This window comes from Rhipicephalus microplus, chromosome 5, assembly GCF_043290135.1.
Source record: "Rhipicephalus microplus isolate Deutch F79 chromosome 5, USDA_Rmic, whole genome shotgun sequence".
Taxonomy (NCBI): Eukaryota; Metazoa; Arthropoda; class Arachnida; order Ixodida; family Ixodidae; genus Rhipicephalus; species Rhipicephalus microplus.
Genome location: NC_134704.1, coordinates 150,146,602 through 150,207,549, shown reverse-complemented (window position 1 = coordinate 150,207,549; position 60,948 = coordinate 150,146,602). Strand labels below are relative to the sequence as shown.

Genomic DNA, 60,948 nt, shown 5'->3' with positions numbered 1-60,948 from the left:
GGCTTATTCCGTAATTTGTCGAGAGAAAAGAAAGCAAAGTTTTAGTTGATTTTTATAATTTATTGTGAATTACAGGCAGTACAATTCCAGCCGGTACACTTCAGTCTCTGGCTTGTCCGGTGCGTCCTTTTGACCGCGTTGGCATCGACTTATACGGGCCTCTTCCATCGTTGTCTTCTGAAAACAGCTGGATTTTTCTTGGCGTGGACCAGATCACGCATTACGCGTAGACGGCAGCATTACCCACAACAACTGCAAGAGAAGTTGCGTTTTTCATTTTGCGCGACATTTAAGAGCGAAGCTCCTTAAAGCGGCACCCGTTCGTCCCTCGTAGTCGTAGTGTGTAACAAGTGTTACATTTTGATCTGCAAGGCGGTGCCGGTGGAAGATTTCTCCTGTGCTTTGTTGAACCACAAAAAGTTCGCGGCATGCGCGTTAACTAAAAGCCGAATGCTCCTGTCTCTCATTCCCCATTAGCAGCCATTGGCATGTACATTGAGCACTATCTGACAAGAAAGGGTTGCTACGTTATACTCGCTGGGTGTAACCTCCTTAGTTTTTGAAAGGTTTAGCGAGCGTTGAGCTGCAGTGCCATGAATACAATGAACTAGTATATATCATGAACTCGACGTGGTTAAAGGTGGCAAGTAGATACGAAGCGGATGGAAGCAAGTAGATACGCATGGACGGATGGAAGCAAGAACGAATGGACGGACGAATGCTTCGCCCCACTCTCCATCATTCACTCCGTGGATATGCTGCCAATTTTCTTTTTCGCCACGGTGCTCCCCGCGAACTTTTGAGTGACAGAGGGTGTGTTTTCTTGTCTGACGCCATTCAAGCATTGGTCGTTCCGTGCAACACAGTTCGTTACATGTCGACAGCATATCATCCGCAGACGATTGACCTCACGGAACGATTTAATCGCACTATCAGTGATACATTGACAATGTACACCGCTGCTGACCAGACCAATTGGGACATCGTCTTTCTATCCGTCACATATGCGTATAACACAGCTGCGCATGCCACCACAAGTTTTCCCCCTTTCTTTGTCTTGTACGAATGCGAACCATCGTGCACACTGGACACCATCCTTCCCTACACGCCTTACTCATCTGAATACACTGCAATTTTTGATCTTACCAGGTACGCCGAAGATTGCAGACAATTGGCCCGTTCACTGAAAAGCGAGAACCAAGGCTACCAGAACCTAAGGCGCGACACCAACCGACCTCTCTCTACTTTCCTGACTGGTGCCTTCGTTTGGCTCTCTATTCCACCAAGTACTCCTTTTTTTCGTCAAAATTACCGGCCTAATACCACGGGCCCTACCGTATCCTCGCCCATAGGTCACCAGTGAATTATGACATTAAACTTGGACACCATCTGATTACTTTCGTCATCGTGGCAGAGAATTGTACATGTGAGTGACCGCAATCCTTGTTATGACCCCATCATACAGACTGCGTATGAAGCTGCCAGTATGGCTACGCTCTTCATCGGGAGCCAATGTAATGAACAATGCGAGACGACGACCAAGCAGCCAGGAAGGCAAGCCACAGCGTTGGCGATATACATGCGCGACCCGAGCTTGCGGCTGCTTGGATTTGCGGCCTGCTGACGTTCCTCGGCTTTCCAATACGTGTTTACGTGAATAAACCATGCCACACTACATTAACATTCTTGTCTTTCTTATATCTTTAGAGAAAAAGAGAAATAGACAAAAAAATAAGCAGAGAGACCGAGAGATAGAAACAAGGAAATACAGAGAAGGAGAGGGAGAGGCTTGCAACATAAAAATGAGAAACCAAGACAGGAGTATAGAGAAACGTAGAAAGAAAGAAAGAAATGGAGAAAGGGAAGAACAAGAAATAAATATAGAAAAATTAAAACAGAGAAAAAAGATAAAGTCAGATAGAATAAAATAGAAAAAATACAACAGAGAAAAAAAGAAAAAAAACTCTCAAGCATTTCCCCGAGAGTGAACATGGTTAAGTACACGGGGTGATGCTATACACGAGGTGATGCTATGAGGGGTATTTATTAATTCGCACAATTATATTTATTAATCACACTATGGTGCCTTTATGGGGTAATGGTTGCTGGGAATCGCAATTTGACCACACGGGGGTGTTTACGTTAACTCACTGGCGAATGCCAACGGATTTTACCTTTACCCCCCTCACGACCCGCTCTCGACGGGAGACTGAGAGAGAAGGCGGGAGTGCGAGAGAGAGGGGTGCGCGCGCAGCTGCAGCAAGCGAGGAGAGCGGAGGAGCGAGCGAAGGGAGAGGGGATATAATACCCCCGTCACACGGCCACCACCAAACTCCGTTGAACACCGTCAACGTAAATCTCCCCTAGGGGGTTCGACGGAGAAGGAGTTGTGGCAGTGCCACACGGCAATGGCAAAGTTGCAACAGTTGCCGCGAGGGGGCTCAGCTGGCGCTGTTTGATTTTCGGAAAAGCATTCTAATTTCATCTCTATTGATTTTTTTTGTGAATCCTTGTTGTGCGGTTTTACAAAAAGCACTATTAAGTAAGTATGCGACTAAGAAACCATTAAAAATAATTTCAAATAAAAACTCATTTGCTAAATGTAGCAATGCTGCTAGTGACGCTGGCCACATTGTGCTTTTAGTTGTTTTTTTGCCGGTATACATGCTCGGTACGAAAGTTCTTATGCTTCCTTGCCTCGTGAGCGCACATTTTGTGTTCTTCAGCCATAAGTGACACAGTGGACGACGTGAGGAAGTGGTACGATATTGCGCTGGTAATGACGTTGATCGGCTGGCGCCGGCTGGCCCGACTCGCGAGGCACGGTGTGTAAAGCATTGGTGTTGAGAGTAAGTGAACTCTGGCGGGCGTAAATATATGTAAACAAACGCGCGTAGTGATTGAGTACTACAAATAAAAAACGTTTAATACTGCCAAAATGTATTATTCTTTCACTGCAGCCACTTCGTGCTCGAAATTTTTCTCTGACCTCTAGACTGCTGGGGACGAGAGTACCTCGTTTCGCTGCGAAGGGAGATCGTTGAACGTCCTTTGCGAAGTGCTCCGTTTACCTTCGTTTGCGTAAGGGTGGCCGTGTGACACGGACCACATCTTCGTTGTCGTAAGGACAAGGGAGTTAAACGGTCTTCGCGGGTGCCCGTGTGACAGGGGTATAAGGCGCGTTACTGACACCGATATCAGCGTCGCGTCCGTGGCTTATTCGGTAGAGCGTCGCGCTGCGGCCCGCTAAGTCCTCTTTCTTTTAAAGATAGAAAGAAGACTGCGGACGCCGCCGACGGCGGTGGATAGTTTGGGGTAGCTTATAAAGTGTATTCACACTTAAAAGAAAAAAGTTAAGGAGAAACAAACAAGGCCACCCAGCCCTGCTCTATCATCAGCAACAATGGTGGTCGCTACGGATGGGGCCAGCCGTTTCAAGTACCCGATGCCGGTAAAAGTGGACAAACAGACAGACAGACAGACAGACAGACAGACAGACAGACAAAAATTTTTGCATCGAAGGTCCCCAAGAAAGACTATCGTCTTTAAAAAGAAAAAAAAAAGTTAAGGAGAAAAAACCAAGGCCACCTAGCCCTGCTCTATCATCAGGCTAATGCGAAGGGCCATAACATTGTTTTTGGTAGCCAGATGAGCAGCAAGTGAAAAACAGGCAGATCCCACGTACTGTGGGAATCGATGATATGCGAAGCATCAATGAGCAACGTTAGTAGCGTGTTGTCATAGTTTACTTGACAACACGCGTGTTGTCATAGCGTAGCGTGTTCTAATAGTTGACATCACACGCATGACACGGTTATCAAGTTTGGACGTGTCATTTACCTTCGTTGTCTACTCACGTCACGTAAGTCTAAATTTCGTGTACATGGAGATAGCGAAATTGGGCGGGAGCATGCAATTAGCAAAGCATGTAGTCAAGTTTTACATGGCACGCATATCAAGATTATCATATATAGTCGTATCATTTACCTTCGTCGTCTATTCACGTCACGTGATATCGAATTCGGTATATGTGGAGCTAGCGAAACGGTTGCGAGTGCTCTATGAGTGTAGCATGTAGTCATGTTTTACATGACACGCATCATTATTATCTTGTTTGGACGTGCAATTCACCTTCGTCGTCCATTCACGTCACCTAATATTAAATTTGGTACATGTGAAGCTAGCGAAAGGGCCGCGAGCGCATCATGAGCGTGATATGTTGTAATGTTCTCACATTACACTCATGCCATGATTACCATGTCTGCACCAGTCATATACCTTCGTCATCCATTCACGTCCCGTAATAACGAAGTTGGTAAACGAGAAGCTAGTGGAACGACGGCGAGCGCACCATGAGTGCGTCGTGTAGTTATGACTAGTCATTACATGAAAATCACTACGTGCATGACATGATTTTCATGTTAGGGTCTGTCGCATGTGTTCACTATGCAATCATGTCCTACCATACCAGTTTTTGCAACATGTCATGTGTACGAAACCACCACAAGAGCGGCAAGATCATGAAATGTAAATCATGACTTCCATGACATACATGTCATGATTTTCATGTTATGAGTAGTCACTTATGCTCGTCATATTGTAACGATGTTGAAGGACTCGGGGTATAACAAAACGTATTTATTAAAGGGCGAACCTGTGCCCACAACTCAAAGGGACTATGGTCGTAGCACGTTACAGCAGAATGGCAAGATGTCTTCCTCTTCTACTTCTTCAAGAAGAGTCCCAAGCGCGTGGCACACATCAGCAGGGGCCAGCTGGGTTCTCGTGCTATCATCATCGTCTCTACGCAACACTAGACGGCGCCCATGTATGTCTCTGTGCGCTTGGTGATGGGCGCGTTATTTGAATGCAGGCACTATGTCGTGGCATAATCCCCCTCCTCACACGCATCGTCCCGATGCGTCAGGCAATGAATAGATTCGTGGTAGGCGTAGGCGTCACTGGTCTTCCGGTGATCTCTCATAGTACGGCTTCATCCGGACTACATGTACAACCTCTGTAGGGTTGCGGCGTTTTGAGCTCCCGTGTATAGCGGATCTGACTTGGTAAGTTACATCGCTTACACGATGGAGTACTTCGTAAGGCCCGAAGTAGTGGCTAAAAAGTTTTTCAGAAAGTCCGCGGCGACGCACTGGGGTCCATATCCATACTTTGTCACCTGGTTGAAAATGCGCTTCGGTACGACGCTGATTGTACCGATAGGAGTCGATACGTTGTTGGCGGCGTATTCTGTATCTCGCCATCTGTCGTGCTTCCTCGGCTCTTTGCAGGAAGTTGTCTAGGCCAGGTGGATTGCTGCTTTCATCATTCAGTGGTAACATGGCATCCAGTGGAGTGGTGACTCTTCGGCCGAATACAAGTTCAAATGGTGTCACTCGCGTTGTTTCTTGAACGGCTGTATTATATGCGAACGTGATGTAGGGCAATATTTCATCCCACAGTTTATGTTCGACGTCGATATACATTGAAAGCATATCAGTCAGAGTTCTGTTCAAGCGCTCCGTTAGGCCATTTGTTTGAGGATGGTATGCTGTAGTTCTTCTCTGGTCTGTGTGGGTCATTTGCATCAGACATTTCATTAGGTCTGCAGTAAAAGCTGGGCCACGATTTGTAATTACCACGCTGGGTGCACCATGTCTGAGGACTATGTTGTTGATGAAGAACTTGGCAACTTCAAGAGATGTTGCAGTGTACAGCGAGTCAGTCTCAGCATAGCGAGTGAGATAGTCTGTGGCTACGACTATCCACTTCTTGTGTGCAGTCGATGTCGGAAACGGGCCTAGGAGATCCATACCAACTTGTTGGAATGGGGCATGCGGTGGTTCTATTGGCTGGAGGAGGCCTGCAGGTTTCACGGATGGAGTTTTGCGTCTTTGACACTCACGGCAAGTTTTGACATAGCGCTGAACTGATGATAACAGTTTTGGCCAGTAGTATTTTAGGTGAATTCTGGCGAATGTACGGCTGACACCCATGTGCCCAGACGTTGGCTCATCATGACATGCGTGCAGAATCTCGTTTCGTAAAGGTGCAGGTACAACGAGTAAAAACTTGTCACCATGAGGCTTGAAGTTCCTCTTGTAAAGGACCCCTTCCCGAAGACAGAACGAAGGGAGCCCTCTGGATAAAGTGCGCGGGACTTTAACGTTGAGTCCTTGGAGACGCTGTATAAGCGGCAGCAAATCGGGGTCATTTTGTTGTTGTTCAGCAATTTCTGATGCCTGGACGACGCCTAGAAACGGGAAGTTTTCTTCCTCCGGCTCACTCGTCTCCACTGGTGCGCGTGACAGGCAGTCGGCATCGCTGTGCTTTTTCCCAGATTTGTATACCACAGTAACATCGTACTCTTGTAGCCTAAGGCTCCATCTTGCTAGTCGGCCAGAGGGATCCTTAAGATTCGCCAGCCAACACAGGCAATGGTGGTCACTTACTGCTCGGAATGGTCTACCGTAGAGGTACGGCCGAAATTTACTTATGGCCCAAATGACCGCGAGACACTCTTTTTCGGTTGCAGAGTAATTTGTCTCAGCTTTCGAAAGCTTGCGGCTGGCATACGCTAGCGCTTTTTCTTGGCCGTTTTGCCGCTGTACTAGAATGGCTCCGAGGCCGACGTTACCCGCATCAGTGTGAACTTCAGTTTCGGCAGTATCATCGAAGTGGGCGAGGATTGGAGAGGCTTGCAGGCGTGTTCTTGACTCATCAAATGCTTCCTGTTGTTCACTTTCCCACCTAAAGGGCACCTCGTCTTTTGTCAGATTAGTAAGTGGTTCAGCAATGTTCGAAAAATTTTCCACAAATCGCCGATAGTACGCGCATAAACCCAGGAAGCGACGTACTGACTTCTTGTCTTTGGGTGTCGGGAACTTCGCGATGGCAGCTGTCTTTTCGGGATCTGGCCGAACGCCGTCGGAGCTGACAACGTGTCCGAGGAATCGAAGCTCTTCAAAAGCGAAGTGGCATTTTTCTGGCTTGATGGTCAAGTCTGCTGAACGAATGGCTTCTAATACTGTGCGGAGTCGCTCTAGATGTTGGTCGAATGTAGCGGAAAATACGACAACGTCATCCAAGTACACCAAGCAGGACTGCCATTTCAGTCCCGCGAGGACAGCGTCCATCATTCTCTGAAACGTAGCTGGCGCTGTGCACAGGCCGAATGGAAGTGCTTTAAATTCGTAGAGTCCGTCTGGGGTTATGAATGCCGTCTTTTCACGGTCGCGCTCATCCACCTCAATTTGCCAATATCCGCTCTTGAGATCAAGGGAGGAGAAGTATTTCGCACTCCGTAGTCGATCGAGTGTATCATCGATACGCGGCAGAGGGTATACATCCCGTTTCGTTACGCTGTTCAGTTTCCGATAGTCGACGCAGAATCGAAGGCTGTTATCTTTCTTTTTAACAAGCACTACGGGAGACGCCCATGGACTGCTGGAAGGCTGGATCACGTCATCTGAAAGCATCTCCTCCACTTGTTTCTTGATGACGTCTCTTTCCTTTTGCGATACTCGATATGGGTGTTGGTAAATCGGTCTCGTGGCTTCTTCTGTTATAATCCTGTGTTTTGCAATACCCGTGCGTCGCACCTTAGAGGACGTTGAAAAGCAGTCCGAAAACTCTTTTATAAGGGCAAACAATCGTTTCTTTTGATATTCTGGGAGCCTATGGTTGACGTTAACTGATGCGTCGACGTTGCAGGTCTCTTGTGGAGTGGTTGGCGTTGTCGCTAAACTGCATAGTTCAGTCGCCATGCAGAACTCGTGGAAATAGGCGATAGCCATACCTTGCGCGATGTGCTGACATTCATTCCCAAAATTCGTAAGGAGGACAACTGAGCGGCCATTCCTTAAGTGAACAACACCCCTTGCCACGCAAATTCCTTTGTTTAAAAATAGCTCTACGTTTCCATCCGCTATTCCTTCGTGGTCACAAAATGCCTTATTTTCAACAAGCACCATTACACTACAGCGAGGTGGCACTGTGACGTCATCATCAACAACGCGCAGAGCAGTAAGACGTCGCTTTTACGATTCCTCCACCGACATAGCTTGTTCTGTTGAAAACGCTACACTGGATCTGCGCAGATTAATTATGGCTCCATTGGCTTGCAGAAAGTCCATTCCTAGTATAAGCTCCCTTGAACAGTCCGGCAGCACGATGAAGTCAGCAACGTAAGTAAAGCCTCTTATTTCGAGCCTTGAGGTGCATCTGCCGAGCGGTGTAATAGTGTGGCCACCTGCCGTGCGTATCTGTGCCCCACTCCATTTTGTTACAACCTTTTTCAGTTTCTTTGCCAATTTGTGACTCATTACCAAATAATCAGCGCCGGTGTCAACTAAAGCATTCAGCTCGTATCCGTCTATTTTCAACCGCAAATCTGAAGTAATCTTTGCACTGCTGCGCTTATCCTCTGTAAACATAGCATCGTCACCTTGAAACCGCAATGGAGGATCTTCGCAACTGTCGTTATCAGCGGCCTCACCTCCACAGGTCGCTTGCTTCAGTTTTCCTGGTGTGGGCTTGTAGAACGGTGCCCAGACCGTGCGGAAGAAGCACGTGGGCTGGGTGATCGGTAACGCCTGGGCGACGGCGATCTTGGCTGATGTTGGCGTGGAGTGAGTGGGCTCTGGCGCGCGGACAAGTACTCTTCGATCTCGGTTGGCCGTTCACCGTTTCGAGGGCATGGTGCGTACAACGGAAAGCCCCTTAATCCTGCCTGTCGGTAAGGGCTGAACCTATACAGGTGACCTGCTTCCCCACAATGGAAACACAAAGGCCTGCGCTCATGGTCACGCCAGATGTCACTTTTCCGGGGCCTTTGATCCACGTAGCGAGCTACACCACGGGCTCGTGGCAGGTAGGTAGCCGTCGGTTCCAGTGGACGAGGTGCGCTGCGTACCGTTTGTGGGCAAGGAGAGGCCATCGTAACTGCTGCATTGGTGTGCGCCGCGGGTTGTCTGAGTACTTCAGAGTACGTTGGTATGCGTTGGATCGGCTGTGGCGCACGCTCCGGCTCACGTATCATCTGCCTCAGTTCATCTCGTACTACGTCGACTACAGACAGTGTTGCTGTAGTGTGAGGTGCTTGCAACTTGCTGAGCTCTTCCCTGATCACCGACCTGATGAGTTCTCGCAAAGCGTCCATGTCACTTCGCTGGCGTCCAGAGAAGACAGTGGCAGGTGCATAGTTTATGTCTCGATTGTACTGTCGAGCCCGCTGTTCTAGCGTTTTCTCTATGGCTGTCGCTTCCGTATGAAACTCCGCAACTGTTCGTGGTGGGTTGCGGACGAGAACAGCGAATAGCTCTTGCTTCACCCCACGCATGAGGTGGCGTAGCTTCTTGTCTTCGGTCATATGGGTATCTGCGCGCTTGAACAGGCGGATCATGTCCTCGATATACATTGCGACAGTTTCGTTGGTGAGTTGGTTCCTGGATTCGAGCGCAGCCTGCGCCTTTTCTTTGCGATCCGCGCTGGCATAAGTCGCCAGAGCTTGTCGCCGAAATTCATCCCAGGTCGTAAAGGAGGTTTCATGGTTTTCATACCACGTCTTTGCGAAGTCCTCCAAAGCAAAGTATACGCGGCGGAGCTTCTCTCTGTCGTCCCAACCGTTCAAACGTGCCACTCTCTCATAGAGGTTTAGCCAATCTTCTACGTCTTCATACGAGTCGCCATGAAATACTGGTGGCTGGTGAGGCTGATTTATCACCACTTGGGCTGGTGTTACATGACTTGTCATGGTGGCGGCGTCCATTGACTGAGTTCCCCTTGGCGTAAAGTGGAGTGGGCTGAATTCTGGTGAATCACCTCGAAGACGGCGACTGGTCCTCTGATGCACAGGTGTCGGCTCCGCAGTATCAACTGGCTGGTGGTCGGGGCTACGCTGTCTTGCGTTCGTAGGGCTTTGGTTCATTACCCAGCACCTCCACCAGAAATGTAACGATGTTGAAGGACTCGGGGTATAACAAAACGTATTTATTAAAGGGCGAACCTGTGCCCACAACTCAAAGGGACTATGGTCGTAGCACGTTACAGCAGAACGGCAAGATGTCTTCCTCTTCTACTTCTTCAAGAAGAGTCCCAAGCGCGTGGCACACATCAGCAGGGGCCAGCTGGGTTCTCATGCTATCATCATCGTCTCTACGCAACACTAGACGGCGCCCATGTATGTCTCTGTGCGCGTGGTGATGGGCGCGTTATTTGAATGCAGGCACTATGTCGTGGCAATATAGTCATGTTATGTCATACCAATTTCGGTAACGATACTATTATCGAAACGGCCAGAAGAGCTAAAGTCTTAGGTGGCTAGATAGATAGACAGACAGACAGATAGATAGATAGATAGATAGATAGATAGATAGAAAGATAGATAGATATGATTCGCTCAAACTCGCTGAAGTTCGCTAAGAAATGCTTCGTATTTAGGATAATGAATTAGTTCAGTCGTGCAACCGCAGTGCGTAGTTACGCTGAGCACAAGCTCAAAATGTAAGACGAGAAACACGAAGAACGTCATGCAATAATGCAGAGTATCACGCAGGCAGAGCGCCCTTCTCAGTGGTCAGTTACGCTTCCCTCACAATCAGCAGTGGCTGTTTGCCGGTCTAGTGCAATAGTTCGGCAACCAAGAACGTACACTTTCCACGGATTCAAATGCTACACCAAATTTTCAGGGGCGAAGCTCCCTAAAGGGCCGCTAACCATCCCGCGTTTAAAGACGAGGGGGTGATTTTCTCCTCTCATCCATACACACGCTGCATCCTCCTAGCCCCTTAGTTATTGAATGCACGTGAACAAGATCAGCACTAAGCGCTTGAGCAAGGATTTCGCGCTTCTGGGCTGCAGGCTGTTATCGCCGCTTGCACAGTTGTGAATACATAAAATGAAGTTTGATCAGTTTATTGTGGACGATAATCATGCGAGACAAAGAAGAACGGGTGGGCGGCTGCATGGCAAAGCAGCGCAGGAGACAAATCACGCGTGATATTTCACGTATATCAACGAATCGAGAGCTTGTACGCTGTATACGTCATGGGAACTACTGTCTGCGTCACAGTAGTGCGCCAACAAGGACGAGAAATATTGGGAAAGAATATTGCGCTCTTTTTTGTATTTTGGGGGCCTGGTGAGGGGCCATTTAGGGCGCGGGTTGGTCGTCACCTCTATGTATGCATCTATGTAGTAACCACCTCACAGGTGGTTACTACATACATCCAAGGAGTGAATGATGACGAGTGGGGCGATCCTTCGGAGTGTTCAATCGGCAAACCGTCAATCATTCGCTGGCCGCGTCGGTCCGTCGTCTGTCTGTCTGTCTGACGCACGAATGCATGAACGGACGCATGGACGGACCAATGAATGGACGCACGGACGGACGAATGGAGGTACTAACGGATGCACGGATGGATGGAAGAAGGCATGGATGGACGCATGGGAGCACAGGCGGGTGGACGGACGGGCAGACGCATGGATGAATGGAAGCAAGGAAGAATGGACTCACGGGAGCACGGCTGGACTGACGGACGCTCCGCCCCACTCATCATCATTCACTCTGTGCATATGCTGCGATTTTGTCGGTTTAGCTAATGGCACGCGCACCTACTCGAGATAACGTGTCATATCGCGACGAATCTGGTCTTTACAAATAAGATTGGCTCTGATCGACACACTTAATCTGAAATGACACCGATACGGCGCGAACTAAGGACGCTTGCAGCGAAAGCATGTATGCTACATAGCCCTAAATGGCTCTGTTTGAATCCGTGAGTACTGTATATACGTACTACCAGGCTACAATCAACGACATTTATTCGCCTATGTTCGGTTCGAACCGCCCAAAATGAAGTGCCGCTGCGCACATTTGCATACGCGCCGCCGACCGTCCATCCACTTTGACGTGGAGATGGTGATGTACCCCTGCAGCTTGATGTCGGGCGAATAGCACATAAAAAGGAAAGATTATAAGGGGAAGATGAAAGCTTGCGATGGGAAATTCGTATACAGGGCATTGGTGTGGTAGTCGATGTTTCAACAAGCGGAATTGCGTTTTCTTTCAAGACCTCACTTGACTGATATTTTCTTATAGGGCCTCCTCCTGCAACTGTCGCAGCCATTAAGGCTGCAACAGTTGCAGCCTTGAAAGAGACAAATCCACATGTGGAAACGCCGGCTCGACCACCAACCTCTCCTTTATGAATTTCTCATAGCCATGCATGCATAATCATACCGTGTTTCCACGTTTTTTCCCCTCTCTCAATGTGACGACGTATTCGAACGTCCCCGTACACGACACGTAGACGAGATTTGAGCGAGCCAAGCAGTCCAAACAAGGTGGCCGTAGCCTTCCTTAGCCTTGCAGCGTGTCCTCTCGTGGCTTTTACTCGTTTCCCTACGGGACAATGAGTCGTAAACCCGTAAAACATACTGTTTCAGCCCGAATGAGTGAAAAGTACGGTTCTCGTCGGCGTTCATCAAGCGCAAATGACCACGCAACTTGCGCTTACGACACACCCCTGTTCGTACGTTTACCACTCCACACGATCTCTGCTGGGCAGACTGGCTTGGCTCCCGTGAGTTCAGCAAATGAAATGCTTCTCGGGAAGCGTTCATGGCATCGTACAGCCACAACGCCTTTGGGGAGGTTCATCACGAGGTGGCGTTTACGCTCTGGTAAGTACTAGAATGCGTCAGAGTTACAGACTCGGCCACGGTGCACGGCTCTGACGCATTCATGAGAATGATGGTGTGCCACGTCTCGTACAAATTGGCAATGCTTATTCTTCTCAAATGTTAATTTACTTCAGAGTTCTAGCGGATTTTTACCGAAAGCTCAGTGTTAACTTATATATTTCAACACTCCGTGGATCACACGTGCAGTTACAGAAACAGCTGGCCGAACAACCATGTGTCGGGGCGCATGGACGAAGCCCAATCCAGTACCTGGCATCAAGGCCCACGTGAAGCTCCGTTTTGTGCAAAGGGCCTGACGAATCGATCAATATAGATTTTATCAGCTTGCCCCCTAGAATAATAACCATTATTATTCAGGGGTTCCACGTATCAAAACCATCTTATGAGGCACACCGTCTTCTCGACAATATCGTGTTCTTTAACCTGCACTGACACTGCATAGTACACGGGCATCTACGATTTCGGCTTCATCAAAATGCGACAGCCATGGCCGAGATCGAACTCGCGACTTTCGGGTCTGCCGTCGAGCACCATGAGCACTATATATACCACCTATAGGTGGACAGGAACAATAATTGTGCACTAAACGGAGGGTCGTCCCATGGAAGCTAGGTGACTGGTAGCTCTGTGTTGGCGATGTGTGACTTTACAGTAAAAGCGTGTGTATTCGGGATGGTTGATTTATATTTACTTGAGACATAGCAGAAAAATCCGGTTGAACAACGACAGGAGCTGTGTTTATATCGAAAAAGGTTTGGACAATGGTGCTCCATTGCGTTGAATAAGAAAAATAACGGAAGTTATGCATTTATGCGATTATGTCACCACGGATGCTTTAATGCGGCACGTAAATATATCATGGTTAGTTAATCTATAGTAATAAGTGACCTCTCAGAATAATGTATAGACGCTACAAATTGTGTCCTAAAAATGACTGCTCAGGTTCGAAATGTCGTGAAATATGTAAGACTTTATCGGCCCACCAGTCCAAGTTAACTGCTAGCGGTAACGATCAGAATGCTAACTGCAGTCATACACATTGCCGTCGATTCTTACGGTTCCTTTATTTGGCGGCCAATGACGTTTATGTGATTACGGCATCACGCGAGAATCGAGTGACGGAGAAATGCACGCAGCGTTATATACAGCGGGTTTCAAGAAATGTATTCACTATTATCCTAAATTCCAGAAAGGACGTATCTGCATGCCAGATGTGATGTTTCCAACCCAACCAAATTAATCGCAACCAACTGGCCCAACTTACCACCTTACTGCGGTGTGTTTCCTTGTAGCGCATGTAAAAAACAGGAAGAAATGAAGGGACATATAGACAGACATTTGCCTTCATTCCTTCCTGTTTTTTTTACGTGCGCTACAAGGAAACCTACTTGACATGAGCTACAAACAAGCGCGCATCGCATCTTTTCTGTGGTGTTCCCTTTACAGTGATTAAAGGCATCTTCAGATGTGTACAAACATTAATTACGACAGGTTTAATAGAAATTACCTCAGTTGACATTTTAACTAGCACAAATAGGCGGTCGAGTCAAATGAGCGAATTCAAGTCCTTCCTGCGGATAGTCCATAGCAATTTTTAAGTGGCTGTGGACTACTCGAAGTGGCCACTGTTAATCATAGCAGGGTGATGAAATCTGGCTAATTGAAAAGGCGAAGTAGAAACTGGCGTACCAAACAGCGCATCTAGTATTCACTTCAAAAACGCCCTCAACGACGACACTGGTTCCTTCACCGTCCACCTACGTACTTCGTTTAGTGGCAACGCTTTCCTGTCGCGCGGCCGCTTATCGACGCTCGCTTATCTTCCTCCCTCGATGTGAGGGAAACAGTGTCATCATTGAGAGATTTTTCCTAAGTAAATGGTAGATGCGCAGCTTAATACATTGGTATTGATTTCGTGTATGCTAAATTAGCCAGATTTCCCTGTCCCACGGCGATTACCAGCGGCTGCTTTTCAGAAATTTCAAATTGGCTATCGACTATTCACAGGAAGGACTTGAATTTGCGCACGGGGCTAGCTCTCTTAGCCCCACTGGTTAAAAAAGTTCATTTACTTAATTTTTGTAATTATGCCGTAAACAATGTTTGCACGCATCTGAAGATGCCTTGAGCCACAGGTAGGAAGCATACACCACCTTTCTGTAATTTTTCAATAATAGTGAACACATTTCTGGAAACACACAGTATATGCTGCGCCACAAACGGAATGGTCGCGCTGTGAGTGCTCTTCGTGATTTTATAATGCCCACAAACTTAGTGAACTCTTTGTAAGTGACAGGATTTCTTCTATCCACACTGTGCGGTTAATGGACATATCTATTAGTCTTGTTATATGTAAGTGCATAAAAGCTACCCGTGTGGACTCCGTACACGGTAATCTGTGTGAAGCCCCCGTATATATATTGAAATCTGTTCTTATACGTACTCTTTCTATGCCAGAAGTGATGTGTGTACATTTTCCTGCTGCTTTTTAAATGCGAAGCCTTTCTTAGTGAACTTCGGTGACTTCAAGCGTATCTCTCTATCTAGCCGCCAATGACTTTTAGCCCTCCTGGCCGTTTCGCTAATGGTATCGATACCAAAATTGGTATGGCATAACATGACTGTATGAGGAGCGTAAGCGACTACTGATAACATGAAAATCATGACATGTATGTAATTATTGTCATGATTTACATTTCATGATTTTGCGGATCTTGCGGTGGTTTTGTTCACACGGTATGTTTAAAAAGCTGTATGGTAAGACATGTTTACGTGGCAACACAAGCAACAAACGATAACATGAAAATCATGACAAGCGTGTAATGTAACATGACTACATGCCACACTCATGATGCGCTCGCGGCCGCTTCGCTAGCTTCGCATACACAGAATTCAGTATTACGGGACGCGAATGGATGACGAAGATATGTGACTGGTGCAAACGCGATAATGATGAGATGCATGTTATGTAACAACATGACTACATGCCACGCTCATGGTGCACTCGCGGGTGTTTCGCTTGCTCCACATATACCAAATGTGGTGTTACGTGACGTCAATGGATTACGAAGGTACATGACTTGTGCAAACGTGACAATTATGACAAGCGTGTCGTAAGAACGTGACAACATACCAAGCTCATGATGTGCTCGCGGCCATTTTGCTAGCTCTGCATATGACAAATTTGGTAGCACTTAACGTGAATAGATGACCAAGGTAAATGACATGTCCAAACATGATAATCATGATCGGCGTATCATGTAGAATATGACTACATGCTACCCTCATAGCGTGCTCACGGCCGTTTCGCTAGTTCCACATATGCAAAACTTGGTATTACGTGACGTGAATGGACGACGAAGGTAAATTACACGAAAAAACATGAAAATTATGGCATGCGTGACATGTGAAACGTGACTACATGCTACGCTCATAGAACGCTCGCGGCCGTTTCGCTAGCTCCACATATGCCAAATTTGGTCAGGTGACGTGAATAGATGATGAAGCTAAATGAAATTACTAAACATGTTAATCATGAAATAGAAGTCATGTATGGCATAATTTACCTCTGCCTGGTAACTTTATGCTGATTTTAAAGTCACATATCAACCTTCCCCGTTCATGCTTCGCATATATTCGCTTCTCACTGTACGTGGGATCTGACCATTTTTTCTTTCTGTTTTCTTAATATTTTATCCCCGACTTTTGTTTTTGTTTGTTTTTCAATATTACAATCAAGATGATGTTATAACCGGCTTTAACGCAAAGCGGCTTCCTATACTTTTGCATAGAAATAATTTGATGGTCGTTACTCTGTGCATGAGGCAGTTTGTATATGATCATCATCATCATTATCGTCATCACTGTAGGCTAAGTTCGGTGCATGTTCTACCAGCGATATTCCCATTTGTCGACCTCCCGCTCTACCAAGTGTGTATACATAGAAGAAGTGTTTAACAATTTAGAGTATTTAGTACACGGTAATGAATGGAAGAGCTACTATGGAAGAGCCGAAATCCGTTCCAGTTACGTGAAATCCTTCTACTACTGAACAAGCAATGCGTATGGTTGAACGCCAAGTGCATGATGAATAGCACTATACCAGTACTATTTGTACTACACCGTGATCCACACGAGCGGAAAGAGAAACGATGAAATTAGTGATATTCATTCCTCTAACGGCCACGAGGACTTTGTCGAAACGAGGCCGTATACCTCGCGACCTCCCCCCTGAGTCTCATGTTCTATGCTGGCTTCAAAAGTTTTAAAGCGCAAAACTTAATCTTCTGCCGTCCTTGACCCTGCTTCTTTGTCATCAACGCGCTTTTAGTTTATTTTAATTTATTTGGGGTACTAATGAACTTACTTAAAAAGCTTCAGACCAGCGAGAAAAGTGCAGCACAGTCACAGTGAAAGCTGGAAGAGGGGTGTTTCTAGAAGCCGTTGTAACACTCTTGGGACTACCAAAGAGGTTCAAAACCTCTTTGGTGGCTACCAATGGGGCTAATAATTCAAGTACGCTTGCAAGGTACCCACTAAGCCGTAGATCATTATTAAAGGTGAAGCTCCTGAAGCCGTGGGTATGTCCATGCATGTGTTTTGTGACCGGTTCGTAACCAGTGACCACCTAGCTGTATGACTCACACAGCAGGTGGCGCTAGCCTGAGTGACTGGCAGACGGATGGACAGACAGACAGAGAGGCAGGCAGACAGATGGACAGGCGAATGGATGGATGGACGGACGGATGGACAGAAGCAACGACGGAATGATGAACGCACGTATCGACGCCCGGATGGACGGATGGACGGAACCACGGACGGACGGACAGAAGCACGGTCACACAAACGGACGGGCGGATGCTGCACCCCAATCATCATCATTCACTTGTGGATGTGCTGTGTTTTTTTGTTAATTTGGGAGGCACCTGCTACGCCATTATCCATGATTTTTTCGAGAAGAGAGGTACCCGCTATGCATTCGCATGCAAGACATTATATGCACTTCACTTAGTGCAGTGGCTGATGACAATGAAGGATTTTGGCTGAGCCTTTTGTAATGATTTGGAAGGATTCAACGACCCACGCATCACGTAATACGTATTGTGTGACGCCTGGTTACATAATTCAGATTGTGTGACACTTCGTTTTACTCTTCTACCAGGCTATTTTACTCAGGTTAAGGCGGTTCCTACGTGAAATAACGCCTGGGTAGAATCGCTTTGTAGGGGAGTTTCGAGTAGCGGCGTGGCTCCGTAGTATAATGCTGCGCTTTTGTGCAGGGGACCCCGGTTCAAACCCCATTCATCTCCGATTATTTGTTCTGCAATCCGTTTTTTTCTTATTTTGAGTGATGGCGGTAACGGTCACCGGCGGACATGGCACAAAAAAAAAAGCCCTTTGTGGCGATCTTATAACAGGTTTTGCTATAACATTGAAATAGATGATGATAGTCCAGATTGTACGTGAAAGGTCAATTAAGTCAGAAAAAAAGCGGTCTTCATCTCACAAACTCATGATATTCTCACGTAATGGGTGGCAGAGGGTTTGATTGATTGATTCATTGATTGATATGTCGGGTTTAACATCCCAAAATCGCCATGTGATTATGAGAGACGCCGTAGTGGAGGGCTTCGGAAATTTTGACCACCTGGGGTTCTTTACTATGCATGCAAGTCTGAGTTGGCGGAGGGTACAGGTGTCGAAATGTCCAGGCGTAGTTCGAGACAAAAACACTGAAACAAAACTGACAAGAAAATAGAGCATACAAAAGCTAAGGCATGGATTAAAACGAAGATAGCAATAACGCGGTGATTTGCGATTGCATATGTTTTCACCTTATAAAAAAAGCAGAAAAGAAGTGCAGATAAAAAAATCAGGAAACGGAATACATTGAGATACTTAAAGAGATGTGCCTTGCCAGTGCACACAGACCTACACCTTTTTGAATTGCTAGTTGTATAATAAACACATCGATTTGTTGTTCTTTGTCTCGGGCATACACATAACAAACAGGCAACAAAATTTCGACCTGTCAAATACCATGGAAATGTCAAAACAGAAATTCTGCATGGTTAACACTTGCCTTGTTAAAGTTACTGTCAAGGTAAAGAAAACGAATAAAACAAACGAAAACAAAGGCAGACAAATAAGAAACAATGAACAAAATTTGCACGAGGAACTACTGCCATTTTTTTCTTTGTACTGCACACCAATGTTGAGCAGTGCACCAGCAGCACGGCGCCAAACTTTTTAATGCTTTATTTCATGTAGAAAGGTGTTTTTTTTTGTTTGGCGGGTGGGTTAGAGAGTACGCGATGGTGAACCACCTCGACGACCTACGTACCAAGAATATAATACGTCTTCATTGTAGGGATCTCGCACAGTGAGAAGTGCGCAATATTACTTCTTTTCCTCTTCTGTGTTGACAACAACCTAGATGGATTCATAGAAGCGCAGCTGACGACGAAGCTTGTAAGAGTTTCATCCACCATCACATGGCGAAAAATACTTGAGGGCGACAATATTACTCGGAATGTCGCGCGGGAACGTGACATGCAGCTCCAAAATCGCACGAGCTCCCACATTCAGGTTTCTCCGCTGCCGAAGAACGTAAGTCCACAACACAATATCGGCAGAAGGTTGGCTAGAACTGCTGCGCTCTCGTCACATGCACATGCTCATGCGTCGGATGCATGTTTTGTCGATGCCGTTCGATACGAGGTTCGGCTATCAACACTTCCCGCTCTGCGGTCGTCTCAGTTGACACCAAAGGCTCGGTCCTTTCGGCCACGTCAATCATTGCCTGGTCGTCTGGCAAGGCAGAACAGCTAGCCATAGTATTAGCCATCTTAGATCTGAGCAAAACGGAAGTCTACACATACTTGAGGTCGGCAGCCAGAGCAATCGCCTCTGGAGCCGTCTGTAGGGATGTCGGCAAGGTACTTGTAGCAAAAGCACTTGACTTGGTTCACGGTTTACGCGGGGTCAAAAGTAAACGGGGGGGGGGGGCTGTTAACGCTAATGAATAGGAAGATGCTCAAGAGCGTGGTGTCAACTGCCACGCCGCGCTCTCCGAGGCCGGGGTGGGCGGGGCCTGCGACGGAGCAAATATGGTTTTATAGTGGCGGAGATGGAGCGCTTCTCTTTAGGAACACACTCTGCACCTTGAAAGAAGCCAGAATTCACTTTAAACTCGCTTGCAGTCTTATAGCCACACCGAGGCATATAGCTTCTTCAATTTTTCACGCTTAGGTTATTACAAGCGCACTCATATCTCTTCATTTCGATGTATAGTTGTTTCCCGATGTTCTCGCCTTCGTGTCCCAACTACGGCAGATACCGATATTTTAATCACATGCTCTGCAGTGCTCTTCTTTACAGCACTATACGGATCAAAATGAATCGCAAGGCACTTTTTATTGACTGCTGATGAGTCACGACTGGTACCAACAACTCCAGGCAGTTTAGGAGGCTGATGCGGCGTTGACGCCTGGCGTTGCCGTTTCGACGTGGCAGCGACCCGCGGCCTTTCCTAGAGGGAAAATGGGCATGGGTTCTTCACGACTTCAATAATGTTTAATGTCTATTTACCTAGCTTGTGTAAATTTTCAGGGCGCACACTTATTTGATGATCACTGAAGACCAGCATGTAAAGTTTGAAACGTCCTGAAGGGGGTGAATTACCCGTATATTTCGCAAAAAATTTGCAAAAACGCCTGTGCCTACACATTGCTTCAGTATCGCTTCAATATTACTTGCATTCAGCATAAAGTACTACAACCTACACATTCCCGAGATACAAACGTATGTCATCTGTTAATGCGTGCAGCCCACTTTTGCACTAACGTATGTTCTATACAGTGAGAATTGAATAGCGAAAAGTTTAAATAATTTGTCCTCACAAAGACACTTCTGATGACTTTAGCAGCACTGGCATTAGCTATTTATGCTGAAGGCATGCCACTTAAGAGCTTGGAAGTGTCTTTCAACGACCACTCTTTTGGTCGAGGGTCTTTACTCGCTCTTTTCATTCTTCGCCGGCTCGACCACGGCGTCTATCGCGCCACTGTGGTCCCGTCGAACGGGATGATTGGGCTTGGCGACGTAGGTCTTGATGTAGAAGTTGACGAACAGACACAATATGAGGAACGTCTGCAGATTTCCAACGATGATGAGTTGCTTCGGGAAGCCGCAGTCCACGAACAAAGGGATGGACATGTGCATCATGATGAGCACGAACTGGACGATCTGCATGGTGGTCAGGTACTTCTTCCACCAGAGGTACTTGCGCACGCCGGGTCCCAGTGTCGCCAGGAAGTAGTAGGAGTACATGATGATGTGGATGAAGACGTTCAAGCACATGCCAAGCACGGGCTGGCCCTCGGGTGCGAAGAGCGTGAAGAACCAGACGTTGGCGACCACGATGGTGTGGTGAATGACGTGCAGGTGGGTGATGTGGGTGAACTTCTTGCGCAGAACGAAGAAGACGGTGTCCAGCAGGTCCATGTAGCGCGAGATGGTATACACGTAGCCCGTGCGGTAGTACTCTCGCATCTCGTCCGTCACGTGGCCCGTGATGCCCTGGCACCAGAGGTTGTAGTGGCCGCCGGGCAGATAAGTGAACCGGAGTACCAGGTAGAGAAACCGCACATTGATGAGCACCATTGCCAGGTTGTAGACGCGCACGACGTTGAGGATGCGGAAGGGCTCCCGGTCCTTCATCCAGCGAGGACCGGCCACCTTGACGAAGTAGAGGTAGGCGGCCACGAGCGTCATGACGAATAGCGGATCCATGACCAGAGGGTAGTCTCGCGTTCTGGGGTCGCCCATCTCGCGAATCTGGCGCGACAGAACCAATGGGTTTAGGCTGAACTTCATGGTGGCACAATAAGCTTTATCCGGGTGGCCGGTTGGACCTCGGAAGGTTTCTGCGAAAGCCAGTTTATAAAAGTTAACGACTGCATTTGTGTTGTATTCAAGCTCTGGCATACAGCGTAGTGAATTTCAGCTGAGGGGCTACATTTAGCCTGTACACTTAGGCATTCAATGCTCCTCAGCCACGTCAGATAACACCAATTTTTACCCGTATATGTAACTTCGACGACATCTGGTCCTCCTTAGGCTGCACACTGAGGTTATAAGTGGTTCACATTTAACACCTTTAATCTGGTAGGAAGAGCGTAAACGCCGAGAACGGGCTCGTTATATAGTTCGGATCCATAACTGCCTAAAGCGCAAACGAAATGAAATACAAGCGAAATGCAGAAAAATCCTTGCCCTGCGTTGTTTCCTTTTTTGTCTTTCGTTTCTTACATGGTTTCTAGTGTTATATAAAACGAAGTTTATTAAAGTTACATTAGCCGCTGAAAAACACTCAAAATCGAGGATTTCGATGTGCATGGCCCAACGCGTTTCCCATTTCCTCCAGATAGGACATCACTGAATGGTCGATTTTTTTCTCTCTAGACACCATGATACAGTCATAAAACATTCTTAGGTCTATTTAGTCGCACGAAAATTATGTTAGGGACGAGGATACTGGTAGTAATGAGTAAGTTTTAGCGAGAAGTTATTAAAAGCCAACCATTAAAGCTTAACTACAATAATAGCTGGAATTTAACGTTCCGAAACTTCGGTATGATTAGGAGAGACGCCGTAGTTGAGGTCCAGGGAAACTTCCGCCAGCCGGTTTTTCTAAATGTGCACTGACGTCGCACACTACACGGGTAACAGCCGCGACCGTAATCGAACCCGCTACTCCCGGGTCACCAGCCGAGCACCATGCATAATGTCTGATCTACCACAGGGGTTGCGGTGCTCGGGTAATGCGACCATACTGCGGTGGGGACCGCAGTATGGTCGCAGATGTAAAGCTGCGACCATACTAGATATAAAGCTGGTCGCAGATGTTCCAAAATAAACAATCAATATTCTCAAAAAACTCATCTTGTCTGCATAACTTTGGACAGGTGATCTTGACGAGCCCGCTGATAATGTCCTTCCATAAGATCGGATTTAGACGATCCGGCTAAAGTGCCTTCAAAACTTACACACTTACATTATGTCAGTGCAATTCCTGTTCCTGCACCACGTAAAAATATAAGCCTCATGACCTGGGCTCTCATATAAGTAACAGGAGTGATTTGTTACTATATTTTGGTAACGGTATGTCAGCCAGTCATGATGCGGATAAGTGAAACTGGCTTAGTGGCTTAGTGCGGAGCTTTGCACTGATGTAGTGCTAATAAGAAACCCTTAAACGGACATATAATACAACGATCACTCTCTGTTATAGGGCTACACGGCGTGGAAGAAAACAAAAGTGATAAGCAGACGGGGCAAGTGGAGACTATCGCCTCTTGATATTTGATCGTCTGCGCGCGTCCCCGCATACTTGTTGTCTATGTATTCTTCCGCGCAGTATACCTCAATCTTGAATCACCAACTGGCCCAATCGTCGAATTGGCACTGTCCACAATAATATCTGGGGTTTAAGGTCCCGAAATCACGATGTGAATAGGAGGAACGTGATCGCGGAAGGCTCCTGAAATTTCGGCTATCTGGTGTTCTCTAACGTGCACTCTCATCACACAATACTCGGGTGTCTAGCACTTCACCTCCATCTAAACGCGACCGCCGCGGCCGGGTCGAACCCGGGACATCAGGGTCAGCAACCTAGCACCGTGAACGCGACACGATCCCGTCCGACGACTTTGCATTATCCGTAAGCTCTCTACGAGAGATAAGAGAGAGATAGAAAGTTTACTGAAGCAATGTTTTGGACCACCGCTTCAATTAGCACACCTACCTCCACTGCCCCTGGAATGTCGAGGTATATCTGAAGCCGTTGGGTGACGCGCACGCTCCGCTCCCTTCTCCACTGGTGTATACGAACGCCGCGTCCTCGGCTTTTTGGAATGAACGGAACGTCGAAGTGAGTGAGCACGACGCCGCGTGAAAAAGAGCGGGTGTTATGGGGGAAAGAACAAAACATCAAGAAGAAAAGTAAACGTTTCACAGGGTTCGGAGTCAGATTTGTCGCCTTTTTCTCGGAGCGGCCTCGTGCAATTAACGGAACGCATTACGGGAGTGTTCGGATGAGTCGGGCAGAGTGGTATCACACGAGTGGCCATTGTTCTTCGCAGTCACCGTTGCTTCCGCGCCGCTTTCCTCTTGCACGCATGCGTACAAAGGACCACCGCTGTCACTCACAACCATTAGAGAGGGCCTGCCCCCTGCCGGCTGCTGCCGTTCTGCAGTTCAATTCTTCTTTTCCGGTGCTGTATTTTCCGCGTTGTTCGTAAGAGACAGTTTGACGGAAAGTGCGACCGACCAGTGTCTCTACGTGTGTGTCATGTACACCTCTCGGAGTCACGGCGAGGCGTGGCTGTTGATGATTGTTTTATCGAGACCGTGGGACAAAACAGCCGTAGCGCGCATGCGCGGACAGCACGCGTCGTCTCATTGGTGGTGACCGCGTTCCTGAACTGCCTTTGGACGGACGTGGTCCGTGGAGCGCATACTGTAAGCAATGCAATGACCGCTCAGCCGTTATGTAGGCATGTGAGGGTTAAGAAATAAAGAGAAACTTCACAACGTTCTTTGTGCTTTCACATAGGACGACTAGAAGGCGAAAGTCCTTTTTCTTCAGAGTCAATGTAACTGATGCTGCACCGCCACCCTTCGAAAGCTTTTCGTACCTAATGCGGTTTCAGACTGCCTCGAAGGTCGGAAGCACCTCACCCTGTTTAGCATTGCCTCCACCATCGGACCACCTTTGACTGATCTACGACGTAATGAGATGACGTCGCCGTCTGTCGTCATCGTCACGTGCCGTAACACAAACATTCGTGATGTGTGGCCTCTCGTGTCGTCATCAAATGATGATTATTTTTTTTTATTACTCGACGTACCCCACGCCACGGGTCGCCGACGGTCGAGTATCACGTTGGATGATTCACCTATGTTGGTGACGCCGGTTAGGAGGTTAGCCTAGATCAGGGGTTGGTAACTTTGAATCCGGAGGGCCAGTGATCATAGATGTAGTGCGAACTTACGTACACTCGCACTACCGTCGCAAAAAATCACGTTTAAAGGAGCGAAAGTGGCAAATACAAGCTCATCCCTAGGTTTCGTAACGGCATCGAATGTGCCTCTGGCATCGTTAATTGGCACACAATATTGACATTCAAGCGGAGCGAATGATTCGCTACATATGCGTGATCAGCTTTATTTGCAAAAAAAAAGGCAGACCCAACGTACAATGGGAATCGATTACATGCGAACCACAAATGAGAAAAGTTGATATGTCACTTTAAAATCAGCACAACGTCACGAGGTGGAGGTAAATGTTGCCGTACATGACTTCCGTTTCATGATTATCATCTTTGGATGTGTGCTTTACCTTCGTCATCTATTCACGTCTTGTGATACCAAATTTAGTGTGCGTGGAGCTAGCGAAACGGCCGCGAGCAGGCTATGAACGTGGTATGTTGTCAGCTTGTGAGGATTATCATGTTTGCACCAGTCATATATTTCGTCATTCACTGACATCTCCTAACACCAACTTTGGTATATGTGGAGCTAGTAAAATGGCCGCGAGCGCACCATGAAGGGCCCAGTATACCCCAAAGTCATCATCATCATCAGCCTGACTACGTCCACTGCAGGACAATGGCATCTCCCATGTTCCGCCACTTAACCCGGTCCTATGCTTGCTGCTGCCAATTTATACCCGCAAACTTCTCAATCTCATCTGCCCACCTAACATTCTGTCTCCCCCTAACCCGCTTTCCTTCTCTGGGAATCCAGTTAGTTATTCTTAACGACCAGCGGTTATCCTGTCTACGCGCTACATGCCCGGCCCATGTCCATTTCTTCTTCTTGATTTCAGCTATGATATCCTTAACCCCCGTTTGTTCCCTAATCCACTCTGCTCTCTTCTTGTCTCTTAAGGTTACACCTACCATTTTTCTTTCCATTGCTCGCTGCGTCGTCCTCAATTTAAGCTGAACCCTCTTTGTAAGTCTCCAGATTTCTGCTCCGTAGCTAAGTACCGGCAAGATACAGCTGTTTTATACCTTTCTCTTGAGGGATAGTGGCAATCTATCTGTCATAATTTGAGAGTGCTTGCCAAATGTGCCCCACCCCATTCTTATTCTTCTAGTTACTCCAAAGTAGGGTCTCATGATTATCATGTTTGCACTTGTCACATACCTTTGTCATTCATTCACGTACCGTAAAACCAACCTCGGTAAAAGTGACGCTAGCAAAACGGCCGCCAGCGCATCATGAGCGGGGCATGCAGGCATGTTGTATATGACACGAATCTCATGATTATCATGTTTGCACCAGTCACATACCTTCATCATCCATTCACGTCCCGCAATACCAACCTCGGTATAAGTGAAGCTAGCGAAACGGCCAACAGCGCATAATGAACGTAGCAAGTAGTCATGTTGTAAATGACACGTATCTCCTGATTATCATGCTTGCACTAGTCATATACCTTCGTCATTCATTCACGTAGCATAATACCAAATTTGGTGTATGTAAAGCTAGCGAAACGTCCAGCAGCGTATTATGAGCGTGGCATGTAGTCATGTTGTTAAATGACACGCATCTCATGATTATCATGTTTGCACTAGTCGCATACCTTCAGCATCCATTCACGTACCATAATACCAAATTTGGTATATGTGAAGCGAGCAAAACGGCCGCCAGCGTATCATGAGCGCGGCATGTAGTCATGTTGTTACATGACACGCATGGCATGACTTTCATGTTAGGGTCTGTCGCTTGTGTTCGCCCTGCAATCATGCCTTACCATACCAGTTTTGCAACAAGCCATGTGAACGAAACCACCGCAAGAGCTGCAGAATCATGAAATGTAAATCATGATATTCGTGACATACATGTCATGATTTGCATGTTATGACTAGTCAAATATGTTCTTCATACAGTTGTGTTATGCCATACCAGGTTTGGTATCGATACCATTATCGAAACGGCCAGGAGAGCTAAAAGTCGTAAGTGGCTAAATTGATAGATAGATAGATAGATAGATAGATAGATAGATAGATAGATAGATAGATAGATAGATAGATAGATAGATACGCTCAAAGTCACCGAAGTGCGCTAAGAAACGCTTTGCATTTAAAAAGTGTGTACCGATTTAGACTACTGGCACTCTACGATGAGAGAGCAGAACACTCCCCTCTACATGTATGAGTTTAGAAAAACTGGCTTACGATTTAGAGTACTTGCTACTTCACTACGGTAGAACACAAAGCCGTCCTGTGGGCCAAATGTCAGGCGATAAACAAGGATGCACGAAGGGTTCATTGTGTCGGAGCGGCACTGTGCACAGCGGATCAAGCTTTATGTAGTCACACTGATGTCATTTTATCCAGAAAAGCCCATATGCCCGATCTCGAAAGCCTATATGCTCTATATGCTCAAAAAGCCTATAAGCCTATATGCTCGATCTGATTACAATGGAGAGCTCTGCTGCCTCTTGAAAAAAAAAGTTTTATTCACAATCTACAAAATAAATAATGCATCGAAAAGAAATTAGGTTTCTATTTGATCCTTCAACCAAGCGATTGCAGGATAGTGCAAGTTTCTGTTATGGTGGTGTTCAAAGGTCTACTCAATTTGTCTCACTATGCAAAGGGCTGGTTCCACAAAAGGAGGATTGTTATGGTAAGAGCTCCAAGGTTCAGGCAAACAAAAGACATTTATAGCCGTAAGAATGAATGAATGAATTATTTCAATAATGAAAAACATTATCATGTATGCACGTGTGGTGGTTGCACAGACTCCATGTTCTTCTTCTTCGGAACCGTATACGTTAAGCACGCCTAATAAGCATAGCCACACCAATAAAAATTAAAAGATGCTGTGTTTGATTAAGTAGTGCTGCGTTTGGCAAGTCACCGTTTTTCCGCGGCCGCCAGAACGGAAGGAAGGCCGCAACTTGGCCATCTCTGTCCGAACTGGCGTCCTGGTACTGGCGGGGCCTAGCAGGTGCTTCAGGATCTTCGAGGTGTGTCCGCGCCCATATTTCCATCCGTGGTATTGCAAAGCTCTTTCCATTCCTGCTGTCATAAGCGGGGACAGTGTGTCTCGATTTCATTGTTGACTTCGGCGATTTTTTCCCGTAGCTTTTTGTTAAACTTCTGCTTGCTTACTCTGTTCTGCGTCGAGTTTTAGGGGCGAAGCTACTTATAGCGGCACCCGTTCGTCCCCCGTAGTCATAGTGTGTAACGATTGTTACATTTTGACCTCCAAGGTGGTACCAATGGGAGATTTCTCCTGTGCGTTGTTCAACAATAAAAATAGCGCTCAATGTACGTGTCAATGGCTGCTAATGGGAAATAAAAGACAGGAGCATTCGGCTTTTAGTTAATGCGCACGCTGCGATCCCCATTAGCAGCCATGGGCATGAACAATGAGTACTATCTGACAGGAAAAGGTTGCTACGCTATACTCGCTGGGCGTAACCTCATTTGTTTTAGAAAGGTTTAGCGAGCGTTGGGCCGCAGTGCCATGAATACAGTGAACTAGTATATGCCATGAACTCGAGGTGGTTAAAGGTGGGAAGTAGACCCGAAGCGCAAGCCGTAAGAAAGTGTGCGTGTGCCACCTCTCGTTTAGTCCTTGGAATGTCCGCTGGATGGCGGTGCTTATATATGGGGAATATATGATGAAAAGATGCGAGATGGTGGTACTTGGAGTGTTGAATAGATGGACGAACGGACACACAGACAGATGCATGGATGGACGCATGAACGAACGCAGAGTCGGATGCATGGATGAACGCAGGGACGGACGCATGAACAGACGCACGCACGGACGGGCGGATGGACGCACGGACTGTCACAAAGACGGACGCATGGATGGACAGAAGCAAGAACGAATGGACGGACGAATGCTTCGCCCCACTCTCCATCATTCACTCCGTGCATATGCTACCAATTTGTTTGGCCAGGACGAAGTGCGCCAGACGGCTGTCCACTCTGGTTGGGTCGGGTGCTTCAGTTCTCTCACCGCCCGGGCCTTCCCCGTCCCGCCAGTCCGTCTATTCAATTTCTTTAGTTGCTTTCTCCACGTCTGATAGGATTTTCTTGCAGCATGACCCAATATCCTTGATGGGGTCTTCCTTATCGTTGTCCCTGTTTTCGCGAAATTTGTCCCAATCGACGATACTGACTACGATTCGCGCTTTGTTATGCGTTCCTGCTAACGACCAAGTTAAGGATTCGATTATCACTTACTAGATCTTCAGACGTATTTTCCCTGCTCATTATGTCCGTGTTAACGCACAACGAGAAGTCCGGGGTCATGTCGTGGCACATACCCTGCCTGATTCTGGTGTGAGACATAGGCTCGTTTAGCAAGGAGAGGCCGAGGTCTTCCACTAGTTCGGCCGGCCTCCTCCCCTTGGGCGAGGCGTTGCCGTATCCCCAGCCTGTGCGTGTGCGGGGCGTTAAAGTCTCTGCAAATCAACAAAGGGTTTGGAGGCGGCTTTCGCCATCGCTTCACGGAAGAGGCAGTCGAAGTTGTGAGTGAGACCTTTCTTCGAAGGGTGCTTTAAACGTTGAGGACGAACAGCCCAGCTGTTATGCCCTTGCTTGGTATGATTTATATTAAAGCGTTATCGACGTCGCTCGCCACGTCTAGTTCATGTTCAACAAACGCTATTCCCCTTCTTACAAAGGTTGCACATCGTGATGCTCCACCCCTTGCTATCGGAGAACGGACAGTGCGTGACATACTCCGGCAGCTTGGCATGATTATAAGGCTCTTGTAAGGCAATCACGCCTGGAAGTTTCTTTCTAGAAAGTGTTTTCATGTACTGAATCAACGTAGCTTTTTTTGTTTTTGAAGCCTCTGCAGTCCCATTGTCCAACGATGAGTCTGCCCTTGTGCATGCGAGGCGTAGCCATGGTCATGCGACGGTGTTGGAGGAGCTCGGCTGACCGCGCATCCCTTCTGCTACAGGGCCGGTGACATTGACACTTTTGCTTCTGTTGATGATTGTCGGAACGCGAGTGACGGGAGGCGGGGCATCGACCTTTTCCTGCAGCTGCAGCTGCTCCTTCCTTCGTTCTAGGTCTTCTATTCGCTGGTTCATAGCCAGAAGTTGAGTGTTTACGGTTGCGTGTTGCGCATTCCGTTCAGGCGTCGGACTCGTTCAGCCTCGTGAGAAGAATTTCAAACGTGCGTTCCGTTTTATCCGCCAACAAATCGATCATTTGCTCAAGCATGTCTGCTTTCTTGGCCCTTGACCTGGGTCTCTTCGATTGTTGCGTGTTCTCTGTGTCACCGGCTTGTCCCTAAGATTTTTGGGTTTGGAGCCAACTGTTGGTCTGTCTACGTCGAGCATGTCAATCTCCTCTTCCGCCACCGCACTGGTGTGCTCCATGGGCCCACGCTGGGTGGGAGCTCCTCCAGCGTGCCGCGCCATGCGCTTGAGGATTTCGTTCAGCGTTTTTTTGCAACTCGTCGATATTCTTCGCCGACTTCTCTTTTTGTTGTCTCGCCCTGCTCAGTTTGTCCCTTAGTTCGCTGTTCTATTTGTCTAACTTGTCTAATCGCATCCCAAATGACGCGTTCAAGGTCTTCCCTAGGTCTTCGGGGAGTAAGCTCTCTTCTGGACTCCTGCTTTCTTGAGCTGCCAGGTGTGACCAAGTAACCTTGGTTGATCCCTTCGGCTTTCCGTCAGGTGGAGGCTGCCTGTTGCCCGACAAGAAACTGGGCTCGCTACTTGAGTTTCGTCAAGTACGAATACGGCTTCGGCTGCGGCTTTTGCTTCTACTGCGAGGCCTCTTTTTTACCGCCGATGAGGAGGAGTGGGGGGCAAGGGCTCTGTTGCGTTGTCGGGATCCGGACCTTGATCTCGAATGACATCTTCTCGGGTGACGTTCCGATCGGTTATGCTGTGAGAGGGCCGGGTACTGGTTTCTCGCGCCATCTTCGGGAATGAGTGCGCCCTCTTTCTCATACACCCGGCCATCCCTGCTTTTCGCGAGCCATTTCCTCGCCTTGACCACGTACGAAACCTTGTACTTTGCTTTACATGCGATTGGTTGTAGGGTGGGCTTCCCCGCAGATTTTGCACCTCGGCGATCACTTGTGTGCAGTAATTGGGTTTTTCGTGCCGCTAATCAGACAGAGTTTGACTTCCGGTCTCGGGCACTAGTCGGCTCTGTGACCGAGTCTTCCGCAATCTCAACAAAAATCAAGCTGCTTCCCGTAGAGTGCGACTCTCATCATTATGCTGTTAAAGTACACCCACGTCGGGACTTTGTTTCCTTCGTAGAAGAGGTTTACTGTAGTGGTGTTTCCCAGTCTCTTTGCGTAGGCGAGATTGAGGTTCCTCGTAGTGACCAGGGCCCGGGAGAGCTGATATCTTGCGTATAACTGAGCGGGACGTCTCTTATTATTCCCTTGACCGTTTCTTCGGGTCAGAGACATACGCACTGACCTCGTGTTCCTTGTCCCCCACTAATTGAGCGGATCCTCGCTAACTTGCCTGCTGTCTCCTCGTCGGGCGTGCTAGCAACCAGAATGTTTTGAGTGTAGTTGGGGTGAATCGTGACTGTTTCATCCGCATTTTTGCCGGCCGTTCTCCTGACCATTTTGTTCAATGCCACCCCACCCGCCAAGTTGAGGCTCAGGCCATTCCGTTGCCTCATAATCACCTTAATGTCTCCTTTCAACAGCCTCGGGATTTTACTCGTACGAAGAGTTTTCTTCACAATGCCCCCTTAGTGGCCGCGCATTTTGGTCTCGTGCTGTAGGGATGGGTCGTTGTCACGGCAAACTTCGCGGTTTTTCATCCGTCGCGTAACTCCAATCCAGCCGTCGGCACCCGTGTCAGCTTCAGGCAGGTTTGTGACATTATCTCTATCGTCTTGCCCATCCGGAGTGTCATCGGACGCTGTTTCGTCCACTTCCATGACTGGATCTTTGCTGTGGGGCCCGCCATATAGCATCCGCGAGCAGTGGACGTGACCTAGCTCGGTCGGAACGCCAGTAGGCCTAGAACGCTTCACACGCGTTTCCGATGTAAATGTGTTCGTAAAAGTAAAAAAAATGGCAGCATATCCACGGAGTGAATGATGGAGAGTGGGGCGAAGCATTCGTCCATCCATTCGTTTTTGCTTCCGTCCATCCATGCGTCTGTCTGTGTGACCGTCCATGTGACCATCCGCCCGTCCGTGCGTGCGTCTGTTCGTGCGTCCATCTTTGCGTTCGTCCATGCATCCGCCCATGCGTCCGTTCATGCGTCCATCCATGCATCTCTCTGTGTGTCCGTTCGTCCATCTATTCAACACTTTAAGTACCACCATCTCGCATCTTTTCATCATATATTCCCCATATAGAAGCACCGCCATCCAGCGGACATTCCAAGCACTAAATGAGAGGTGGCACACGCACACTTTCTTACGGCTTGCGCTTCGGTCTACTTCCCATCTTTAATCACCTCGAGTTCCTGGTGTATACTAGTTCACTGTATTCATGGCACTGTGGCCCAACGCTCGCTAAACCTTTCTAAAACTAAGGAGGTTACGCCCAGCGAGTATAACGTAGCAACCTTTTTCTGTCAAATAGTGCTCAATGTACATGCCAATGGCTGCTAATGGGAAGTGAGAGACAGGAGAATTCAGCTTTTATTTTCTTACGGCTTGCGCCTCGTATCTACTTCCCGCCTTTAACCACCTCGAGTTCATGGTATATACTAGTTCTTTGTATTCATGGCACTGCGGCTCAACGCTCGCTAAACCTTTCTAAAACAAAGGAGGTTACACCCAGCGAGTATAACGTAGCAACCCTTTCTTGTCAGATAGGGCTCAATGTACATGTGGATGGCTGCTAATGGGGATCGCAGCGTGCGCGTTAACTAAAAGCCGAATGCTCCTGTTTCTCATTCTCCCTTAGCAGCCATTGGCATGTACATTGAGCACTATCTTCTATTGTTCAACAACGCACAGAAGAAATCTCTCACCGGCACCACCTTGGAAGTCAAAATGTTATACTTGTTACACACTGCAACGGCTACGAGGGACGAACAGGTGCCGCTATAAGAAGCTTCGCCCCTAAAAAATGCACGCTCACCATGAAAATTTGTGTCCCCGGGTCCGCGTGATCTTTCGGGAGTCGGTGGGAATGAAACTTTAATCAAGGCGCTCAAACTCCTGCAGAATCATTCAAAAACAACGGAGATGAAGTGAGGTGCGTCTGCTCTCAACGGCGACCGGAGCGCCTTCCCGGAAGAATGGCTGCCACCTCATTTTGTGGAGTTGCAGAGCATAGCGAAGACGCACTGCTGTTTTCATGTGCTGGGTGCTGCGTGGCCTTAATTACTCGACGGAGTACCGCTGCCCATGAGGTCCGCGCAGAGATGCGACACGTGGCGTCTTCGTGTCCCGGTAAAAGCCACAATGCCGAGCTTCCACCGATTACGGACGTCGGACCATCACGCTGTGCGTTTCTGACTGATGAGCCGCCGACGCTCAAATGGGTAGCAGATGTCCAGGCATGGCCCCTCGGAGGCACCTAGACCACGACCGCCATTCGAAAAAGCAAAGGTGGCCGTCCGAGCGGTGTGGTGACAGACTCGTTTCACCACGCTCGCTCGAAGGGAGATTCGCCGGAGGAGGCAGCATCGCCGGGACCATACATGTGTTTGGTTTGTGTATGTGTGTATGTAGGGGATGGTGCCGTCATAATGACGCTCGTGTGTGCTGTGGGACGTTTTATTGGACAGTGCAGTATGGACGTATTCCCAGGGCTAGAGATCTGAGAAAATATGTTGTTTAAAATCAGCCCTCGCGGGCTGCTGAGCTGGTTCACGGTGCTGATTACATGGAGAACCTTGCAATGTAGAGCTTCTCAATGTAGAGCTTCGGGTCAGAGCGCTCGTGTCATGTAAATAGTGTAAGTAAAGCCTATCTACTAAGTTCAACCTCCTCCTGTCTCGACATCTCGATCCCGGATCTCCGGTGCCTGCAAACCCCGGTCGCAACAGTAGACACATCAGCAGCGATGCAGGCGCTTCGGAATCAGGGCATCTCGGTAAATAAAGGTGCACGTGGTCATGCTTTGAATTTGTACGCTTCCTTGAATACAGCTTGTAACACTGGTTATACTTCTGTTTAAAAAAATTTATACCACGTATGCATTGAGACCATCAGGCCCAGGGCATTACCCAGTTGCGAGATTATCTATTGCCTTTTCAAATTCATAAAATGCTATAGGCCTCTCTAAGGCCTCTTTCCTTTCGAGGAATAATTGCGGCATCCTGCTCAAGAAAGTGTCCTCGAACTTTCTAACGACCCCACTAATGCGGCCGCGAAGAGAGCCTTGTATTACCGAAAAAAGGCTTCTGTGGTAGTGCTGTTAGTATTTAGGAGAACATCATTTTCCTCTATTATGTCGATGTGATTACGACGCGCCTGTGATTTCTCGATTCCAAGCGCGCGTTTGGTAGGAGTCTCCCCCATAGCACACGCCTCTGCTCTCGCTCGAAGAAGGGCTCCTCTGCATCGTTCCTTATCAAATAGTTCAATTTGACTTTTCATCGTTCAGATATCTTCCTTATATGCACCGTGTTCCTTACTTTATAGTTCTATCAATTTTTAATCGTCGTTATGAATTCAGCTTAAATTGAGGACGACGCAGCGAGCAATGGAGAGAGAGAGAGAGAGAAAACTTTATTAAAAGGTCAGTCAATTGCTCAGGCATGGCCCGTTGCCCCTAGCTGTCGGCCGGAATCCCTTGGGACGCGGCAGCAGCAAGGGCTTGACTGATGATGTCGCGCTGGACGTTGGGATCTGGGCTGCAGAGCAGGGCCTCCCAGGATTCTACAGTGCGAGAACCATCGTTTTGACTTGGACATGTCCACACCATGTGGACCAAATTCGCTACCTCATCACAAAATTTACACTGGGACTGGAAAACTGCGGGGTGCCACTTGCTGTAAAGTGCGGGGTTTGGAAAAACCCCGGTCTGTAACTTTCGCCACAAAATCTCGTTTTTCTTACTTAGTGAGTTGTCCGCTCTCGGGTATACTTGCCGATTCAGCCTGTAGTGTGCGACGATTTCATGGTATGTGCGCATATACTCGCTTCTTTGTTCGGTAACTTGGGAGGTTCTAGGGGTCGACCGGTAGGTGAGACCTCGGGCGACGGAATGAGCCTCCTCGTTCCCTCTAAGTCCTTGGTGAGCTGGAGCCCAGACAAGCAGAATCTGCTCTTTGGGTACTCCTACCATGTTTAATATACGGACGGCAGTCTCCATCACCCTTCCCGATTCGTAATTTCTCACAGCGTTTTTGGAGTCGCTGATGACCACCCTGATCCCCTTTTGGCTGATGGCCAAAGCTATGGCCACTTCCTCGGCCTCTACAGTCTCGACACCAAGTACTGTGCAGCACGCAATTAGGCCACCATCTCCCCTGACCGCCACTGCCGTGTGTGCCGCTTTGCTTTCATATTCCGCAGCGTCTGTATACGCGACGTCCTGTCGACCAGTGTACCTAGATTGTAATGCCTCTGCCCTGGCTTTACGCATGCCTTCGTGAAAGTTAGGGTTCATATTTCTGGGTAGCGGAGGTATCTTTATCCTGTCCCTGATCTGTATCGGTATGTCTTTTGAACGCGCTTGCTCACGCGTGGGCTCATAGCCCAATCTCTTTAATATTGCTCTCCCCGTTTTAGATCCGAGTAGCCTTTGATGTTGTGCAGTCACAGTAGCCTCAATTAGCTCATCGAGTGTGTTAGATACCCCCAACTTCATAAGTCTGTCAGTTGACGTGTTTGGGGGAAGTCCGAGCGCGACTTTCACACTTTTCCTGATAATGGTGTCGAGTTTGCCCCGCTCCGCTTGGTTTAATTTTAAATAAGGTGCCACGTACACTATCCTACTTATTATGAAGGTCTGCACTAATCTAAGAAGGTTCGCCTCCTTCATCCCAGCATGCCTGTTTGCTATTCGTCTGATGAGACGACATGTCTGATTAGAACTGGCTTCCAACCTAGCAAGAGTTTCAGAATTCTTACGGTTCGCCTGAATCCTTAGTCCAAGGACACGGATACTGTCGACCGCGGGGATCTCTGCGCCGTTAACATGCAAGTGGATGTCCACTTCAGGCCTGTTGTGGAGCCGCCGTTTTCCGGCGGGCATGAGGATGAGTGCTTCCGACTTTTCGGCCGAGCATTTAAGTCCTTTGGGCTCCAGGTACTCCACGATTTTATCAATGGCGATTTGCAGAGAGCCTTCAATTTGGCCGTCACTGCCCTTGTTCATCCATAATGTTATGTCATCCGCGTAAATGGTGTGATTTAAATTCTCAATATCTTTTAACTGTTCAGGCAGTTTCAACATCACAATGTTGAAAAGGGTGGGTGATAACACCGAGCCCTGAGGTGTCCCCCTGTTGCCTAATTTAATGTCCTCGATGGATTCTTCCCCGATTTTTAAAGTGGCTGTCCTGTTCGAAAGGAAGTCCTTGACGTAATCATAAAGTCACTTTCCGACGTTCAGGGAGCTCAGATTCTCCAAGATTGATACGTGCCTCACGTTGTCAAATGCTTTTGCCACATCTAAACCCACGATAACTTTTGTGTCTCGCGTTGGCTTGTCTATAATTTGGTCCTTGAGCTGTAGCATCACGTCGCACGCTGATAGTCGGGGTCGAAAACCGATCATGGTGTCCGGATACATACCATTGTCTTCCATGTACCTATTGAGCCGCGTCTGAACGACATGCTCCATGAGCTTACCTACGCAAGACGTTAACGATATCGGCCTAAGATTCTCGAAACGGAGCTTTTTACCCGGTTTAGGAATGAAAATTACATTTGCGAGTTTCCACTCCTGCGGTATCGTCCCTTTTTCCCAACACTCCTGCATGTACGTTGCTAGGTTAGCGATGGACCTATCGTCTAAATTACGGAGCATTTTGTTAGTCACTCTGTCCGGCCCTGCCGCTGATCTAGTCCTTAGCCGATTAATCTCCGCTCGCACCTCAGCCAGGGAGATAGGGGCGTCTAAGGCTGCGTTTTTCCGCCCTCCATAATCTGGGAGAGGTTCGGATCCGGCGGGATTAATGTATCTGCTCCGAACTTCTTCTAAGAGTTCCTTCCCAGTACCTTCAAATTGGTGCGCCATTCGTTCCAATTGTTGTTTAGACGCTGTCTTCGTGCTCTCCGGATCTAAAAGGTGACGAAGAAGTCGCCACGTCCCGGACGTACTTATATTTCTATCCATCTCCTGACAGACGTTCCCCCACCTTTGCTTCGTGAGCGTGATGGCGTGCTCTTCAATTTGCCTGTTTAAAGCTGCTATTTGTTTCCTGATACTCCGATCCCATCTCCTCTGTTGGAGTCGGTTTTCCAAAGCTTTCTTTTTATTCCAAAGATTTACTAATCTCGTGTCTACCACTTCGTTGTCCTCCTCGGTTTCCACCACTTCAGTGGCTTCCTTAACAGTACGTAACACCCCATCGCACCACTCGGCAATGTCGGAAATGGGAGTCGGGTCGCCCCTGAGGTCCCTGAAAGAGTCCCAATTTACGGCCTCTACCCTTCGTTTCCGAGGTGTTGCCGGGCCTCCCTCTACCACTATTTCTATGATCATGTGATCACTGCCTAGGTCCTCGTTTGTGTTGCACCACGTGGCACTAGTGCCGCTCCCCGTCAGGGTAAGGTCGGGTGTGGTATCAACCGCGACACTATTTCCCTTCCTCGTTGGCTGCAACGGGTCGGTTATCAAGTCCAGATTATGAGTTTGCATGTCATCCCACAATTTCCTGCCCTTAATTGAAGCCTGCTTATATCCCCATGCCGTGTGGTGAGCGTTAAAGTCACCGACGATCAGCAATGGGTTGTTCTTACTCTTACGTCGCGTAGAAGCGAAGAGATCCCCAAAGTCGCATCACCTTTGTCTGGGAGAATACAAACAAGCTAGCGTTTTTCTTTTTTTGGGGTATTAGTTCTATGAGAACATGGTCGATGTGTGCATTACCAATGTCATGCTGCACCGCCGTAACGTTTCGCCTGACCAGGGTGGCCACCTGCGTACTCGTGCCTTCGCTTACATAGGATTTATAACCCGGCAACGTCGCCTTTCTCCCACATTCCTGTAAAGCTATAACATTCGGTCGATCCCCTTTCCTCAGGAATTCCTGCAGAACCGCACGCTTGCGCGTGAAGCCTCTGCAGTTCCATTGCCAAACGGTGTTCTTACTGAATCTGTGAGCCATGATTGCCACTAAGGTGATTTATCGGCCTGCCTAATACTTCTTGGGCGAGCTCTTCATACGTCCGATCCCTCTTCGCGAATTCTGTTTTAAGTTCCTCGGTAAGTTTATTATCCCGCTGATACAACTGCTGATTCAGATTTTGAAACATCTCGAACATTCGTTTCTCGAAGGCCTTACGCCATTCATCGTCCTGGGTAGATTTGGCTTCAATGTTTGCCTCCAGTTGCGCTATTTTCATGTCTATCACTGTCGCTACGTTCTCCTCTATTACGGGCTTTTCCGCTTCTTTTGACCTCTTTTTCGCTGGAGGTGGAGTAGTGCTCTGCTCCTCCGGCATTTTTATATTTTGATTCTGTGGCATTCGTGGTAGGGAAACCGGTGTTGTGTTAGACGACTTAATAGCTATTTGAAGCTCCTCTATTTGCCGACTCATCATTGCTAGCTGCTCTTTAAGCATGCGATTCTCTTCCGTAATGGTTAACATTTCTTCATCGCGTTTATCCTGGGAGGCCCTATCTCCCCAACCCACCTTGCGGTTCGGCGACGTGGGTCTCCCACTGTTGAGGACAGCACTGCCGGAAGTCCCCTCGTTTACTGGACCAGTCATTGGTGGCAGATCTCCTTCTTGTCTTTCCGGTAGTCTTGGGAAGGAACCTGCTCTTCCTCTTGACCCTCTTCGATGCTTCGACCGGCTCCTGCACCGTTCTTTGATCTCTTCCATTCTGCACGTTTGTGGATCGGCGTCTTTCGCCTTCCGCTCTTCTCCTTCCATTCGCCGCCAGGCCTCCCACTGTCTCTTCTTTATTGTATAAGGGGTCCTGAAAGCTTCCTTGCATTTCCGATCTGCTGTCAGATGACCTTTGCCACACAGCTTACACTTGGGCTCACATGCATGGTCCTCGGGTGGAGCTGTCATTCCGCATCCCCGGCAGCGAACATGGTCGCTGATACACACGTCCGATCTGTGTCCTAGCTGGCCACATCGGTAGCACACCTCGTATCGTTTCTTATAAAGCACGCACTTCAGCGGTACGCCGTAACAGTACATCCACCTGGGCACTGTCTCATTTTTGAAGAAGATGACCGCTGAACTTGAGTTCCCCAGCTTCCTAACACCAAGTATCGGCGGGTTCCTTGAGTTGTCGAAAGCCTCTGTCAGTTCCTCTACTGACAATCTCGGGTCGATGCCGCGCACCACACCCCGCCCGCTATCCTCGTGCGGCGCGAGGTACGCCGTGACGTCATAGCTCTTGCCTTCAATCTTGATAGACTTAATCCTGGTCACCTTCCAGACAGTGTCTATGTTTGGAGTGCTGAAAATCAGGGTGCCTTGCTTGTCGTTAACAATGAACACTTCCTTTTCTTGTCCCTTAATCCCCGGAATTTGCGCTGCCATGCGCACCGCCTCACTGAGCCTGGTGTTCGGAATTTTCGTGAGCGCCAGCCCGCACTTCGGACGAATGATTATCTTGTAGTCGTTCGCCGGCAACCGCGGTAGGTACGACGCAATCGAGCGCTCCGCGATCTTGTGCCCCAGCTTTTTGTATGCTGCGTTCGCAGCCGCCGTCTTCTTCCTGTCTTCGCCGGGCTCGGTTCCACTTTCTGCCCGGGCGTTGCCATCTTGGCGTCCCTGTCTGTCACCTCTAGCGGCGTCACGCAGCTCTTTGACATGTTTTCCAACTTTCGTGATCCAGTCAGCGGTTCTAAATTCTTCAGGGGTAATTTCAGTACCCTCCACGGTCACCTCCATTGCCGTCGCGTCTCCACAACGGGGCTCTGAAGCGAACGCCGGGGGCGTCGGCCACCGCCGAGCCGCCGCGTTTGTTCACCGCTAGCGTTAGGCTCTGCTGGGCGGAGACGCAGTCGACACCAAAATAGCCATAAAATGCCCCAAAACGTACTCACAGTCCTGAAGTCGTGGTCTAGATGGTCCAGAGAACTTCAGGCAGGAGATTATAGGAGTTGTTTGCTGTAACTGCACAATTTCCACCAGACCAAACAACTTTCCGCGGAGCTGATGCGAGGCACATCCGAACTCCCTGGCCCCCTGGTGCTAACCCGAGCAATGGAAAAAAATAGTAGGTGTAACCTTAAGAGACAAGAAAGAGCAGAGTGGATTAGGGGACAAACGGGGGTTAAGGATATCACAGTTGAAATAAAGAAGAGGAAATGAACATGGGCCGTGCATGTAGCGCGTAGACAGGATAACCGCTGGTCATTAAGGGTAACTAACTGGATCCCAAGAGAAGGGAAGCGGGTAAGGGGAGACAGAAGGTCAGGTGGGCAGATGAGATTAAGAAGTTTGGGGGTATAAATTGGCAGCAGAAAGCACAGAACCGGGTTAACTGGCAGAACATGGGAAATGCCTTTGTCCTGCAGTAGACGTAGTCAGGCTGATGATGATGATGATGATGATGATGAATTCATTTCTTATCATTATTTTTTCATGTTATAAAGAACTAGATCTCGCAATATGGCTTTCATTTTAACGCTTTGCTTCAAAAGTCCCCACTTCTCGGAATATTACAGGTGCCGATGCCTTTAACAAAGTTATTAAAATTGTCGTCTCGAAGTAGTTTAGCGTTCAACTTCCATAAATCCCAACAAAATTTGTTTTCTTTTTGTTTGAGTCCCACGTTACATTTTACAAGACAATGGTCAGCGAAAGGAACAGGTACGACTGTTGCTTTTAGCTATTGCCTCCCCTGCCATGTATATCCTATTGAGGCGTGCGTGACTGGTTCACTGAAAATGCGTAAAACGAACTTCACGCCCTGCCTCAAAGCACTCGGCTACATCATCTAATTTGGATTCATTAAGCAAGTCATGGACCACTTCATAACTTCTATCTCACACCCGGTGGTTCTATATTCTATACTTCGTGCTCAATACACAATTGAAACCTCCCAATAAAGCAAGCTGTTTTAGTGCCCGTAAATGTTACTTAATTAACGAAAAGAAAGTTTTCGGTCTGCTTTGACGTTCGGCACATAGGAGCCGCGCCGGTGCTTAGAGATTGTTTCTAAACAGGCCTTCGACAACCTTGTTGTTGGGAAAGGGTTCGCGTTAATATGAGTACTAAAGCGTTTTAGAACATCAAAGGAACAACCAGGCGTCACACAATGCGAATTGCGTAACGAGTTGGTCGTCCAATGCTCCAACCCATTATAAAACTTGTTTTTGGTCACCTATTATCAGTGGCACATACCCACTTCGGGCATAATTGTGAATGCTGATTTGATTGATTTTTATGTGGGGCTAAACTATTAAACAATAAACTACAGCGGGACATTGAAGAAGCGGGGATTTTTTTGCCCTGATCAAGATCGGTAGAATCACATGCCGGTGGATAACTTGATTTTGTGGCTATTTCTCCCCGACGCTGTTCGTGGCACTCGTATATGACTGTTTTTCGGTCGACGCGTTCCTTCACATCTTGGGCTGCAACGGTCGATTCTCTCTTTTTTTGTTTCCATCGAAGAAGGACTCAACGAGCACGGAACGCTGTGTGAGGTTTCATGTCCAATATTTGGAGCGGCAGCGTTCTTGGTGGGGCGATGAAGTCAGAACACTGCCTCGGCGCATTAGGCTTAGCAGGTGCGGCTAAGCCCAACGTGGGACTACGTGGGACAAAGTTTCGCTGCGCAAGCGTGTGGCTTTCTTACACCCCGTAGCTTTGGTAGTGCTGAATAAAAATGATGAAACAGAGTATAGCTTTCACTGTAACTGTGCCAAGCCTTACGTGCAGGACTGACGTTTTTTTAGGGCGATCCTATTTAGTAGTTAGGTTAAAGAGTGAATGATGATAATGATGAATAAACTTTATTTACATATCGTTTGTGGTCCGGGATCGACCGCGCAAGGAGGTACCGGGAGACCTTGTCTCTGTACAGCCTCCCTGGCCTGCTGGATCGCACATTTTTGGTCTTGAACCTTCGAGCTGAGCAGCACAAGCCGCCAGCGCTCCCGGAGGACCTCAGGAGAATTTGTTGATAAGTTGGGGCATCCCCATAATATATGTTTGTAAGACGCCTTTTCTGTTACACATAGCTTGCATTTATTGTTGGGGTATAAGTGTGGGTAGCTCCTGTGGAGGTGCACAGGGTTCGGGTAGCAGTTCGTCTGTAGCTGTCGGTATTCCGATGCTTCTTGCCTGTTTAGACTCGGATGAGGTGCTGGAAAGGCACGCCTTGCTTCTCTGTAGTGTTCCATGTATTCTGCTTAGCTTGTAAATCGGTATTTGTGTGGTACGTCGGTGGCGCCAGGGATGATCACCGAGCGGTGTGGTCGGGTTGCGCGGCGGGTTAATTCTCGCGACAACTCATGAGCCAGCTCGTTAGGATTGGGTGTACCAGTCTCTATGTGCGCCGGGAACCATACGAGGTATTTGGGTTTATGTACTTTGTGTAGTTCTTGGTTATTAACGAGGATTCTGAGGGCTTGCTGTCAAATCCGTTTTTGCGTGAAATTTCTGATTGCTACTTGCGAATGAGTGTTTGTTGGAGGTGATAGCCATGGCTATGGCTACGTCCTCAGACTCCTCTATATTGTTTGTTATGACAGAGCACGCATTAATAAAAATTCTGTACCTGTCAATCACGACAGCAGTGGGAGGAGGAGGAAGGAGGAAGAAAGTTTAAGCGGAAAGACAGGGAGGTTAGCCAGTTCTTAGACCGGCTGACTACCCTGTGCTGGGGAAAGGGGTGAGGGGAATGAAAGATGTTAAAAAGAAATGTTGCGAAGAGAAAGAGAAATTACAAAAAAATTGCGACAGAGCAAAGACAGCAGTGGGAGCTTTTCGTTCAGGGTATGGGCTAGCATCTACAAAAAAGATTTACTGTTCGTGCCGTGTGCTTTGAGCAGTGCTTTTGCTCGGTGTTTTCTGCTGTCCGTGTTTATGATGGGGTTCATGTTTTTCGGTATCGGGTTAGAGACGATCTTAGCTCTGATTGTATCGGGGATGTAATGTTTGACACCACGTTGTGTATGGTACACGATTCCTAATCTACTCATTATATTTCTTCCCATTTTAGTTTTAGTGAGCCTTTCAAGCTGGGATATTCGCTGAGCTTCTATAATCTCTTCAAGCGCATTGTGTAGTCCTAGCTGAAGAAAAAGGTCTGTGCTAGCATACTCAGGTATTCCTATCGCTTGTTTGTAGGCCTCCGAATGAGTGCATTTATTTTGTTAGTTTCAGCTTTTTGCCAGTTGTGGTATGCTGCTACATACGTTATGTGACTTACGACGAAGGCCTGGATTAGACGAATTACGCGGGCTTCTTTCATACCTCGGTGTTTATTCGTGACCCTGAGAATCAGTCTCATCGCATTCATGAATTTGGCGTTTAGTCTGCGTATAGTCTCGCCGTTGTCAGCGTTAGTCTCGACGACTAATCCCAGTACCCATAGTTTTGGAACTGTCGGTATAGCTGTGAACTTCTGTGTATGAATCCTAATATCCTCATATTGCCGCTTGTTTTCCTCTGACTTGGGTGGTCTGCCTCTGATTGCTGGCCTGTAGAGAGGAACTTCTGATTTCTCCGGGGAGCATGTGAGTCCTGTGCCTTCTAAGTATCGCTCAACTGGTCCTATTGCTTCTGGGAGTCTCTGTTTTATGTAGCCGTCGCTGCCATCACTGACCCATATTGCGATGTCGTCTACGTAGATAGAGTGATATATTCCAGGGATTTTATTTAACTCTTTCGGTAGTCCAATCATGATTAGATTAAAGAGCATTGGCGATATTACGGAGCCTTGTGCAGTGCCTCTGCAGCCCTATTCTTGGAGATCAGATGTAAGGCCTCATAAGCTGAGCCTTGTTTTCCTGTTGGTCAAGAAGTTTCTGACGTAACTATAGGCTCGCTCACCCATGTTTAGGCTCGATATGTGACTGAGAATTGTTTCATGAGCGGCATTGTGAAATGCTTTCTTGAGATCCAGACCAAGTATGGCTCGTGTGGATCTTGTAGGGTAGTCTATGATTTGGTGTTTAATCTGTAGCATGGCGTCTTGTGTGGCCAGGTGACGACGGAAGCCTATCATCGTGTGTGGGTAGTATTCACCATCCTCAAGATAGTTGTTGGCTCTATTTAGAAATGCATGTTCCTTTACTTTTGCTATGCATGACGTTAATAAGATGGGTCGGAGATTTACTCTGTTGATTGGCTTTCCAGGTTTTGGTATAAGGATTTTTCTAGCCTCTTTCCACGCGTCGGGTATTGCCCCTTCTGTCCAACATTTGTTTATATATCCAGTTAAAAATTCTATGGTTTCATTGTCCAGGTTACGTAATGCTCGGTTAGTTCGCCACAGGTGGGTTAATCTGTTATCGATGCGCTCAACTGGGATACCTGTTTCTACTTCCTGTGTGGCTTTTCTGACGGTGTCTATTATGCTCTCACACCATTGCTGGATATCGTCAGGATGTTCGGTAATCGTTTTTCTGATCTCCCGAAATTTATCCCAGTCAACTAGACGGCTCGTGTTACACATGGTCGTAATCCTGCCGCTATCGGTGAATGGTACGTGTGTTTCCAGTATGCGATGGTCACTTCCTAAATCATCGAATGTGTTGTGCCATGTAGCCCCCGGGGCATTCTTGGTTATTGTAAGATCCGGTGTTGTGTCTCGCTGGATGCTTGTACCCATGCGTGTGTGTGCATGCGAGTCTGTTATCAGAGTAAGCTGTTCATCTTGTATGCTCTGCAATAACCGTTCCCCTTTGGGGGTGGCGAAACCATACCCCCATGCCTCGTGTGCGGCGTTGAAGTCCCCTGCTATGATGAGCGGGGCGTGGCCAGCTAATATCACAGCCTGCCTAAATAGAGATTGAAATTGCTGTCTGTGATTTGACGGATTGCTATATACGTTACGAATTGCATTACGAAGTGCTGCTCCCTTTTGTTTTTCTAGATGAAAGTTCTGTCATTATATGGTTGTATCCACATTCTAGATTATGGGTTCTGACCGTAACCTCTCTACTTACTAGTGTAGTGAGAGCTTTATTTCCCTCTTGACGCTCGGGACTTACTGACTGGTATCCTGGTAGTGTGGCGAGGCCATGCGTTTCTTGAAGTAAAATAACATCTGGCTTGTTACCTTGTCGGATGTACTGCTGAATGACAGATTTCTTAGCCCTGAATCCTCTACAGTTCCAGTGCCATATGCGGAATTGTCCTTTACCACGCCTCACCATCACTGTTCGTTATTTGTGTGGGAGGCGTGAAAATAGGTGGGTGGATGAGAGGGGTTGGTGGTTTTGTTGCCTGCAGGGCATATGGTGCCTGCGGTTGTTGGTGAACGTTCGCGACTGCACCCTGAAGGTCTGTGGATGTATGTGGGTTGCGTACTCGTTCCAGCGTTTCTACCCTGGCTGCTAGGGCCATCAGATCAACAGACGTCTTAGTGGTGGTTTCCAGGATAGATTGGAACGCGGTTAATAGCTGGTCTACTTTTTTCTCAGTGTTATCCAGCCTTGTTTGTTGTGAGGTGCTTTCTTGTTTAGTGCTTGGGAGATCTGTAGTTATCTGCGTTTTGGCCTTTCGTTTTAACGGCCGGAGGGGTAGTTATCTCTATGCTATCGCCGGCTATGGGTGTTTCCTCCTGCATTACAGTATTAGTTATATTAAGGCTTCTGCGTTTGCCACCTTCGCGTTCCGTAGTGAGGAGTTCTATTTGAGCTTGCATCTGTTCTATCAGTTCTTTCATTCGTCTGTTTTCATCTTTAAGCCACCCTAACTCTTGACTGCTGTTGTTATTGCTACCGTTATTATTTTTCACCTCCTGAGGTCCCTCCGGTCGCAAGCCGCGTACTCTATCTGCCCAGCTAACCTTGTTTGTTGGTCCCTTAGACGCCGATCCCGACCTGGAAGTGGGGTGGGAGCTTGCAGGGCTGCGGCTCCTTGAACCGGAGCGCGATCTTGTTTGCTGTCGTCTTCCGGGTCTCGATGTCGAGCGCTCTCGTGGACGTCCTCTTTGTGGAGATGAGCTTTGCCTTTGATGTTCTCGTAGTCTGTCCCATTGTCTCTGTTATGTAAGGTTTCTTGAACCTGGCTGTGCAGCTTTTATCGGCTGTAACGTGGTCTTTTCCACAGATTTGACAACTAGGGTCGCATCTGTGGTCGTCTTTGGGGTTGTGAATGCCGCAACTAGCACAAAGTTTATCTTGGGGGTAGGGCCACACGTCACTTTTATGTCCCAGTCTGTTGCACTGCTTCCAGTAGTCAATTTTCTTGCGGTATAGCGTTCACAGTATTATTACTCCATCATAGAACACACTGGAGGGTACCTTCTTTCCACCGAAGAGCACAATTACCGTTGTAGTATTCCCCAGTCGTGCTTCGCCGCGGTGGTCTAGTGGCTAAGGTACTCGGCTGCTGACCCGCAGGTCGCGGGATCAAATCCCAGCTGCAGCGGCTGCATTTCCGATGGATTCGGAAATGTTGTAGGCCCGTGTGCTCAGATTTGGGTGCACGGTAAAAAAACCCAGGTGGTCAAAATTCCCGAAGCCCTCCACTATATAGACGGCGTCTCTCATAATCATATGGTGGTTTTGGGACGTTAAATCACACATATCAATCAATCAAATCAATATTCCCCAATCGTTTCGCCGTGATGATGCTGTGGTTTCTTTCAGTGACAAGGGCCGCCCCAATGCTACCAGGTGTTTCTACCAGTGGGATTCCTTTAATGATACCCTTGAGTGTATCTTTTCGTGCTGTTTCACACGGTGTCACTTCATATTCTCTGCCTCGTACAAGTATTTTCTTGATTTTTCAGTACTGGTCAGCTCGGTCGGGGTCTGGTGTGCTCACTATCATGATGTTCTGTGTTTTGTTGGGGCATATCACGTCGAAGAGCCGGACTTCTGGTGGTGTAGCCACGGCTGCGTGTGTGCCTCTGGTTATATCGATTGGGCCGAGTGCGGCTACGCGTAGGCCTCCTCTTGGTTGGATGACAATTTTGTAGTCTCCCGCCAGCAGTTTGGGCATTCTGCTCGTTTCTTCGATGCGGCTCATTTGTCTTTCCTGCGTTTTGGCTTGCGTGTTACCAAAGCCGGGTTGTACCTTGTTGTTAGCACCATGGACGCCGTCAGCGTCCCTGACCGATTCATGTCCGGGCTTTCGACGACGTCCGTAGTAGACGGTGTGCCAGCCTTCTTCACTCTCGGTAGTGGCTCGTGATTCATCATCACCGTGTTGTACGTCCATCATCCTCGAATCAGCATCAGTGTCTTGCGCGTTGCCTGCCGACGCGGTGGATTCCATTGGGTTTACAGCGCCTGAGGAAACTGGCCTGTTTCGCAAGGATTAACAGGGTCTCGTCTGATGTGCACCGAGAAAAGGTCGTAAAAAGACGAAAAACAGTTGGCCCACCTTGTCTTTGGTATTTTGAGAATCTGGATGACGAGGCAAATCCTCTGATATCACTCTGAGAAATGCACGTGGTGATTTTCACTGCGAAGTTGTTAATGAAAGCAGGAGCCGACGTGAAGCGCGTCTGCACTCGTCGGCGCTCGCAGCGTCTCTCCAAGAGTCAAATGAAAAACTTCATTTATGTCTTGATGTTTTCTTTTAATTCTTCAACTATGAGTAAATGTATTTCGAGAGACCACATAACTCAGCAATGTAGCCAGATGAAGCACAGAGGCTTTTCGATATAAATGAACATCAATGTGTTTCTCCTATGACGGCTGGGCAAATTTACTTCAGAATTTCGTCGCGACGTTCTTTCAACGTCATCTCATTGCCATGTTCATGTAAATGACGTCTGTTTTGTCATCATCGTTAGAGTATGTCTAAAAAAATGTTCTGTTGAATGGTATTGACCTTTGTGACAATAAATGTTTTCTAAACACGTTGAATTGTTTCTTGCGTCAGCTCATGTGAGTGGAACAGCGTATTGCTCTCCCATAGTAGATTACCTTGTAATCTTCGATCATTTGTTCCAAATACGCACATGCTTTTGATCTCTTCGAGTAGAACGCTCCATTTGGAGGGCAGATATTCACCTTTTCATAAACGCCTCCCTGAGCGCCGCCATAGCCCTCCTTGGGCTGTGAAAATTGGCGCGTCCCCTCGAAAATGCACTGACAACGCTGCGCCCTTAGCGTTTGTACTTCCGCGAACAGCGCATCATGGCGGTGTTTTTTTTCCTTCCTGTGAAAAGGTGTATACGTTTTCCTCTTAGCCAAGGGCTACGCGGTTATAAGCGCAATGGTACTTGAACAGGGCCTCATCAAGTATGAGGCCCACGGGATGGCTATATGCTCTCCCATAGTATAGTACCAAGCACCCCAAATCATTAACCACTTCTTATACACACTCCTTACGGCTCTGCCACAGTGGAGTGCGTAGTGCTGTAAAGCATTCACAATATAATAAAAAATCTAGATACAATACTCAGATACAAGATACTGCCGCAAAACTTGTATTGGATACGATAACTACCAATTGTGTTTTAAGGTACTCTGATACATTCGGAAATTTATTGTTATAGACCAACACAATCTAGTAGCGAACGCGTGTGCATGAAAATGGCGGCTTAAAAATATCTCACATGTTTCCAATTTCCTTTTAATGAAATGTTTGTTGGTATCTGAAAAGTTTTGTCAAAAAGTAAATTAATTTACTTCTTAAGAAGTAATTAGGGCTTGATTTAGCTGTTTAACAGTACAGCACATGTAGACACTTCACTGACAGTGGTTCTTGCTTGTTCTTTCTGCAATTGTTTAGAGAGAGAGAGAGAGACATAATTAAAAAGAAGAGACAGGGAGGTTAACCTAGACGAACTGGTTTGCTACCCTGTACGGGGGTGGGGAAAAGGGTCGGAAAGAGGATAGATATAGAGAGATATAAAATAAATGAGAAAAACACACACATGCGCACACATTCAGGGAGTTCCGATCACAGTCGTTTGGACAGGCCGGTTGAACGCAAGAAGTGCAGAAGCGCCTTCACAGTCGTCTTCTGCGACATAAAGTCCTGTCGGCAGCGCAGGAGTCTTTCTTCCGAAAGAGGCTGGTTGTCCAGTTCAACTAGTGCATTGCAGAGGGACTGTCTCTGCGAGATGTATTGTGGGCATTCACACAGAATGTGCCAAGTTGTTTTATCACTGCCACAATGGTCGCATGCAGCAGTGTCAGCCATTCCTATGCGGAACGCGTACGCAGTGGTAAATGTGACGCCCAACCATAATCTGCACAGCATAGTAGCGTCTCGTCGGCGTAATTTCAGAGGAATTCGAAGACTGAGGGTTGGGTCTAATGTACCTAACCGTGAATTGATGAAATGTGACTCTTTCCATTGTGACGTGGTGCGCTTGCGAGCAAGCATGCGGAGTTTCCGTGCAGCGTCAGTTCTGGAAAGCGGAATCGATATTTCATCGCTTTCAGTATGGGCAGAACGGGCAGCTCGATTGGCCCGTTCATTGCCAGTTATTCCACAATGACTTGGAAGCCATTGAAAGGCTATTTCATGTCCTTCTTCAATGAATTGGTGAGTCTTTTCTGCAATCTCAAATACCAGCTGTTCGTATGGGCCGTGACGTAAAGGTGATAGAATGGATTGCTATGCCGTCTTTGAGTCACTGAAAATTGTCCATTTTTGTGGCTGTTGATCGCTAATGAATTGCAATGCGGCACGAAGAGCTGTGAGCTCTGCTCCCGTTGATGTCGTAAGGTGGGAGGTCTTAAATTTTTTTGTCATGTCTTTTATCGGTATAACAAATGATGCCGTTGAACTCTTGTGTAATAAAGAGCCGCTGGTGTATACGTGTATACAGCCTTGATACGTTTCGTATAACAAGAGCAGAGCAAGCTGTCTAAGAGCAGGTGACGACATATCTGTTTTTTTTCTTGATGCCAGGTATAGTTAGCCTGATATTAGCCTGAGTCAGGCACCAGGGAGGAGTTGAAGGCCTGGCAGCGGGTGTGAAGCATGTTGGCAAAGAATCGCGGTATGTGGTGACCGTTTGGCAAAATGATGAACGTGGTCTGTCTGCTGGTAAAGAGGCTAGGTGGTGGCAGGGTGTCCGAGCAATATGCCTTATATGTGTCCTGAGTGCCTCAACGTCGATATGTGTCGTGATGAGGTGGTCACCGGCGATAGCAATAGTAGCCATTGTTGACGCACTACGAGGCAAGCCTAGGCAAATCCAGAGTGCCTAGGACTGAACACTCTGTAGCGTTCGAAGGCTTGTTTTGCTTGCATTGGTCAATGCCGGTAAACTGTACCGCAGGAAACCGAGAAAAAGTACTCTGTACAGCTGTAGCATTGCACTGCGAGACATTCCCCAAGTCTTCCCTGCAAGGAACTTCAGTATATTACAGATGTCCATTAACCGTTTCTTCATGTACGAAACGTGATCGCTCCATGATAGATTCCTGTCAATTATGACGCCCAAAAACTTGTGCGATCGAACGTATGGTACAGTTTCACCATTGATGCCTATAGTGTACTTATCCATAGGCTTTCGTGTAAAAGCTACGAGGGCGCATTTCTCGGAAGAAATTTCCAAGCCTCGATTTCGGAGGTAGCGTAATGTTTCAGTGGCAGCTTTTTGAATTCTTCTCGTGACTGCAGGCGTGTTACAGCCAATGCCCAAACGCAGATATCATCTGCGTACATTGATAGCCTGACCGTGCTTGGCAAATGCTCAGTGAGAGCAATTAACATAAGATTGAACAGCACAGGGCTGAGTACGCCACCCTGGGGGACGCCACGGTGGCTGTAATGTGGAGAGGTTGGACCGTCTTCAGTGCTCACAAAGAAGGATCGCATTCACAAATAACTACGTATCCAGCGATACATCCGACCACCTACTCCTATATCTTCGAGAGCGGTAAGAACAGCTTCATGTGTAACGTTGTCATACGCCCCTTTGATGTCTAGGAACAAAGATGCGCAGAGACGCTTACGACCAGGTCGACTACGTTGTCAATCGATGCTCGACCACGCCGAAATCCTGCCACGGCATCTGGGTAGATGTTGTTACACTCCAAGAACCACTCCAGGCGTCCCAAGATCATCCTGTCCATAACTTTGCCTACACAACTGGCCAATGCGATCGGACGATAAGATGGCCAGTTGTGACTCCAACGGTGACTTGCCTGGCTTCAGAAGTGGAACTAGGCGACTTGTCTTCCAGCTTGTCGGGAGTGTTCCATCTTGCCAAGATTTGTTGTACAACTGCAAAAGGAGGATTCTCGCGCGTTCACCCAGATGACACAAGGCCCTATAAGAAATTCTATCGGGCCCTGGTGCTGACGTGCGTCCACACAAAGCTAGTGCTGCTCTGAGCTCCACGATGGAAAAAGGCATATCCATGCGGGAATCCAGTGTTTGTGGACAGTTAGTCGAGAGCAATAGGCTATTGGGCACTGCGAGTGGCCCAGATACTCTGACACAGAAGTCTTCTGCCACGTCAATGCCGCGTCTCTGTTCAGAAAGTGCGAGAGCCGTGAATGGTGACCACTGAGTGGGTTTTGTGCGGAGACCTCGTACCGTCTTCCACAATTGGGATAAAGGTTTGCGTGGGTCAAGTGACTCACAAAAAGCAGTCCAACGTTGTGACTCGAGTTTATTTATCCTGCGCTGAATCTTCTTTTGTATACGTCGAGCAATCCGTAAGTCTTCTATTGCCTCCATGCGTCGGTATCTTCGTTCAGCACGCCGTCGGGTTGCTAGAAGTCGTTCTAACTCGATGTCAAATTCCGTTACTTTGGGAGAGCAGGTGAGGGTACACGTAGTATCGTGTATTGTGCTTTTAATTATCTCCTCTATGTCGAGGGATACGTTTGCTTCACATTGCTCTTCCATGCGAGACTGGAATTTCATCCAGTCCACTCTCTGAACACTATCGCGTATCTTAGCATGGGACAATCCTTCGATTTTGACGTAAGTGGGAATGTGGTCACTTCCATGCGTTTCTATGTCTGGAAACCACTCAGCATGCCTGACGAGGCCTCGTGAGACAAAAGCCAGGTCAAGGCAGCTGTTATACCTTGAACCATGTAGGAACGTTGGACTGCCATTATTTAGCAAGAAAAGTTGGTTGTCGGAGGCGAAGGACACCAACTTTCTCCCTTTAACATTGGTCTTCGAACTTCCCCAGATTGTATAATGGGCGTTGAAGTCGCGAATTATAATGCATGGGTGAGAAGTTGCTGGCAGGATACCTTGTAGTCTTGTATGGTCGAAACGGCTTGACGGAGAGAGGTAGGCACCCACAACCGTGATGGTAAGTCTCCTTTGGACTGTTACACTTATATATTGATTGTCGTCGTGGGGTGACACCGGATGATGAATGTATGTGAGGTCACGGCGAATACATCAGAACTTTGCTATTGTCCGCAGTTGTAGACGACATGTATTACTCATAACCAGAAAGCCTGATTTCTTTCTGCAAATTTGGCTCGCAGATGACAATGATAGGGAACTTATTGGTGTACACGAACCGACGGAAATCGGCGATGCGTGACATCAGTCCCCGGACATTCCATTGAATAATCGCTGCCTTTCGGACCTCTTCTCTGAAAGACAGTGGCTGGTGAGCCATTATTTACTCAAGTGCTGCGAGTACTGGACTCAAAGCGTCCAGTCATTGCAATGCACTTCTTGCTGACGGTGTGTGCAAGTTGCTTAACAACAAGCGGATGGCGTTAATTAAGGGTCGCAAAAGAGCTATCACTTGCTGATCTGTGTTCCGCAAGTCCTCCATTGCAGCGGCTTGCTCTGAAGAAGACGGCTTCTGCTGCGGCTCTTCTGAGCGTTGTGTACGCGTAAGTGGAGGCCACTCTTCTGTAGAGACTGGTCTGCCCCTTTGCTCTTTTCCAACGTCTGTGTTTGCCATGCTGTAAACTGCAGCTGGCGACCTTTCCTGATGCGTCGACTTATCGCCTGAAGTTGGCGCTCTCCGACGTGAAGACCTTCAACGGCGACGTCGTCTTTCTCGGCAGCTTCTTTGTGGGTTGGGCTGTCTCGTACCATTTGCTTCAGAATAGAAAATTCTTTCTTTATGTGCGGACATTCTTTCGAAGAAGCCTTGTGAGCACCCTGACAGTTAGGACACTTCAGTGTGGTAGCGCTACAGTTGTCTTCCGCGTGTGGTTCGGCGCACCGGGGGCACGCGGCGGAGCTCCTGCGAACACCCTTTACATGGCCGATATTCTGACAATTGAAGCATTGCACGGGTTTAGGAATGAACGGTCGAACTTGTTGACGAAAGTGGCCAACCTTCACGTATGCGGGAAGACGGTCAACTATGAACGTTACTCTCACACAGCGTGTGTTACCAAGCCGTCCAACGCTGACAAAGACGTTGTCTTGACTCGCTGGTTTTATAAGTATTGGAAGGTCTGCGTTTGGGATTTCCGTGTTGATGTCGTAAATGACTCCTGATGTGGTCGCACCATCGGCTGGTATGATGGATCTAACTGCAATGTTTCCCAGTTGTGTGACTTGTTGCAGCGTGCTCAGCGCACTCGGGTGCCGCACATCGACAGCCAGGATGTTTCTTCTAGTATTAAGCCGTAGGTCTTTAATCTCGTTCGGCACAGTGTTCTCAAAATAGAGCGAAAGCGCTTGCCTGTTCAGAACACGCAGACTTTCGGTAGCGTTCTTTGGCACAAACAGGATGGAATGGGGCCATCGCTGGGGCGCCGTTTTCACGGTGGCTGTACTTGACACCAGCGATGAATTGATGATCCGTCGCTTGGCCTTGCGGTGCAGGACAGGTTGAAAGCCGTCGTCTGAGGACTCGTCGCAAGATGCGGAGTACAGCTCAGTGTCATCGCTCTCACTGGATGTGTTTCCTCGCTTCCTCGAGGTAGTGGCCACGGTCGAACCGGAGTCGGACGTCACCTCGTGAGGTTGTACATCCATTACCGCAACCTACGGGGCAATACACCCCACAACTGCAGCGAAAAGTCCAGAAAAGCACTGAGACGAGCGAGATGTGTTCTGCAAAGATCACTTCGTCTTCAATTGTTTGGAGTCGCCGCTGAGCTTGCCAACTAGATAGAGGATTGTCATCTTATCACACAAGCTTCAATAGGAAGCCTTCGCATGATGGTGCAAATACCAGAGTGCCATTTCAGCTTGTCCGCAATGAGGCGTTTTCCAATACCCAATAACAAGTGTACAGCAGCAACAACGCCGGTAGCGACATTTTTTGGGGAACATTATGATTATAGGCAAGCCTGCAAAGGGCACATTAAACTGCTATTACCTTTCTTATTCTTCTTATCTGCCGGGGTAATTGGTTGGTTATCTATATACTCTCCAATGTGCAATCTGTTTTCTTGGACCAGAAGACATGTGCACCTCCAAAACGCCTCAGACCTATTGTATATTGCCACAAATGTAGTGGTGACTATGAAGAAAGCGGTAGTCACTTTGATAAAAATGAAACTCATTGTGTCCCCCCACAAAAATAAGTAATTCAAAGTACAAGCAAAGCATGCTGTACTCTGATAGCGGCTGTGTGTCGTCAGCCTTGGGTAATGTGATCATCGGTGAAACGTCTGTGTGTATGTAGGTTTGGTGTGGAATCAAATCTAAGTACATCCGACTGTAGCATTTCACCTCCATCGACGTGCGGCTGCCGCAGCAGGATTTGCGCGCAACCTGAGCAGCGCAATGTGAGACAATGTGAGACAAGATTACGAAACATTGCGGGTGGCTTGCGCCGAGCGATGAGAAGCGTTTAGGGACATGGACCCAACTGCACGAGAATAAAAAAAAATTGGCAGATACCACGTACAGTGGGATTTGCGAAGCACGAATGATTCGCGAAGCACGAATGAGATAGGTTCGTATGTCACTTTAAAATCAGCACAACGTTACGAGGTGCAAATAAATGATGCCGTACATGAATTCCGTGTCATGATTACTATGTTTGGATGTGTCGTTTACTTTTGTCATCTATTCACGTCACGTGATACCATATTTAGTATATGTGATGCTAGCGAAACGGCCGCGAGCATGCTATGAGCGTGGTATGTTGTCATGTTCTTACATAGCACCCGTGTCAGGAATATAGTGTTTGTACCAGTCATATATTTCGTCATCCAACGACGTTGCGTAACACCAAATTAGGTATATGCGGAGCTAGCAAAACTGTCGCGAGTGCATCATGAAGGGCCCAATATACTCCGATGTAGCGTTGACGCGCGCGCACACTGGGCACACCGGCTCTACGTTAGCAAAACGCGAGCACTTTATGGTCTGACACCAGGCTCGACTGGTGCGACCAGCGTCCGTCAGCGCAGCGCGACGGCAACCAGCGCGAAATGCGGCATGTTGCATTTCGCGCCAATGTGTTACCTACACAACAATGCCTCTCCCTCTTTTCATGACGGAGGGACGCCGAGCGTGTAGAAACGTACATGCGTCAAAGTGACGCAGCGTGGCATGCACCTTCAAGTATATGGCAGGACCGGCGCCTGGCATGGCAACGCCGGTGTGACGCGACGAAATGAACGCCGGCGAGCCCGCGCTCCGCGTCACGTCGAAATATATTTGCACCCTAACTCTGGCGTGTTGTCATGTTCTTATGACACGCATCTCATGATTATCATGTTTGCACCAGTCACATACCTTCGTCATACATTGACGCCACGTAATACCAAATTAGGCATATGTGAAGCTAGCGATACGGCCCCAAGCGCATCATGAGCGTAGCATGTATTCATGTTGTTACATTACACGCATCTCAAGTTTATCATGTTCGCGCCAGTGACATTCGTCATTCATTGACGTCCCGTAATACCAAATTCGGTATAAGTGATGCTAGCGATACGGCTGCCAGCGCATCATGAGCATGGAATGTAGCCATGTTGTTAACTGACACGCATCTCATGATTATCATGTTTGCACCAGTCACATACCTTCGTCATACATTGACGTCACGTGATACCAAATTGGGCATATGTGAGGCTAGCGAAATGGCCGCGAGCACATCATGAGCGTGGCATGTAGTCATGTTGTTACATGACACGCATGTCATAATTTTTATGTTAGGGTCTGTCGCTTGTGTTCGCCATGCATTTGTCTTACCATACCAGCTTTGGAACATGCCATGTGAACGAAACCACCGCAAGAGGTGCAAGACCATGAAATGTAGATCATGACATTCATGACATATGTAATGATTTTTATGTTAAGACTAGTCAAATATGTTCTTCATGCAGTCATGTATGTTATGCCATATCAAGTTTGGTATCGATACCATTATCGAAACGGCCAGGAGTGCTAAAAGTCGTAGGTGGCTAGATAGATAGATAGATAGATAGATAGATAGATAGATAGATAGATAGATAGATAGATAGATAGATAGATAGATATGCTCAAAGTCGCTGAATTTCCCCAAGAAATGGTTCGCATTAAAAAAAGAAATATTGACAGTGTGCGGCAGCACGATTGCACAAACCAATTATAGCTAAAATAGAAAAGCAGTTGTTTTTAGCGTTCGTTCATTCGGGATAAGTACCTTCTGTTGTTTTCTTGCATCAAAAAGTGTAGTATGAAAGATATAATATATGTAACCTACTCCTGCGTTTAAACTTGGCACAGATGTTGGCAGTATTTAGTCTAAACGGTAAATAAATAAATAAATAAATAAATAAATAAATAAATAAATAAATAAATAAATAAATAAATAAAAAGGAATAAATAAATAATTCGTGGGCAATAAGTTGGAGGTGGCACGACATAGGTGGTATTTCTAATAGTGATGACAAATAAACATGACGTGTCATTAACATACTGTTGAAGTAAGGCAATGAAAAATCAGTGTCTATGGTAAATTGCTTGAAATGGCTCGTCGGGATGTTAATTATTTAGAAAACGCACCATTTGACATTGCAATATTTATGGAATCCTAAATGTAAATTCTTCAAGATGGAGCGTCTAATTATACCCACTAATATCACGCAAACTCAATTTGGTCATTTTACCAACCAGTATATGCCGAAGGTTTGGTGCTGTAAATTCAACGCACACTCACATAATGACATATTTGTTTCCCAACTCGCCTTGACAGAAAAGTAAACTCAAGTGATTTTAAATGTGTAAGTATAATAGCGAAAGTAAAGCAGGTAATTAAAGCTAAGGATAAGGCAGATAGCTTATTTTGGCTGTACTTTGCTAAATGCATATTGCATTCGCGAGCTTAAAAAAAGAACAGTTCAGAGCCCTACGTACTGCATAGGTTACAAGAAAAGAACAACTGAGGAAGCACTTGTGCTAACTGTCATATTATATTTGGTATTGGTTGATATGTGGGGTTTAACGTCCCAAAACCACCATATCATAATGAGAAATGCCGTAGTAAAGGGCACCGCAAATTTTGATCACCTTGGGTTTTTTTAACGTGTACCCAAATCTGATCACACGGACCTACAGCAGTTTCACCTCCATCGAAAATGCAGCCGCCGCAACCGGCATTCGATCCCGCTACCTGCGGGTCAGCAGCCGAGTAACTTAGCCACTAGACCACCACAGTGGGGCAGTGTTATAATTTCAAGAGGCCCCGTCTCTCATATTCATGTGGTCATTTTGGGATGTTAAACCACACATATCAATCACTAAATCAATCAATAATTTCTAGAGCTCTTTGAATTGAAACAGCAGGAAGAAAGTGGCACGGTACACGGTGCTTGCAAGGGGCTAACGGTAAATGTCGTGGCTATGACACAGCTAAAGAGGCAAGAAATCTCGAAAACATAAAGCCCGTGGGCAAACACGCAAACGTATTTTTTGTCGCGACTGCACGAGCTCTGTTATGTTGCTCTTCTTCACCGGAAGGGACGCGCACACCTCACCGCCTGCCCTGATTGGTTGAGTCGGATGAGGAGATAAAATTATGTCACTGCCATTATAGTTTTATTCAGGTGGCTTTGGCCTGAGCAGCTGAGTTCAGTCAATAATTATTGTTTCGCATGATATTGGGTTGCTACCACACTATCTCGTATTACATGATACACAATATATTATCGAATATATCGAAAATGCAGATACATATACTCATCTTGCGAGACGTATCACGATACAGATGCAAGATACCCAAAGAGTATCCAGGATAGTGTCTCAGATATATGTATCTTCGATGGTGCCCAGTCCTGTACAGTAGGATGACCTATTCCAAAGTAATTTCTTAATTGTGGTAGTTTCTATTGAAATATTCGGTTGAAAGATCACTCATGCCCACTGACTGTGAAAATATATCTCTCTAAACACAGTCACTGACATGTGTTGATGGAAAATTCAGCACTTCTTCCCAAGACAAAGTGATTGTGTGGAAATTTGGTGAGTCTTGTGTTGCCTTTTTTAGATGCGAAGCAGCTATTTCCCGGGGCTATGTCCATCTTTCCCTCACGCGTCCACTCCCCCACTGCGCATGCGCACCCCCTCTTTCTCTTCTCTCCTACGCTCTCCCTCTCTCTCTTCAGTCGGCGGCGAAAGCAACGAAACACTTCCTCAGTACACACGATCACTTCGTAGCTGTTGCTCATTGGTGTTGAATCGTTCCACGTTTTCGTGAGACAGAGTGCGTCTGCTTTGTTTAGCCCGAGATCACGTTCGATGTATCTGGTGTATGCGTTGAGGGTGCGGCTCTTTAGCGGTGCTATAGTTAAGATCACCGGCAGAGTTCACGGCAGCGGTCACTGGCAGTGTTAGTCTGAATGTTGTTCTGAATGTTGGTGCACCTGCTTAAGGTGACGTAGACGTGTTTCTGTTGGTGCCATTCACCATCTCCCCACTCATTCTCCTCCACACATGGTTCTCTTTAGTGGGAGATGATGTAATTCCCATTTTCAGTGATTTGTGGCAGTGACACAGTGCCATACGTAGCAATTGTTCCTTTTTGTGTGTACGTGAAGATAAGGTTGATTTTGTTACCCGTGGTGCAGTTGTACTCACCTGGACAGATGTTACTATCATGCCGTAAACTTTCCTTTTTTGGCGTGTCACTACTATATTGTGCTTAATCGAAGGAGGATTCAAGGAAATATTGTAGAGAATGGATTTGTAAGTATGTCATTCATTGTAAAGGACAACCTTCGAAAGTAGAGCCAAGGATCTCCTAACTTATCAGCAGGCAGAAAAAGCGTTAGCGAGTGGCTAAGAAAAAAACGATGTTTTCCACGCCAATTTAATACGATTCATTTATTGAGATAAACAAAGCTCGACAGTTACATTTTTGTTAGAAGTCTTTTGAAAGGAAAGTTACAGAGAAAACCAGTTATTGTAGTACTAGAAAACTAGAGTTTCATGAACCGAAAAACCACCTTTTCTGTGAGAAGACACTTGGTAATCGAAAAAATGCGCAAAGGCTAATGGCGACGCCACTCTGAAGTTTTCGCACCAAAAGGCGTGACGTGATAAATTTCAACGGCGCCTAGTTGGGCCTTCGTAGTGCTTAATTTGTAAATATATAGTGAATTGTCTTCGAACGCAGCCAAAGAATTGACATACCAACTTTTAGAGAATTTTGTTGGGGTAGGGAAGACCAAACACATATAAAGCACATTTAAATGAGTGACGGCACGTGCGCGAAATTCGGCACGAAATTTAGAGATGAAACTTGCCTGATAATTTTGTGTCTAATGGCTTGATCTAAAAAAAATTGCGAGGCGTTTTTGATATGTTTATATTCATTTTGTGATCAATGACAGGTTTGTCTTGTGTGTACGCGAATGGACCGGTGCTTTGCTAGGGTTTCTACGCCTTTACGCCCAGGTCCTAGGCAACTATGTATACTGGTTGTCTGAAACAAATATAAATGAACGAACGAATGAACGAACGAACGATCGATCGATCGAACGAACGAACGAACGAACGAACGAACGAACGAACTAACCAATGTATTTTGAGCCTAAAACCTTCTGTCTTTTCGAAGATATTAGAGAGTTTGATAATTGGGGGCCCATGACACTAGGTCCCCAAGCTAGGTTGCGTACAGGACTCTTGTGTTCACAGTATTCGCACTGTTTGAGAACTGGGTCAAACGCAGGCTGCGTTAGGTCCAACACAATCGCCCGTGGCCAAATTAAAAATATTGCGAGACGTGGCCCACACAGCACCGTGGCTCGCGCTGCATTTGATTCGTCTCGCTAGCAACCAAAGACGCCTTGGGGGCCCACGCTAGTTTTCAATTTTTTCGCCTTAGTCAACACAAACACAAGAGCCAAAGATTGGCTTAGGTTCTGCGCTTACGCCTTGGCTCGTCACAAGGATCTTGGGTCCTCAAGCTCCTTGGCGCCCCAATTCTCAAGCTCTCTATTAACGTAAGTTTAACAGAGATCTCTAGCAGGGCTTCCGCGAGGTCTTTTCGTTGAGCGTCATCAACAAAACATGTAAAGAGTGTGCCGCCGTCATCACATTCCTATAGCACGCAAGAGAGGTGACTCTTCGCCCCCAAAAGTGGGCGCAGAAAACGACATGGAAGAAAACAATCTTGCACCAGGAATTACGTATAGTTGCAAAAGGTTGCTTGTACTAGCTGTGCGGGGCAAAATCACGATCACGTTGACTCGACTAAAACATAAACGAAAAATTGTCTATTGGCAATAACTAAGTGAGCTATAACTTGCTTTTACATAACCGGTTTCTCACTCGACGTATAGGTGTTCTTGTTTTAGCTCAACATTAAGTGCGGAATCACTTAATGCTGAGCTAAAACAAGAACACCTATAAAACCTGTGGAATGGGTATAATCATTTGGGTTCATGGTGACATCGGTGCAAGACTCATTTAAGATCTGTTAATTCACGTTGGGACGTGGCCACTAAGTCAGAGAGTGAGAAAGCAAGAAGAGGAAAGGCAGATAGGTTAACCATGCAGACGAGCATCTGGTTTGCTGCCCTGCATCGGGGATAAGAGAATGGGGAATAAAAAGAAAAAAAAAGAGGGGAGAAGATCACCCAGAAAAGAGAGCGTCACGTAAACAAACCACTTTTACCAAAACAAA

General features: G+C 47.3%; 1 pseudogene; it reads right to left on the bottom strand.

Moving 5' to 3' along the window:
* Nucleotides 1-19,977: 19,977 nt before the first annotated feature.
* On the bottom strand, nucleotides 19,978-23,621 carry LOC119173342 (very long chain fatty acid elongase AAEL008004 pseudogene; annotated as a pseudogene).
* Nucleotides 23,622-60,948: the final 37,327 nt, after the last annotated feature.